General features: G+C 40.4%; 1 protein-coding gene across 1 annotated transcript; it reads right to left on the bottom strand.

The window, feature by feature from the left end:
* Nucleotides 1-26,425: 26,425 nt before the first annotated feature.
* Nucleotides 26,426-53,857, bottom strand: SLC25A36 (solute carrier family 25 member 36). The gene is made up of 7 exons (XM_039722299.1): nucleotides 53,642-53,857; nucleotides 43,930-44,100; nucleotides 38,999-39,076; nucleotides 36,303-36,403; nucleotides 28,899-28,965; nucleotides 27,477-27,766; nucleotides 26,426-26,782 (listed from the first exon to the last, which is right to left on the bottom strand). The coding sequence occupies exons 1-7, from the start codon at nucleotides 53,680-53,682 to the stop codon at nucleotides 26,589-26,591; spliced, it is 942 nt and encodes a 313-aa protein (XP_039578233.1). The 5' UTR covers nucleotides 53,683-53,857; the 3' UTR covers nucleotides 26,426-26,588.
* Nucleotides 53,858-72,089: the final 18,232 nt, after the last annotated feature.

Below are 72,089 nucleotides of genomic sequence, written 5' to 3'. Positions count from 1 at the left end.
TACATTTTTATTCATGTGTGAATAAACAACATCTAATTCTCAGTTGTTGGTGAAATATTTATTCTTCCTTTAAAACTAGACAGGGCAGTAGCAGACACTGTCAAATTCAAAGCTGTTCAAATAGCAATTGCCATACATGCTGCGTGAGAAACAACTGACAAACTTTCATATCAGCCAAAAGAAATCAGCCCCAACACACACTTCCTCAGTTCCAGCAGTGGAAGGGTGTGGGAACAAACCAATGAGCTCTTGGAGGAAGGTGAGGGTGAGGATTCTTACTCTCAGAGCCTGAGAGTCAGTCTGAAAAACAGCATAAGCAAGGCTGGTAGCTGATGCAAAAGCCCAAAGAGATGGCAGAGAGAGTATTTGTCTTGTTACTGGGAGGATTCACCTGTGGGACTGGGTGAAATTTGAATTTCCTACTGAAATTTGGGTGGTTCCCACCACCTGTTAGGAAAGCACTGACCAGCTCAACCAGAACAGTGAATACTACAAGTCACAGCTTTTCCTTTTGTATGCAAAGCATCATTTGTTGCACCTGCAGAAACAGAGAGCAGGGCTCTACCTGAGCCTACAAGTTTTCATCTCTACTCAAGGCTCAAATTCCCATTGCTGCAGTACAACTCCTGACATGCTCCAGTGTGGATTTGCTCTCAGATCACAGCACTGCACTGTGCTTTGCAGAGGTGTTGGTATCTCCTTGTCTGAAGTTACACATGGTATCAACAGATCTTCTCTTAGGCTGAATATTTTTGTGGGAGGAAATTAAACTGATATTCCTTTTCGTATTCTGGCTGCCTACTAAAAATGGAAAAAAGGTTAAGGTGTTAATTTATACCTAAAACCACTAGAAACTACCTGCTCATACTGCTGTAACTAAACATGTTGGCACTTCAGTCTACACACTCAAAATGGGGGTGGAAACAGATTTTTCTTAACCAATCATTGGCTTTGTCACCTCCCCTTTCATTGATCTAAAATGGTGCTCATTTATAAACATCCATGTTGCTGAATCTGTGTCCTTGCTCTAGTGAGAGAGCAGAATGATTCAGCATATTTTCTTCAGCTGCATTACTAATTTATACCTGCACTGGGCAAAAGGTGGCTACAGGAATAGCATCCTTTTAGGACCAATTTTTAAAGATGCAAAAGAGGAACTGAACCCCAAAAAAAGGTTAGAGAATAGGTGTGCAAACCATCTAAAAAAATACATATAAAAGAAAATGATTACTCCTTTACATGAGTACATTTAAGAAGGAAAGATTTTTATACTTGCATAAGAATCCAAAAATTCTTCCACAGAAATTAAGTTGGAAAAGACAAACATTTCTCATTGTACCATAACCCTGTTTAGCCCAATTTGTGTTCACTGCTATATGTTATCCAAGATTTTGCCTTACCCAGCTATTTATAATCATTACAAATATTGCATGATAAGGCTTTTTCCATAGAAAATATTTATAGTATTTATATGCTAATTGAGAAAATGGAACATAAATTTGAATAATAATGAAATTAAATAGCATTTCCACTATTAAACTATCAGCTGTGGGCAGCAATTCACTTTTTACTTGCAACTTGCCAGATTTTCCTTGGGAAATATTAACTTGGTAATAGAAGGACTTTCTTACTACAATAAAATATATTAAGTAATATCTATTAAGTCAAAAACTTAAAAGATAATTTAAATCTGATTCTAGATATGTGAAAATTATTCCAAGAAACAGATGCAGGGTTTTTCTTTACACTGAATTTACTTAAATTATGTAACAAAATACTTTTAGAGAGCCCTGTAAAGTCGGGTTTCCAGGAGATAAGTTGGTTTCAGCCCTGGTGGATACTTCAGGAATGCCAGAGCCTCACAGGGAAATGGAGAGTATGGATAAGGAGATAGTTGTGCAGCACTGATACAAAGCAGTTCAAACTCTTTTGCTTGTGTTTTGGATTCTCTGCTTTAGTTTGTGAATGTCAACAAGAAGAAAACCAAAATTATTATATAAAAGCCTGCAGAGTGGATTCACATAATCATTAAAGTGTTTAGATTTTCAGAGGGCTTTTTAAGGATGCCAATTTAAGAAACTGAATTCTGCAACCTGTTATTGCACAGAGCACTGAAATGGAACTGGGAGAAACTGAAGCGTGAACAGGCGGGCAGCTGGAGGTGACCTTCAGGAAACTGGAAAGGACTGAATCACCAGGCAGGTATCCTTGCTCTGTGCATTTCTCTAGGCTGTCTCAGGCACATTTTCAACAGACTACTGAACAGCACCACCCCAGGAAAAACGTAGTAGAGAAACCCATGATTACATGGTTAATAATCATATTTTATAAGTAATCACATGCCTGTGGCAGTGCCATGGACATGGCTGGCTCTTTCCACCCTGTTGCAGAAAACTGACCTATTTATTTCTTAAAGGGTAATAAGAGATGCAAACACTCCAGTCTGATGCAGAGGTAAAGTCACTTTCTAAGACGAGGGAAAAAGCAGAGACATTATGTAATGACATTTTTTCTGTTTGTTCTACTTTTCTATGGTGTCATCTGACACTAGGGGTGGTCTGACAGCATTTGAGTGAAGCAGAACTCCAGAAAATGAAACGCAGGAATTCTGAGGTGCAGACTAATTTGTCTGTGGATGTTACACTGGGTAACAAAGCATATCCCCTCAGACATCTACAACAGCACCCAGATTTCATCACTTCACTAAGACCTGACACTCAGATTCTCAAAGGAGAAATCACTTATTGTACTCAATTTTTCTTTACTTAGGATTCTCACATGCAAGTTGGATACTTTACAGGTCCAGAAAAGTATGGAGATATATTTGAGAAATATATCTGAAAAATATTGTTACACTATTTTAAATATTCCTTTATGCCATAAACCAGGAATAGCGTTCACATTAATATTTCTCCCATTTAAAACATGTTTATGAGAAACTTTATCATCTGGCATATTTTACAAACCATTTAAAGAGAAAGTGGGAAGATAGTTACAAAAGTTGCAGGACTGAGATCTTCAGGAGGCTATTATTTCAGTGACCAACCAAATGGGACCTCAGCCATTGCCATGGCACAAAATATACCAACTGCAGAAAGAGAAAATTGTAATTATTCCCTGGTTTGAGTCCATCTTACTATGTATTGCTGGAAATGCCTTTTTTCTCCAATGAATTTTTGACATTTCTTTTCTTCCCCCTGTTATCTCTATATAAAAGCAGAGCACTGAGCCCACACCCATTGTGACTGGTGCATCTAAACCTACTGGCCATGATTTGTAGGTGGAAGGAATACATCCTCCCCTTGGTTTTAGCACAAATCCAGTGAGAAAATGAGAATTTATGCATAAACTGCAAGTGAATCAGAAAAGAGAAATCAGAATCCCTCTTAGCACAAATACAGCCATGAACTAGTTCTTACAACACTGTTCACATGTTCATTATGTGCTACTGACCTCTATTCACTGTCACCTTGCTGGGGTGTGACACACAAACAGGAAATATGTATGAAAAGCTTGTCTGATGTTTTAATGATTCCAGCTTGAAACCCTGATAGCTCCTAAGCCATCCATTATGTACTATCATTGAGGAAATCAGAGAACAAATTTTTCTCTCCCTCATGCAGTGGGGATAAACTTGTTCAAGTATTAAACTAGACCCCAAAGAACTACCAGGATGCATTTCTGGAAGAAGGATTGCTGTGGTACTGTATTACTACACAGGGTGATTTTCTTAGCAGCAAACCGAATTCTATACTATTCTTCAAATGCATCAAAACATGCAAACAAACATGTTTGAATTTCTCCTCTGAAAGGAGAGCAGTGCAGCAGGCTATTTTTGATGGAACATTGGCTCATGTGTGAATATGAGGGAAAGAGATGCAAAAGCACTAAATCGCCAATCCAAACTGGTACATGGAAGACTCAGCCATTCACAAGCATCAGGTCTCTTCTTTCTCCTTGAAAAGCTGTGCAGGGCTGCTCTTTCCAGATTAGCACAGCTATTTTGTTTCTATGACATTGCAAAATCTTTCTCATTTTCAATTGTAGAAACAGAAGCAAGGAACTGTACTTGCCATATGTTTGCTGATTTTTGCATAACAAGTGATTTCTGCATTATTCCAGCTGTTAGTGAAGATTAGTCATTGTTAAACCTGATGGATGTTTAGGGAAATTTCCCCTTGTCTAATGCAGTGAAGATGGGCAGAAATTCAGAATCTCAGCTGTTCTCTGACTAAGGGCTCACAAAGCAGTTAAGGAATCAAGTCACCATTAAATCCAATAAACTACAAACTTGGAAAACAAATTTTCTTCTGGTGAAAGACATTTGTAGTCATGGTGCCAACAGCACCATCTTAATCAGTCATTTAATTACTGTGACTTTCAGCTCCACGGGATGGCTAGTGCAGTAGGAAGTCTCAAGGCCCTAAGCAACCTACAGACACAACACGCAGTGTGACAACTCAGGGATGCCAGTTTGCTTTGTGAGCAGCAGGACTACTCAGGTTTGCTGCATCACCACAGCTGAGAGCTTTTACTGAAGCTTTGTCAAAGAACTCAGTCCCTGGTGGCTGCTCTGATGCCCAGTCAGGTGCAAACCCATGCTGTGGTGTTCCCCCCTTGACAAGGACACTTCATGGAGATCCCTTCCTCAGACACTGTCTACTAGGAAGAGACTTGTTTGACCATAATTTTTACTTTTGTCTCAGAGAAATTTGACAGTAATTAGCTAACAGGGAGAGAAACAGATTGGTAGAGGCAATTTGAGAGACACAAGACACTGTCAATGACAGTGGGAATTCATTAGTATTTTTCCTTTAGAAGTCAGGCTAGAAATAGTGGGAAACAGTACAATTCTTTTAGTGTTATGAACAACAATATCCAACATGCACTATTTAATTTTCTCTTGACTTGCTCTCAGCAAAATATCATCATCTTGACTGCATCAGTCACTTGTACAGTGGCTCTATAAAGCAAAGCCTCATGCTTTCCAAGACACCACTCAAAGTTAATTACTATTAAAACATACTTTTTTCAAATTATTGGTCAGATTTAAAGACTGTCTGTCTCTGTATAGACAAGAATATTGGTGGCTCTATGGTCATTTCTCTCACATAGCATTATTCAGCCCATGAAATGTACATTTGTACAGAAAAATCTAAGTGTAAGGTAGGACTTATCACAACACCATTGACTTGTCCTAGCACAGAACTCTGAACACAATCCAGCCAGAACTGTGTCGTGTATCCATGTTGTGAAACTGAACCACAGCAATAAAAAACCAGCTAATTCCAGAGGTAAAGTGTAACTGTAGGTTATGGGTAGGTGCTATTACAGACAGGTTAAAAGTCTTTAAAATCTGCAGTCTGTGTTGGATTCATTGTGTCAGTCCTTTTCTGAAAGCTAGTTCTAAGATGCAGCTTTAAACCTAAGCAGAGACATTATCCAGGATCCCTTCTCCTGGTGCACACAAATGAAACGTTCTGTCATATTATATGAATACTCTGTGTGATGCACAGTCATTCCAAAGATAAAGCTTCCATTTGGTTTAGGAGGTGTTTTCAGTCTGTACAAATGTATTTTTCTTGGCTAAAATGCACAAGCTTTGTAAGTGAAAATGAGTGTGCATGATTCTAAAGAGTAAGATAGTTACAGTTCATTTAACTTAAAAGGAAAATTGAAAATAGTGCCAAACTTATCAATAACTGGATATCCATAGAATTATATATATATAATGTTAATTAGATAACATATGCCCTCAGTTTTAGCATAATCCTCATTCATCACTATCCACTGCAATACTGTCAAACAGTTTATACAGTCTGTATAGTCTTAAAGTAGCACAATTTGTGTTATCAGCAGAGAAAAAGCTATTTGGAAGTTTTCACAGACCCTTAATAGACCCACTCTACTCTTGACCTTGACAAGTCTATGCCACCATCCTAAACTTGGCTCGTGCCAGCTTTGAATTATACTTCCAACAGCATTAAGTAAAACCTCAAATGTGTTATCTGTCAAGTGACTGCTTCAGTGCATCCAGATGTACCAGATCTTCCACCTCTGCTTGCCACAAAGGAACAGCTCCCAGACAGCAAGGCTGCCCAAAGGAAGGGCAGAGCAGGAGCCCAGGGAACAAAATGCCCCTTGGAAGGAATGTGGTTTCCCCACAGACCTTTGTGTCCATGACACTGTGTCTCCCTGTAGGATCTACCTGTCACACATCCAAGGACTGCTGGAAATCCCACTAAACATTTCTGGCATGTAAGCAACTGCAGTGGAGCGGATTCACTGGGAGGTGCCAGCAGGACAACTCCCTCCAGTGCAGGCTGTATGAGGAAAAGCTGGAAGCTGCCTGCAGTGGCACAGCTCAGCCCCCCCTGCTCACTAATGCCCAGACCAGGATACCTTTAGGTACAGCAGGGGCTATTGTTTACCTGCAGGCAGACTCGTCTCTGTCAAATACTACAACAGGAATTTGAAACAAAAGGTGTCAAAGGCACAGAGTGGTTTGGTACAAACCCTACAGCTCTTTCTGCCTTTCATTCTCTTCCAAGGCTGCACTAGGGAAGCATGGTAAGCCAGAAAGAGAATGAAAGAGACGAGTTTAATCTATTGCTTACAGGGCATTTGGTGAACTAACAGCAAAATGCCCTCTTTCCCAAAACATTAGTTGTTATTTTTACCCGATAATGTATCTATTAATATCCTGTCCCTGACCTATGTTCTCTGTCCTTTGGATTTTTTAAAGACCATAATCAATACTTGGCAGCATTTTAAAATAAAGCATACAGTTTAGAAAATAAAATCTTTAGTCATCTCTGCAATGATTTCTGAACTTCTTTTTAAAGCATGTCTTACTTAATGCATTTTAAAACAAGCTGCTTCTATCCAGAGTGCCCTTGTAAATGAAAAGTAAGATCAGCAACAAACTCCACAAATCTGTTTCTGAGCTACTGCAAACAAATGCAGGAGTTGAATGAAGACTAACTCAGTATTTTCACCCCCCCTACTTGAATCTCAGCTGGGAGGAAACAAAAGATTTCCAAGTCCCACACGTGCAACTGGGAGGCAGGCATATGGGACACAGCTATGTAGTAAAATGGATGGAAGATAAAAATTCTTCATTACAAATTTAGATGCTTCTGTCAATTTAAATCCCAGCTCACAGTGCACATTCACAGCAGCTCATCGGGGGCACACTTGGGTGAATCCCACTCACCCTGATGGAAATATTTGTTACACTCAGAGCTACTTGTGAGCAGTTACTGACCCCAGAGATGGTGGCACTTCTCAGGATATCATTCCATTAGTCACACCCACCAAGGAGCACCAGCTCAGGGAAACAGATTCTGAAAGCTGGAATAACACTGCTTCTTCCTAGAGCAAGAGCAGCATCTCAGCTGCAGAACCTCAGGACAGCAAGTTAGACAGCTCTGAATGATTCTACTGCAGCTCTGCTAAAAGTCCTTTTTAGACTTCCTTCAGCCTTCTGAAGAGTGGTTAAATAGACACTCACTGCCAGGGGCATAAACTGTTTAACATCCACTGCAGAGACACCACTTTACTCAGATTGTTAAATATGGACACCACCACTGCAATGGAAAGGTTTTCATGAAGCTGAGGAGGAAGAAGTTGGCAGTCAAACCCTGGCAAGTGACCTGGAAGCATCCAAGGGCAGCTTGTCCTTTCCTTTGGATATAACTGGATTGCTGTTCTCTGTTCTCACTTCCAGTGTTTTTTCTGAGGATATCACACATCCACACTGACACAGGTTGAGTGTGAATGCAGTTTTACTGAGCCCAGGATCCCAGTTCCTCAGTCCTGCAAGTCACCTCTACTGCCATGAGCTTTATCAAGATCAGAACTTGCACTGCATGTGTGGATGCCAGGAACCAGGTGGAAGAAGTCTGGATGTCTGGATGCAGGCACTGCTCAGTCCCTCCAGCTACACAGCAATCCTTAAATGCCTGCAGGGCCATGGTTAAAGATGGCAAATGGGCACATGGAAGCTCAGCAATCTCTGAAAGCAGACTAACATTTGCACCACTTTGAGTATTTTCTGTGGTTTTCTCTATTAAAAAGCCCATGTAGTCCCAGCTGAGAAGATGAACACATATGGAGACTTGGAGAACAAGAGATCAAGACTCCAGCTCTGTGCCATACTGGCAGGAGGATTTTATAATTTAGGATTGTACTCAGGATACTCAACACAAGACCTCTCCTGGGTGCTGTGATTTCATTTGTGATGCCCCTAAAGAGCCAGAACTCAACAGGCTCAGGCACAGACCATCACTGTCAGAACACCAGAGTTCTGAGTTTTGAGGCAGATGCTGTGTATGGTCTTTAAGGCTGCCAGTGTTGTAGAGAAGATTTTTCCATAAAAGTTAACATGCCATCTGAATGTCTGTAGCATCTTCCTCCCTTTTGGGAGCAAACTCAAACATAGCATCCACATTGAAGGCCAAGGACACTTAGGAACCTTGGATTGGAACCACTTAGGATTTACAAATGCTACGCAATGTGAGATCAAACCCTGAATACATTGCACATTCAGAAACCAGAAAATAGCAATAAATCCAAAAATAGAGTTTACCCTACCAAAAAAAAACCACCCAAAAAACCAAAACAAAAACAAAAAACAACCAAACAAAAAAAACCACCCACACACAAAAACCTAAACAACCCTGAATACATTGTGCATTCAGAAACCAGAAAATAGCAATAAATCCAAAAATAGAGTTTACCCTACAAAAAAAAAAAAACCAAAAAACCAAAACAAAAAACCAAAAAACAACCAAAAACCAACCAAACAAAAAAACCCACCCACACACAAAAACCTAAAACAACTAACTAAAAGGTCTTGCCTTTATCAGGACTAGAATTTTGTGTTGGTTTGAAAGACAGGTAAGGAAGGCAGGAGCCCCCCTTGGAATGGAAAATGTAAACCCTCTCCCTCCAAATTATTATAACTTTGAAATTAAGGGGCTCTCAAGCAAAGATAAGCGGATAGGGATAACAGCTCTTTCCAGGAATGTGTAACAAGGCAGACAAGCACCCGCAGCTCTGGCGCTGACCCCGAGCAGAAGCACAGACCCCGGCCCGGCTGACAGGGCTGTGGGGCTCCCCGCTCCCTTTGCCCCTTGGTGAAATCGAAGCATTCCGGCCAATGCCCCCTGCATCCATTCCTGAAACAGCTGATACATCCAGGCTTCTAATACTGCTGCCCCAGCTTCTGCTTCAGAGTCTTCAACCACTGCCACCAAGACCTCAGTTCCATTTCCTCCAGTGGCATTAAAGACATTTACTTCCATGGAGTGTTTTATGCTGAATTTAGCTACAAAGAATCCAGCTATGACAGATTTGAGATGTCTGTGGCTACAATAGTTTAATTCCTCAATTACTTCTTTGACTGACCAGTTTCATGCATTAAAACTGTCAGGTTCACTATGGAGATATAAGCAAAAGCTCTGCCAAAAATCTGACAGACTGATTATTTGCACATTTTTAGAAATGCCTTGTCATGAGACCTCATGAAGATCTCATGACAAGGCATGATCTCAGACCTTGACTCTTAACCCAAAGGAATCTCCTTCTGGCTTTACTTCTCAAAACAAATACAAATGCTTCCTATTCCTAGGAACAGGTCTATTTCAGTGAATTGAGGTTTGCTTTAGCTAAAGTGCAGTATTACTTCCAGCTGACCATTGCCAGCTGTCTCTGCACTAAGGATACGTAAGGGATAACTGCCTGTTTGGATGAAAATGCTCCTGTTTTCCCCAGTGTTTGCCCTTGTTTCCAACCATTGCTCTGCTGTGCCCTGGTGCACAGGAAGCCTGCAAACCACATCACCTTACAGGTGTGTTCTCCTCACCTGTGATCTCCAGGAATCTGACAAGCTTTACACAGGGCTGGTCAGAACCTGGAGCAAGAGTGAGAGGACAGATTCTGTTTGCAGTGATATTAAAAATGGGAATCTGGTCTGCAAGGGGCTCTGGAATTCTCACACAGAGCAGCTGGCTGGTGCCCCATGGGGTACCTGTCAGCCACAGATGCCACTGAGACCTCAACACCACAAGTAGCTGGGTGGGAGTGAGGGAAACCAGGTCCCTTTGGAATGTGATCCAACCAATTCTTTGTCCTTTTTGAGAGAGGCACAGTGTGGCACTGAAAGGAGAGCACTATTTACTAAATCACAGCAGTAACAGCCTGGGTTTCCTTTCTTTTCCAGTCTCTGAACCAGACTGAAATATGCTGTTTGCAAGAGTTGATGAATTCCTAGCTCCAGCTGGGACAGCTACAAGCTGTCCAAAAAATAAACTTGCACTAGAAAATATTTATCTTTGGCTATTGCAGCAAGGGGACACATATATGTGAATGTAAATTCACATATATGTGAATGTGTAATTCACATATATGTGAATTTAAGATCAAACCAGGGGATCCTACCTGCACTCACATCAACAGCCCCTGACTGGCATGGACAGAGTGCCAGTGTGTGTTTAGTCCTGGTGTGCAGCAAAGCCACCAGTTGTAGGTGATGCTGAGGGGCATCTGTGTTCAGCTGTTAAACCCCGTGCTTTACCCTGAGCACCTCTGAACTGCACCTCAGTTCCAGGGTTTGTTCTCGTGTGTGGACTAAGAAAAGCCTCTTTTAAGCTACTTGTCAGCAATCTTACAGCACCCAATGGTTTACAACACCAGCAAACTGAAGGCAAATCTCTCAAGTCTTTGACAAGCACCAACTACCACCTTATTTTGTATCATTATATCCAAAGCCTTCTAGAAACAAGCAGTCACACATTCATTTTGGTCTCTGGATTCTCATATAAAGATTTTTAATATATTTTGTGTGAAAAGTGTGATAAAACCCAATTAAATGTATTTGCTTCTAACTTCAGCAACAAAGAGATGATGTGCCATTTTTTCCAAGTTTGCTGGTGAGCAGAGGGAGCAGGCTTGTAGTTTCACAAAAGAAAATTTAGTCCAAATCAAACAACTCAAGCAGAAGAATAATTTATAAGCTTATCCTCCTCTAATGAGAAAAGAAAAAGATGGAAACACATTTTTGGCAGCATAACATTAGCTGGAGAACATTAAATAATTAGTTGGCAATGGGGTGAGCCTTTGATTCAACTTCTTTGCTGTGAATGAGTTTTGCATTGCAAAGCAGATTTGTAAAATTTAACAGCATTTTCACATTATAATTTTTTTTTCTTATGTTGAGTACCTCAAAATTAGCTGGGCCCACTGGAATGCTGCTGCATACTGGCAAAATAAAAAGTGAAGTCTTTCAAAAGACACAAATGGGAGTTAAACACCCAAGTCCTGACCTTCAGGATGACTTTCAATGGGAACCAAGTATTTAAATAATATTTATGTATGAAAAAGAAATTAACATTTAAAGCACAGCTTTAAGAGATACCCACTTGCAGGTGTGTCCAGGTGTCTGGATCATGGATATACAGTCACTCCAATCCCTGCCCCAGCTGCTTGTCCCAGCTCTGGCTTTTACTGCAGCAAGATACCACATATAAGCATATTCGGATGCTTTCCTGACAAAATAATCAGTTGATTATTAGTTAAATGATTATTCCAATGGATTTGTGTTAGAAAGCAGCGCCATTGAGATGTGCATGGCACCACATCCAAGAGGAATCTCCCTCCAAAAGGGAATGGTGGCAGCAGATGGACCATGCTGGAAAGGAAACTCTCCAACCTGGCCCAGGAAGAGGCAGGCACAAACACAGCTTTACTGATTCACTGCTGCTTCCAGACCAGGGGAACAGGCAGCTCCAAGAACATTCCTGGCAAGGCAGTCAGAACTGGGTGCAGAATGGTCAAACCCACCTCCCAGTCTGAAAAGTGGAGAGCTGGAGAGCTTCAGGTGCTCATGCAAGGAAAAGAAGGCCCTGTTCCCTTCGAGCTACAGCTCTTTCCCCTTCACTACCGTGAAGGTCACAGCAACCCCCATGACAAGAAAATATTCAAATCCGAGTTCACAGCTCCCCTTCAGAACAGCATGCTTGATGCAACAAAATTTATGTTTTATACTTGTTCTCTGGGTCTGCTTATATTGTCATTTCAGGAGCATTGAGGTTTTGTGTGGTGATTTTAACAAGCCTGCTTTTCATTCTACATTGTGGTGATAGTTCTTTACCTTTTGCAACAAGAAACAAAAAGTCTCACCAGCAGTTCTATTAATAAAAATCCTTATAAGTAGTACAGCTGATCTGATAGCTTCACTAAGATTAAGGAAGCAAGCCAGCCTTCCAAACAAGATTTGGAAGGAAGCCTATAAATAGTCTGAATATTCATCCATTCAGCTGCTACCCTTCTCCCTCCCTGCAAGTCCATCCTATGGTGTTGTCCTGTGCCCATACCAGGCATGATGCCTTTCAAATATTTTTGGTTATTTCTCACTCTCAGACTCCTCAGCCACATCCCAGTTAATCTTCTTGCATAGGAGTTGTTCTTGGAAGTGTCTGACCTAGAGGAGCACAGCAGGGAAATGTGCAGAGAGCTGATGACAGTGCATTGCCTCAGACAAAAGCCAGTCCTGTTCTGAAATCTTCTGTGTTGAAAAAACAAAGATTATTTCCAGTGTGCCCACTTATCCCAGGCCCTGAAGCAATTCCTGGTTGTATCAAAATATCCCTTTGTCTCAGAATAGGGGCAAAAATGCAAAAGGTTTTAATCTGCATGATCTCAACTGAATAATGACAAAGAAAAATCCTTACTGAAAGCAGTCCAGCACTACAGTCACAGAGCTGCTACTTATTTGGGTTTTGTATGATTTCAATGATAAACTAACTTCATGAAGAAAATAATCTCAAAGTATGAGTATAGCAATCAGATATCATGATGAAAATATTCATAAACTGTTAGACATCGAAGGATTTATCTCAGCTTCACGGGATTCCCCAATTCCCCAAACAATCAACACAAAATTCTAATAATAAAAAGAAAAAATAATTATGATTTGGCTCATTTAAATTTATATTTGACTGCTATGCACCTATAATATTTTTCTCCTTTTTCGTCTTGTGAATTTAATTGCTTCACGTATGCAAGGCTTATGTTAGGACTTGCAGTTGGTTGGGTGAAAATACCTACATGAGGGCACAAGATAACAGCCTGAGGAACAGAGAATGCTGGCATAAATTAAGTTACACTTAGGCAGCTCTAATTTAAAGGCTCTCTGAGCCCAAGATGTATAATCCCTTTTGAATGAATCAAAGTCTCATCTGGAGGAATCCAGGAAACCACTCTAAGTACAGTGTCCAGAGAAGGCCTTGCTGAAATTAGCAGAAAGCTATTTCTGTCACAGGGAAAAGTAAGAGACAGCTTTTTGTGGTTCACTAAAATACCTCTAAATCTATTTCTCTTTGGCATTGAGAGTAGTGCAAAAGAAGACAGTTTTGTTTTTTTTTTTTTGTTTTTTTTTAGATAAGAATCAGTGATTTAACTCTCTAAAGGAACAGCTTTCTGCCCCACAGGAAGAGATTTCCCCCCTCTCCCCAACCCCTCAAGACTCCTTCTGTTGGCATTAGCCTCAATCAGTACAGTATAGTCACCTGTTTTATGAATTATATAGTTCCCAGCAGGAAATAATGGGAAATGGAAAACTTTCTCAGAAAAAAAAAGGGAGGATAACAACTCAGCTTTTTCAGCAACAGCGATGAAATTTGTAATAAAGACCAGCTGCCAGTGAATTATTTTATTATCAGACAGATCAATTGAATGCACCTCAAGTTCCACACACGTTGTTATTTATATCCACAGCCTGTCAGTGCATGGCTAATTCCCACTGAGAGGGGAACATGATTTACTGGTGGCTGTGCACAGCTGCAGAGCCAGGATTGGAAAGTGTTGACTCTCCCATGACTTTAACAATCCCTCCACTGAAGGACTCTGCAGGCTTGAAGGCCAGACACACACAAAGCAGTCACATCAGGACAGCAGTTCCCCAAACTCACAGGAGCAGTTGTAGGTGTGCAGCAATGAAGGAGAGCTAAAAACCACTGGAATATTTGTTCAGGATAGTCTTACACTGTGCTGCTGGAAGAGCAGTAGTAGCCTGGCATGATGGCATCAAATGAGAAAGATTTATTTAGGCAGGCTAGGAGGGCAGAATCAGGCCCACAGAGGGATGCAAGCAAAAATATTACAAGCAAAAATATATCAATGGTGTCATGATTTCATGTATAACCAAAAGGAAATTTAGTGTCTGTAGAGCCATAGAAAAACTTTGTACAGAGTGTGTGAGTCAGTGCTGCAAACCAGCAATTGAGATCCAAGATACAGCAAAAACAATCCAAGAGAGTCAGTCTGAACTAATTGCTGGGGTGCACAGAAGCTGGGCCAGCTGTGATGTTTGCTAACTGTAAGACACAATAGCTGGCTGATTATTCAGCTTGTTTGTGCAAATATGATGAACTGTTTTAAAATAAAAATAAGACAGCATTTTTACTACGTAAATCCAAGAACAAGGCAACCCAGAACACTTTCCCATATGCAAGATTCTACTCAAAAGCAAAAGCAAGCCAGCAGGAAAAGGGAAATCAAGGAAACTCTCTGCAATATGAAGTACCTATGACGAGTGACTCTTTAGAGGGCTGTTGGCACTTGTTGTCACGGGTGATATGAATTTCCATGGACTCTTGCTTAGGACAGTAAATTAGAGCAGTTTCAACACAAGAAAGCCAGGTTTTGAGGCAACCTCCCAGTGGAACAAGTAACCTAATTAGTTTAAAGATGAAGCCTGGTAGAGTCATGAATGGTATAGGCCACAAGCTCCCACAAGGACCTGGATTTAACCACACAAGAATCCCTGTTTGGTCCTGCATTGCTAGGTGAGAGGAGACTAATGTCTTATGTGCCTGTAGGTGCTTTGGGGGCTACTTTAGCCTTGCACAGAAGTCACAGAACAGTAACAATACAGGTTTACACCAGGCTGGCTGAGTGGCAAGGCCCTTCTGGGGAGCTGGGCAAGGATGGTTCTGAACTGGAAAAAATGACTTATCTTTCCAATGGTCTTTAAGCTCCTACTGTGTAGGCCTCTGCGGCACTTTTAAGCCATAAACCATCTGCAAATCAACAGTTTCTCAGTAGTAATACTAAATATGCACATTAAGGTCCCGTTTCTGCAAATTTTATAAATCCTTGGGAGATGCATTATGATCTATCTAAACAGCAGTGCCACAGCCAACAAGGTATTAGACACCCTCATATCATAAACAACTTACCGACTTAGTAGAATTGATCAGGTTTATCAACCACAAAAATTATCCTTAACATCAACCTGTACAGAAAATACGATCAATGAAACTTTACTAGAAGTGTGACCTACTAAAGACTCTCTTTCAAGTCATATCCACTTCCAAATGTTTATCAGTCATGGGAAGAAAACCACTAGCATCTCTAGACACTGATATATTCAAGCTTTTTGCAGGCTATTCAAGACTTGGGCCACGGCTTTGTTGTTTTTTGTTAGAATTCCCACTCTGAATCATGTTTTTATATTGACTAGTCATATAAAACAACACCTCTTTCTAGTGTCCTACAACCTCATCTCTGCAGGGCAGTGACATTTCAGACAGAGCTCTGCAAATGGACCCTGTAGGAAGCACAGCAGATAGTTCACTTGATTTGTTAATCCTACCACTTGCTGTTAGGTGCCAAATACATCTTAAGCAGTGTGGGTCAAGATTTTCTGATTGACAGGCTGACATAATCAGAAACTCCAAATACAGAACGAACCTCAATCATAATAAGCTCAACAAAATGTTATAATCCAGCCCCAAGAGCTTGATCTCAGTAATTTATATGTACATCCCTTTACACTTAGTCACCTTAAATAAGAAGTAATTCTTTTAATGTTTCACATACTGAGGGAAAGTATGAGAAAGCTCAAGTATACTTCCTTTCCTGTCCTAGGGGACTCCAGATGTTATTTATGAATGTGAATTTATGTGGTACTTCTGTTCTGTAAGTGCTATGACCCATTCATGGTTTACTGTCGGTGACCCTACTGTGCTGCACATAATTCTGACTGTAAGATATTAACATTGTCCTTAACCTTCAAAGTGCTTTCTCAAGCAGCATCAAACTTTTCACCATGTTAGAGATTTTGTTCATGTTAGGAGATATTTGATTCCCTGTAAAGAAGGAAATACTCAGCACAGATTAATCTTTTAGGCATTCATGTAATTTTACCTTCATTAATTCTTGACTTCCCACTAACCTGGAAAAGCTGAAGTGGGGGGTCCACAGAGGGGTGGAAATACAGCTGGGAGAACAATGCCTGGAATTGCTTTAGCTGGCATGCAATTCCCAAAACACCACACCACTGTTTCTGCACTCAAATTCTTACGACTATAAAAACAGTGGGGAAACCATGTTACTGTATGAAAAAAAGCTGCTTTTGATAGAAGGGGGTAAAGTTGCATAATGAAAAGACATATTTGGGCCTGAACAAATTCACCATTTTGCCCAGAGGGAGAAGTGCAGTCATTTACATTGTGAATAGGAGGGTTGGCTGACAGAAAAAGGTTTTCACATCCTTGCAAGAGTGTCAGTTTCCATTAAGTGAAAACGGGTACTCTTCTATAGCTCTCTTTTCAATACTCTTGATCACCCTCAGTCCAGAGACCAGAAATGCCAAGGTCAAGAACAAGCCCCCAGTTTCAGAGTCAAAAGTTCAAAAATGACCTTTTGCAAAAATAGAAATCGTTTCACTAGTCCCTCTGGGCCTCCTGGACTTACACTGCTTTTTCACAAGGAACCACTTGGTAACACTTCAACTTAACAGGCTAAGTTACAGCTCTGTTAAATCAGATATTACAGGTAGAAATGCTTTTCTTTCCACTAACACTCCTAAATCTTCAAAAATTAAACCAGGAGACAGCTAAATCAAGAATGTTTGACTACATCATTTTTTAAATTTAGTTTGCAGAAAATTAATTTGCATGCATTAATAGTAACCTAAAACATTCTGCATTAATTGGGACCTGCTTAGAAGGCACAAAGGTGCACATCTGTCACTTGCACAAAGAGGTCCTGCTCAGAGAATCACAGAAAGGTTTGGGTTGGAAGATACCTGAAGGATCATCTCATTCCAAACAACTCCTCTGCCATGGGCAGGGACACCTCCCACTAGACCAGCTTGTTCATGATTAACACTCAATGTTACAGTAGTAATATTCATCATAATCCAAATTCCCTCAACATAACTCCATAGAAGACTATAGGTGAGATTTTAAATCATCTCATATTAGGTCTCCTCATCAGTCCTTCCTGTAGGAAACACCTGTACACCTACTTGAGCATAATAAACTATTTTGAGAACACTGCTGCTAAATTGTTTGTTCCCTGCAGTGGAATGAGCTAATAATTCATTTTTCCTTATCCAAAGCTCAGCTCACTAATACCTCAATTATTTTCCTTTTCCTTTATTTCATGTAAAAGAGTGAATTAGCCAGGGTCAGTAGGATGTGTCATGTCCATGTCAGGGGGGTTGGAACAAGATGAATTTAAGGCCCCTTCCAACCTAACCCTCTTCATCCTTCTCTTATATATAGTCCACCTATTATTTTTCAGGGTGATTTTGCTGATATTCCACTCTTACCCTGCCTTTAGCAGAGACTGCCAGGCTTCTTGCTCAGTCCCAAGAATGCTGTTTAGTCTGTCAGCTCAGGATGCTTGTGCATGTTTCTGTTATAAGCTTTTTTTTTGCAATGCCACTTCAGTTCTCTTGTAGAAAATTTGCTGGATTTAGTGAGACAATAATGTTTTCTCCATTACTGCTTTTGTCATCAAATCTACCACTGAAAGAAAAACACAAGCACATCTAGTAAAGAGGTGCAGAGTCAAATTAGGAGGAGGCTTTGTTCCTTGTTAACAGTTTAAAGTCCCCCTTTATCCCTCTCATGTCTGGCTCAAGCAAAGAGGGAAAGAGTACCCCAGGAGGCCCGGGAATTGCTGCAGCTTTGTTCCATGTTCCATCTCCCCTCCCAGCTGCAGGTGGAGATGGGGCTGAGGAGAAGCCAGCTGCTGGGAAAGCTCCTCTACTCCTTTTTCAGAAAATGCAGAACACTGAGCAATGTGTATGTACTGTGCAAACTGAATGCAGTTCAGAGCCTTGTTCATCCCAGGGACCTGAAGAAGCAGTTGAAACTCCCTGCTTTTCCAAATGCTGTGTCTTTGCCTGAATCCTTCTTTAGGAAGAATTTACAGTGCTGAATCTTATTTCCTCTTCAGGAATAAGAAGCATGGCAGATACTGCCACCCTGTGTTGCCAATTCTCCATTTGAATAGCAGGTTTTTCCACAGCTAGGGATGAACACAGCTCAAAGTTTCATAAATATGTATCTTTCTTAAGCTATTTGGGAAGAAGGGGGATGGCCATATAGTTTTATCTTCTCTGGTAGGTTAGAATTCTCATGCTTTTACTCACCTTTCAGCACTTTTCCATATTTGTCATCTCTAAAAATCCCATCCCTCCCAAATTAATGCTGATCACCTTTCCATGGAGGGGGAGAAGGGTGAGATAAGTGACAGCCCAAGTGAGAAGTTTGGATCCTGAGAATTACAAGAATGCTTCCACAGAAATACCCCATCATACCTGATGGCCACTCCAGTGTCCCCTGCCATAAGGAAACAATATTTTACCCTGGGAAAGAAAGTTCAGTTGTGGCTGTTCTGAGCTCTGGGGAATGCTGGCTCTAACTGGTTCAGCCCTCTGTGTGCAACTGTGTGTGTGGTTTTAACAGATCTAAGCTGCTCCTGCTCAAGAGGCAATATTCCATTTACATCCCAGCTATAAAGTTTTGGCAGTGGTCTCCTTGGTTTGTAACAGTTAGGGACTAGGGCAGATATTCTTCTCCCTAATGGGGAAAGGTCAATATTTTTTATACTAGTTTTGTGATTTACTTTTTTTTTTTTTTAGTATTGCAAAGAAAGCACTTTAAATCTTTGTTGCCTGAATGAATTAGGGAATAATACTGGACCACCCTACAAGCAGAGCTGAATGGTTGTAATTTTGCAGTATTTCCCCTCAAGCAGTCTCTCTGGAAAATGTGTCAGTGATAATAGATCATTCTTGTTTCAAGTAATTGATAGCAAATTTCCAAGTCTCTCAGCATATACAGCATGAACCCAGCTGGAGCTCCCCAAATCACCTTGCAAGTCACTGTAAAGGCCAGAAACACTTACAGTGGCAGTGCAGGATCACAGAACTCTATAAACTTTTGCTGCTAACTGCATTCCAGAAGAGACAGAATGGAAACAAATACCTCCAGAAATGACAATAAAAATAACTGAGAACGATAATGAAAATTTACCAGTTTAGAAACAAATGTGGCTTGCCTGCCTTTAGCAGCCACAGGGGGGGAAAAAGTTATTTGCACATCATTAAGGATTTTCTGCAGGAAGTATCATTTGTGGTCAGTGAAAGTTTTAACAGCAGGATCTGTCTTCAACTATTTCCAGGGAATGAGGAAGGAAACTCTTCCCCAAGCAGACCTCGCTCCTGGATAGACTGAAACAGAATACCTCAGGAAATCCATTGTGACTTCTCACAGAATTCCTTGAAGGATAACCCATTTCTGGGAACAGACTCACAATTACTGGGCTTTCTTAGCAAGAACAGAATAAGTTCTTCAGCATTCACTTCCTTTGCCTATCCAAAGGATAACTACAGAAACTGGGGAGCACCTTTTCTCAGGAGGTGTGCTCTCCCTTCAGCATTCACATCCAAAAGGCTCTTGCTGGTGCTCATTTTAGCCAAAGTCTATCCTGAGAGAATATTGAACAGTCCTAGGAGAAGTGGCCTTTTCTCTTTAGAGGGAGGTGGCCTGAGTTCACAGAAACATTTCTGCTGCATTCTTGAGCAGGCCTTGAGGAGCTAGAAACAGCACATAGTCTGACATGGCCCTGAAAAGCATCCATATTACCTTCTCAATGGAAGAATCTAGCACAGCTAAACTGGGATAAAAATTCTGCAAAGTTGTACTTGGAGAGCTTTTTTTCCTTGGGTGAGAACTGCTGAGAAAGGGGACACCTTTTCTATTTAAAAACATTGTTACACATCTAACCCAAACTCACAAAAACATTAATAAAACCAAACCAAATCACATTACCTACTCACTTCTTCCACTCTGTTTTTACCTGTTTCTTCTTGTTATGCCAAGGATATTGTTTTCTATTGCTCTAACTCAGATGTGTCCAACTTCCAGATTGTTATGCTTTTCAGCACAATTCTCAGCCTGCAACTTGGCAAGGAGAGCTTCTTACCAAGTTCCCTTGAAAAGTTTACAATGCCCAGACACTTCCCCCAGTCAGTACCCCAAATCCCTGCTTATTGCAGAAACTCCCCCTCACTACATGCAAACAGGAATTCACCAGGATGAAGCAGCCCAGAACATTCCCTATGCAAGCCATGTATTCTCTCCGACCATCTCAGTGTATGACAAGGTCATTCTGTCAGTCCTCAGACACTGGACTGAGAGAGAAATATAATGCTGCCAGAAAAGCATCATGTAGCACTGGACCAGGACAGATTCACATCAGCAACATAATAACTTACATTGTTCAGTTACAGTGATGAACTGCTTGGAGATATCCACATAGAGAGGCAAAAAAAAAAAACCATGGACCACATCAAATGATTTTGACAATACCAAGAGCAGTTTTTGTCAAAGTCTTCTCCAGAGGTCATTGAGAACTTGCAGATTTTACCAGCAATCCAACAGTGCCCACTACAAAACACTTGCTCTTTTAGCCAAGCTCTTACCCATGCAGGAATAAACAATAGATTTCCTTTGTGGCTCCACATGCCATAGTTCCACAAAACCCCCACAGAGATTGGCTCTCCTGCATTTACTTTGTGTGGAACACAGATGATCACAAATAATCATCAGCTTATTTTAACACCAGCAATTCTTGCTTACTGGCCAGTTACTTTATGTCAGTAACATACCTGGCAAAAGAGGGGTGTACTCTAGAATCTGCTATAGACATGAGTCTATTTCCTATTTGTTTTCCCTTTAAAGTACTGGTTCTATGTTATCTAGTCTCTAATTACAAGGTGACACTCCCACATTGAAGATATTTGCTGTCTCACCTGCACGTTGTATTTTGGAAGTTTGGGGGAATGACCAAGTCTCAAAACAGACTGCTTTGCATTTTGGTTACACCCTGGACAATTCCAACATGCACATTCTCAGTCCCATCCCAGTGTCTGCTACAGAGCAGGATTAGAAAAAGCTACAACCTTCAGACAATGGAGGAAACGTTGCCTTTGTAGAGGTTTACCTGGAATTACCAGCATTTCACTATCTTGAGCTTGTCTTGGAAAGCTTCTAGTGAACTTCACACAACCTCAAAACTGAGGTGTCTGCAGTAGTGAGTCTTTGGAGCACTCCCTGAAATATTCCACCTACACAAACAAGATCCTGTGCTCCAATCCACCTTTCACAGGTCAAGACACCATTCTGTTTGCATCAATTTGCTCATGAAAACTGGATTCCAGTCCTGGCATTTCCTGCCTTTTACAGAAGCTGTGCAAGAAGATAAGGATGTTCTGAGTCAGCACACAGCACAGTGGCTGGCAGCAGCACATACAAGATGAGGGGAGTGTTTGTCTTTGGGAATACATTATACTGTAGTGTAAGTGCATTCATTATCAAATTTAAGGCTTTCCTTTGTGAAAGACATCATTGTCAAGTCTCACGTGCTTTTGGGCTGCATCTCTGTCAGACTGTACTGCTGCATTAATGCCAAGTCATAGCCAATTAGCATTTTAAAAACACCTTCATTTTACACACAACCTTTTTGACCGTGGCAAGCTCAACATAACCTCTCCAGCAGAAGGGGTTGTAAAGCAGCATGAACTTCAAAACATCCCCACAGACTTACCCTGAGCTCTGCCCTGCCAAAGTGCCTCCTCTGCAGGGTAAAAGTGAAAGATCAATTACAGACAATTACAGCTATGCCAGCCAGAGGCATAATTTCAGATGTGTCAGGGACAAGCACACTGGTTGCCTGTACTGGTTCCAGCAGACTGATTAGCTCTAAGCCTGGCTGGCCTGGGAGCCAGAAAGTGTGGCAAGGTAGGGCAATTCACACTAACTAACTACGGAAAGAAAAAAGCTACCACAGATGTGCTGATTAATGCAAGTTTTGAAGTAGTTTTGAGTAGCTGAAAGAATCAAATCAGAGACATTGAGCCTGCCTCCATATGGGAGGCTGAAAAGACTTGGTTCCAGAACACACTGAGGGGCAAAAACAGCACTCACCAAACAAACCCTGTGTATGCATTTGCAGAATGAGCTGTGAGGAAGCCCAGGACAGACTCCAGATCAAACACCAACTATTGTAAGAAAAACAATATTGAGATCTAACAATGCGTCAGGTTGAAGGACTTGGTGATAACCTCACATGCAATTAACTCTGAGCATTTTAAGGAATTAATGCTCCTCAGTTTTGTCAGCAGTGGCTTGTGCTAGCTGGCACTTCAAATTGGCATGAGTTTTGTGGTCACCAGCTCCTAAATCTCAGTTGACAGACAGGGTTGCTTGGTTCTGTAGAGGTGACTGTGTTCAAATCCAACTGCACCAACACATAGTTTAAGTCATCTATGAATCACTTCAAAAATGTCCCACTAAAGGTACAACACACACCTCACTTTCAGCTACTGCAAAATGGTACAAGATAAAATAATTCACTGGGTTAATGAATTTTTCATTTTTAATCACAACTGTGCAGGCACTGGTATGTATCAATAATAGAAAAATTCAAAGGTTAAAAACAGTGTACAGTTTAGCACAGCAGGCAACATTTGAATAGAAGCACATAATTTTAATTTGCTTTGAAGTTTAAAGCAATCCAAACCAAAAGTTAACTATATAAATACAGAGTAAATGCACATAGTTTACAGCCAACTACATGTATGCAAGAATAATAGCAAACCTCACATGAGTACTGAAGTATTCTCAATCTGTCACCTGTGAGTGTTTAGCTATGACTCCTCGGGCATAGTTATGTTCACATATGCAGGGTAGGCAGACTCTTAAATAGAGGAACTGAAAAAACTTACATAACTCAGTCTTAACAGACAGAAAGTTGAAAAAAAGTAGTACATTTACCTAGGCACACTTCAGCATTCAGCTTGTTTTCCAAATCTGAACAGTTTAAACAGGAAGCAACATTTATAAAGGCTCTCCACTCTTGTCTCTGGAAGCATTCTTTTACAACGCTGCAGTTTGAGGAATGTTGCAGATGTCGTACAAAAAAAAACCAGACTAGCAGAAACTGTCATTAACAAACAAACAATCCGCTGTCATTAACACCTCAATCAGCAAGGGAAGATGCGGAGTGCGTTATGTAAACAGAGATGGGGGCAGAGATGGGTAAGTGGACAGGAGACAACCACAACACCAAAAACCTCCACAGCTCCCTGCTGTGAGCCCGCTGCCAAGCACGTAGGGCAGAGAGCGGGGCAGACAGCGCGGATCTCCAGGGCCCCGCTCCCGGCCCCGCTCCGGGCCCCGCTCGGGGCCGTGACTGGGGCCGTGACTCCCGCGGGGGCAGCGCCGCCTGCCGGCCGCGCCGCGGAGCCGCAGCCCCGCCCGCACCAACCTCGGCTCCGGCCGCAGGCAGGAGCTCGTTCCTCATTTCCCTGACTCCGAGTTCTTCACACGTCCTCTCGTCTAGCACACACAAGTGGGACATAAACACGTGACACCCAAATGCAAATCGAGATGACCAAGTTTAAATGCGCTGCTTTCAGCTCTGTAGTTAAAGATATTATTGAATGAAGCATCTAGTTATTTCCCTTGAGTTTTTATAATAAATATCAAGAAAACTACATAAATAATTTAATGATCTTTGGGAAATATATCAGAGGTAATTTTGCAGGTACTTTTAGTTTAAAAACAATGAAAAATCCCAATAAATGTTGGGGTTATGTTTGGTTATGCAAAAGAAGCCAAAACGATCACCCCTGAAGTTTAAAACAAAGCTGGAACACCCTTTAAAGCGGTGGAGTAATAAGCTGATTGTCTGCTTTTAGCTGTTATCTCCCATATTCAAGTGTCCTTGTTAAATTGTCCTACTTATCACCTCCAGGGGCTCTGCTCTTACCCAGAGAAGGCACACGCAGTACCCAGGGAATACCCAGGAATGGGAGACAAACACAGAACCAAGGGACAATGTGTCCAAACAGAGGAGAGAAACTCAATAAGCCTAGGCTACTCCAAGTATTCATTGTATTCATGAACTTAAAGCTGAGTATGGTCTTGCCAATTTAAGTTTTGGCTATGACTGAGTAATCTAGATAACCTGAAGAGTGACCCACCTTCTACATCACAAAAATTACACTAAGCCACTATTCCTGCATTTATTTATTTATCTGAACAAAAGCATCACATCAAGGCTTAGGTCAGTCATAAATACTCCAGTCTTTTCCTAGGGAGACCACTAGAAAAAGCCCACTTTAAAACACATTTAAGCACTCCTTTCACTTCTTTGAGACAATCAAGCTCACCATGGTCACCCCTCGGACCATGCTGTCTTTAAAAAGGGAACATTTTCCAAGCAGGGAGGTCAATACACACTGCAAGGTCAATGTACTTACTATGGGTGGCTTTTAGAGGGTGAGCAATTAATACAGAGAATTACATGAAATACTCAAATACTTGGACACTGTATGGAAAACATGACAAAATTCAAAATAAAGGAAAGCAAACGAGAAAAACCTAGACTGATTGTTCTGCAAGCTTTGAGGTTTTACAGAGAGCCTACAGAACCAGTGCAACAGAGATGCTATGGATTTACAGCATAAACTCCTGCACAGCTTACACAGAAATCAAACCACATGCTTTGTTTAAAACCAAACTGCATATTTCAAACACGGTTTGATTCCAGATAATCAGTAAGAGGAAGAAAAGTCATAAGCCCTAAGAAGGCCACAAAGTGCATAAGAAGTCATTCATAAAATAAAGCCATTGCACATGATGCACAGTTCAAGTGTACTGAAGTACCACACTGGAAGAGCTGAGAGCACAGTTCTGTCCATGCCAGTGTAGCAGCATTTATATGGAAAAAGCTATTGACCCCAACTTATAAAAATCATCATCTTCCTCATAAGGATAATGGATGCAGACTGAGAAGGTATCTGTCTGGAAAGGTGTAAAACTTCCTGTAACATTAAACTGCTTGACACTCCAGTTGTATGATTTTGGAAAATTCTGTAAATTATGACAGAATAAACCAGCAAAGCCTCACTGCTGAAGGCATTATTTTGCAATTGGCTTACAGAACAAAAGCAATGCCTGAATAATCAGACAATGTGGAGGACAAGGTTATAGCTCAGTACACAGGCTCAAGCTGACAGAAGTGATACAGCATTTATCGGGGGAATGCTTTCAAGAAAATATTATTTACAATTTCTCCATCCTTCTGCACAGAGCCTGTCTCCACTGACAAGATCTATCACAACTTCAACTAATTTCTGCTTTCTGGTCACCTAGCCACAGTGATAGGTGTTCTCTCCCAGTACTCCCATATAAACACTGGTAATCCAAGGCAGGATTTGCCAGATATTTAAGGGTAATACAGCTTGTGCTTAGGCAGCATGAAACTGAGTGAATCCTGTCTTCACAAATGGGAGGGGTGGACTAGTTGAGACCTCATCACATTATAGCCTTTTTAAGGATTTGTAATGTGGCATTCAGCAACTTCCTTAGCTGTGTGAGAGACCTGAACATACTGGCAAGGAAAACTGATGATACAGGACAATGTTTCATAGGCCTCTCTTAGGAAAAGTTCCAGAAAAGAAAAAGCATGATGCAGCAGGACCAGAAGTCCACATAGACCAACATTAACAGACCAACAACCTGAAGAGTTGAACAATCAGACCCTCTCTCATTAACCTACAACACTGCTCAAACATCAAGGAAAAAAATGAACAATCAAAACCAAAAAGCTACAACAGGAATCACCTTTTGTAGTGACAAAATAACTGTTCTGGGTCCCTGCACCATATTTTGTCTTGAGGTAGCAACACAGAAATCTTCACACACTTACCACACTACCTCAGTCTCTTTATGAATCTTCAGAGCAACTAAATGGAAGTTTCAGGTATAGAAAGCTATAAAAGTACTGTCTTGCCCATTCCCCCAAACAGGTTACTGTGCAGTAAAACAGAACAAAAATGATGTAGTTGAGAGCAATCACTAAGAGAAGGTAATAGGACTGCCCAGCAACATACTTCACGTCCCCTCCCTCACCCATCAGGTCTCTGAAGATGACTCAATGGCTTTGTCTAGTTTAACAATGAAAAGAAAAGAATAATTCTGAATTAAGAGATGTATGAAGGCATTCCCTAAGGGGAAATTCCCATTCGTCACATTGACATGAGACCACACAATAAAGGCAGCAAAATTATTCAGAGTTGCCCACAATCAACTTCTGTTTTGTCCACAGCTGCTTGCTCCTGATAGAAGGCTCCTTTAGCCCACCACATTGGCATTGACATTCAGTGGTCCACTCCAGTCTTTCCATCTTCCACCTTCTTCCACCTTGTCACACTGCTATCCATCAAGTAAGTAGACTACAACTTCATAGGTGGACATCATGATAGCCGTGTTTGGAATCTGTCTGATCAGGTGTGTAGTTAAACCTCGGTAAAGGGAGCCATACCCTTCCTCTCGCACAAGCAAAGAGAGTGTCTGGAAGAAAGATCTGTATTTTGTTCCCTCTTCTCTTAGTCTTGTTCGTACAACCTCTGTACAAAGAAAACAGTGGAAAAAAAAAATTGAGTGGTTACATTCACCACTTTTCATTATTTTTCCCAGCAACTGATCAGGGATTTTTACACAAAAATACCCCTCCCCAAGTTCTCAATCTCACAACTCCTCTTTTGAAAAAAGGAAGAGGAAGACAGAGTAGCAAACCAAGTATGTGTAAGAAGAGAGCAAATATTAGATATTTGACTAAACAAGGCAAGTTCATTTGCTTAGCTACAGTCCAGAAGAGGACTGTTGCTTGGGGTTACATTTTAGCTCAGAAGTTCAGTACTCAGTTCATGAACAAACAATGTATACACAGCTACTTGGCAGGAAAATCAAGTGCAACTGACACACAAACTAGGCAGCCTGCATCCCTAGAAGGGAGACAAGAACTTGCTGGCACATTATGGAAAACTGCTGGGTATATGGAAAGATTCCAACTGAAAAAGTACCTCGGGCCATACCTTGACCAATCCCTTGGCAAAACATTGTCTAAGAAAAGGTCATGCTGGATATCCACTGTAAAGCACATCCATTTCTGAATACTATACTCATGTTGGCCTGCTAAATCTGATATTCAGACAGGGAAATCTTTCTTGAGCAAGTAAATCAAAGTTGGCTACAAATCTCACTGAGAAGACTCCATTTGATGGATCTGACTCAGGGTCTCAGTGCACATGTCCCACTTACCATGGGGATATGCTATTGATGTTGCACATGTTTTGGAAGTGGCAGCAGCCATCATCATTCCAACAAAGTCCGATGCTTCTTTTGCTGATTCATCCTCATTGTCCATGGCAGCAGCAGTCTTATGCTCCAGTAATTTTTTCTTAATACTCTCATAAATGACAAAGTGAATAACAGTCTCAGATATGCCTGCGTAGGACGCAGACATTCCCCGGTAAAAACCTCTAAAGCCATCCAAGCGATAAACTTTGCGGGCACACTCAAATGCACTCATTCGCTTTTCTCCACGATTCCTACAAAGGAGAACACAAGTCTGAGTATCAACTGGTGCAGCCAGCAAGGCTGAAAAATTAATTGAACAGGTTTGTAGTGACAAGAAGACTTAGGAAATACCCAACACTGATGCTGAGGGGCTCCAAGTCACTTGACCATCCCAAAGGCCTTCAGCACTAAACACAAGTAAAGCATTACACGGAATCCAAGCCAAACTTCACACAGCGACTAAAGACAAAGTATCACAGTGACATGTTGAGCAGCTTTAGGCCTCCCCAGCTCTCATACAATAAAGGACTAAGCTGCTTGGAAACGGACTCCCAAATGGACTACCAATGTCAGCAACTCACGAGAAAAATGACCACTTCCTTTTGCATAATGGATATGCCCTAATTGCTGCCTCAGTAAAGAGCTCCACAGCATTCAGTGGCTGAGAGTTGAAAGAGCAGCCCTCAGCATTACAGCTCTCAGCAAACAACTGGCACAGCAACACTGGGAGCTGTTGTTTGATTGAACTAAGCCACTGCTGATGTCAAGGAAAAAGCTCATTAGACATACATGTTTAAAGCAGTATTTAGGAAATGAAGTTTTATTCCCAGTTTGAGCTTGCTCACCAAATTGAGTTGTGCATACTGTAGTTGGAATACTGTACAAAACTATGCAAACCCATGACAACACTGCATGAGATGTGCTTCACTACAGCTGCAAGTGCAGGCACATGGATTGTGCCAGCAGAGGTCTGACTGAGCAAGTCACAGAATAAAAATAAATACCTGAGGAAGTTGAAAGTCTTCTTCTAAACATTTGCTAAAATATTGAATCCATATTTCAGGAATGTTTAGCTCAACAGTTAAAGAAAACTTATTACTGAATGAAAATGTAAGCATATGGGTGGTAGAACATGATTTTAATGAAACTGTTAACCTTGTAATTCATTCGAAATTTGCTGGTCAGTCTACTACAGTGCCTCAAGCATGTCTCAGAAGGGATTAAAAAGAGATGTGATAGTATAACTTGTAAAGACCAGCATCAACTTTGAATTCTTAAACATTCAGCATTTCAGATTTGCATTCTATTTTGGAGTGCAGAACAGATTCAGTACATTTCAGTACAATGTTATCACAGCAGTGAGGTTTCCTCTTGTCACTTTACCTTGCATCAAGCTGTAATCGTGTCTTTACCAACCAAATGGGATTAGTTGTTGTGATCGCAGTAAAGCCTAAAAAATGCAAAAATAACATAATTAGATGTAATAATATCACAAGAACAGATGCACCTAAGTACCAAATGCACACAGTTAAGGTACAGTGGATGCAAAAACTCGGACTATACTGATTTTTCTGAAGTCCCCATTTTGTGAATCCATACAGCCAATAAACACTTAGATTGTTTTTAAATTTTACATTACTATTGAGTAAGTTCGATTCTTAGCAAGAGATGCCCCATATCAAATAAGCCAAATTAAGTACAGTTCTCTGCCTATCTAATACAACCCTGTTTTGACACCACAGAACAGCAATGCCAACTAGACAAATATCAGCCAATTGGGCAAAAAAGTCAATAAGAATGCATTGCAGAGACAGCAATAGCAATTTGAGATGCTATAAAACATTGCCTCAATTTACTTTGTTACCTGAAATACAATCCGAGTTTAAAAGCATGCAGACTGAATAAATACTACTTTTGGTGCAGTTAAAAGGCATTTATTACTGCAAATTAGGAGACCTTTTAATACTGAACTATAAAGAGCAGTTATATTTGAGTGCTAATCTTTTATTTAGTATTCAAAGCAGAGATTGTTGGCCAGCCTTGGAATACTTTTAGAAGCATATGAGTGTTTAAATTGTTAAAAGTAAATACTATGACTTCTAACTATTCAGACAGACAGCAACTACTCAGGCTTGCATAAGGGCCAAGGGTTAAAGCTTTGATTTTCAGTCCACTAAAGAAAACAGAAGAAAAAGAAAAAAGGAAACAAAAAAAAGAAAAAAAAAACAGGAAAAAAGAAAAAAAAGAAGTAAGAATTACTCTTACTTCTGCACAACCGTGGAGAGAGAGAGAGAAAGCAGAGTGAAAGGCAGCTCTGAAAAAAAGTAAAATTTAAAAAAATCATCTCAAGCTGTAATATCACACATGCACCATCAATGAGGTGTCATGTCTGCAGGAGAGAATAGGAAAAGGGAAAAGCTGGAACATGGCCAGGCAAGAGATGATAAATTTAGACACTTGCTCTCTAAGTGACACACATGGCTGGTTTCTAACTACAAAGACACACTGCCCTGGGTGTGTGGGGAAGGACAGAGTTCCCTTGCTCAGTGCATGGCTGGGGCACAGTACTTACCCAGCACCAGGCTATTGATAAGCTCATTTATCACATACTAACAGCTCACAGAACTAGATTTAGCAGACTGGTTGCATACATGCTACTCCTGTTCAATCACAATCTAGGTTTACATTGCACACAAAGGTCTGCAATACTCAGAAATGCCAGGGGATCTTAACTGTTCTAAGATTTGATCTGTGCCCACCCTCAGAGCTTAAACAGGTCATTATGGTTTTCAATTCAGGTTCTAAAAACAAATTATCAGATTTGGCAGCTGCTAAGATTGAGCTGGTTTTCTACACCAGAAGAATAAAAACAGATTGGAGACTTCTATCCAATTTTCTGATTAACCAGATTTTTAAACTGACTCAAACTGCTTAACTAAGCAACTTCCTATGGTAGATAATAAAGATTTGGAGTTGGCTTTTTTATCTGATTCACTACTCATTTTTCCTGTATCTCAGTACTTATACATAACCTTCACATAATGGAGTGAAATCCTAACAAGCCAAGAGTTCTGTATCTCTGTTTAATGGAGGTAAATAATGATGTAAAAATTCAAAGCACTGGGGAACAACTCTGCCAAAACAAGGCATGAGATGTTTTTAAAACACCACGTGTGTACAACAGGTTCTTGTTGCTCAAGTGTCCATAACCTGTCTGACCTGTCACTTCGTGTCACAGAAACTCCACTGATTCCAGTAGTGCTTGAAACTGAGCTCAACTACACTGAAAGGAAACTTCATTCTTGCATGGTTTTATTTCTTTACACTAGCACTAATAAAGTTTTAATTTAGTTTGACTTCCAATCAGAATCTTTGTGGCATGAAGTGCACTAGGAAATGCACAGAACTACAACAAAGGATTTGAAATAAGGTGGGGGGAAAAATCAGTCACTTTCCCTACCAACACATCTTCCATGAAAGAGTTCTCCAAAAACCAAAATTAGTTCTTAAGTCTCTCCTAGTTCTTAATTACAAGTTAACAAAGCCAAAAATCCTTTTCCATTACTATTAAAGTTGCACTTTTGGAATTTTGTAACTCTTAGACTGTAACATATGGCCTTTCTCCTTCATATTCAACTCAAAATAAGGATGTCTGCAAATGCTCAGTCTGGACCAGACAATGCATAGCTACCATCGGTGGCAGTGGCTCAGTAGAGTATACTGGAAATTTCCAGTGCAAAGTGGTTGGCAACGGATGCAGCCCCTACTCTACTCAAAACTGCATTCCTGAGGTCACTCTCAGCATTATTTAGATGCAGCACCTCCAACACTAGGATCAGACACTCAGCAACACGGCCAGTATTTTTTCCCATGGCTGTCACAGGCCTAAGTTGACAGTTCAAAATGAAGTTCTCAAATCAAAGGACCTTCAATAATTCAGGTTTCAAGATGTGATGACTACAGGTCAATTCTTACAGCTAAAGTAGCAAATGCAGTTAGTGAAGAAAAATTAATTGGGTGGTGTTGACACCAAGGAAAGCTCTCCAAAACACACTATTTAGGATCCTTGAGAAGATAAACTTTGATTTTTGAAATACAGAAAATCTGTAGCAAAAATATTTGTTAAAACTAACTTTGGGGGCTTTCAACAACTGCCATGAAGCTCCATCAATTGTTTCCTTTTTTCTTTTTAAAAGCCTTAATGATCTTTATAATACTTTACAATGTCTATCGATGTGTAGCACCCTCAAGAAAGATCCCAGATTCATGACACGTACAGATAAATCTGGCAATACTACAAATTCCTGTAGTTTTATTTTATTGTATCCCAGCTTCAGACAGAATTATTTCAATCTACTTTTTCAGCTATCCCAGCTACTGACAGGTAAGATCCCAGGTATTCCTATTATGCATCATATTTCAAAGGATAGGGTTGGTGCTTCTTAATCTATAAGCCAATGTAATCGATACAGACGCATGTGAACATGGAATGATGAATTAAAATTTAAAAGTAGTAAAATAAAAACAAACCAAAAGAGTAAACAGAAAGAGACAGAAAGGATTATATACATATATTAAAAAAGAAAAAGAAAAGAGGTCTTTGAAATAAATATGACAACACAGTATCAGCTGCAGCATTTTAAAGGCAGCTCTGGAACACAGGGAAAAAAGCTCCCAAAATGCCTTGTTTAACCCAGTAGGGGCCTTCAGTTGACCAGAGCTAAGTAGAGTAGCAGCTCTCAGTGAAAGGTATTTCCTACCTTTCCCTGAACGGCACAGGAAAAAAAATAAAAAAATCACTCTAAACAGAGTTAAGGAAAAGTGATGTCTTTGCACAATGCACATCATCTGAGTTCAAGCTAGAAGTGTGTTCCCCTTACGGTGTTTACTCAATAGATATCACAAACCCAATGTGTGGTTCTTACACTAGAGGCTGCAAGAGACGCTCAGTTCAGTACTCACGAGGTTTAAGTTAGTCCATATTGCTGCAGGAAGTGACCTGCGGAGGGGGAGCATGAGATGACACGATCTCACTCTTTTCACGGGAGAAATGTACAGTAAATGCCTAAAATAGACACAGGCTTTTCTGTATCATAACAACAAGCAGTGACCTCATCAGACACAAGTGTACAAATCGAATCCCAGCGGAAGGATTTGTCAATTAGTTATTGGGAAATCTAACTGTTTGCAGGTAAAAGTTTAGGAAAAAAAAGAATAATAATCAAAACAGGCCACAGATATTAAAATAGATGTGTAAAATGCACTGAGTACTGAAATTTCTGCTCATTTGCAGCAATTTAAGTTTACACCTCCAAATACTTACCTATACAGAAAATTTACAAGTGAAACCTCCTCCTTCCCCACTCCCTTGAAAATACTATTCACTAAAGCTAGCCTAGTCTTGGGACAGAAAAGATGCCTTATGAAATCCAACTTTCTAAGATCAGTGAACTAAATATGCATTTTATTCGGTATTAACTGTGTACACAGCACTACAAACTTACAAAGTAATGTACTGCTAAGTAATAAAGTGGTCCCAATTATTTTGAAATAAATAAATAGTAATAATAAAAAAATCTGCATTTGGGTTGGTTTGCCAGTAAAGTTCTAGAAAAAAAAACAGCAAAAGCATACAAGGCAAAGTAGTTTTGCAGCAGATTTGCAACCATGTTGTCTGATTGAGGCTGTGAATCATTAAAAAGCAAACAAGAAAGCCAAACAGGAATCAAGTATCTCATTCAGTTCTCTACAGCTTTTCTTCTGTGGTGAGAGAGGTTGAGTGCAATGAGAAGGCAGAGTTTATAGTGAATCTGAGAATTTAGCCTAACTTGGAAATGTCCAGAAATCAACTCTCTTCACATAAGCAAACAGTCTTGTACCAAGCTCAGATATATTCCCTGCCCTAGTTTGCAAAAAGAGAACCATGGCTATGCTGAGGAGTAAGCAAAAAGGATTGCTGAGTACATCTTCATGTCAACACAGATATTTTAGGCATGAAGGGGATGTGCTTATATGCTGGAAACTAGCACAGCAAGAAGACAGCATTCATTTCTGTCTGCATAAGGCATCAGTTATTAATATGTAGATACTTCACTCTCCTGAGAATAAAACAAACTTAGCAGAACCTTGAAAACCATTAATATGTATTTTGAGAATGAAGAATCAGACCTAAAAGCAACCAACAAAAAATAATATGCTTAAAATACTATACCTCAGCTTTTCATTCCCAAAACCACCAAGTGCATAAAACAATCCTTATTTAATAAGGACATCAGTCTAGCCTGAGACCTGTATTAGCACATTATACAAATAAACAGAATTTAAAGTTGACTGAAGTTCACTATTTGCAGAACTTTAATAAAACAATGTTACAATTATGTTGTTTAAAAACATATTTTTGCATCATTACTGTATTTTGCAACCTACAGGAAAAGCTTTGTTAAGTGCAAATCCGACTTCATGCTAATTAGGTATTAGACTTCATGAAACAGGAAGTCATATCCAAAAAAAACATCAACCCACCAAAAAAACCACCAACAAAACAACAACCCTCATTTAAGACTGAATTACTCAATTCCTTACTGAAACCAATGGCAGCTGAAAAAGAAAAACATCAATACTGATTATTTTTTTTGCTAATTCTGAAGTATTCATCCACCTTGTCAATTTTGAAATCTTAAGTTCCACAGCAAATATTGCAATGATCCTATGTATTAACTTGTCAACCAGGTAAGAGCTCACATTTGATCTTGTCCCTGTTATTTTGCCAATTATTTAAGGTGATTTGCATCACACAGCAATACAAACCTTGCAGGTAAAACTGTTAATAGCTGGTTTAAGTGCATTTTCTGAAATATATTAGAATTACAAAAACAAGGTTAGCACATTCCCAAGAAAGCACTGTTGATTTTAGCTGCAGAGTCCTCTTCATATATCAGAATAACACCAGAAGAGAGAATTGTAATGTTGTTTGTCAAAGAACCAGAGAATTTCTGTACTCTGCAGTGCCAAGATCTATGGTGTGAGCCTGCACTGAGCATTCTGTTTCACTGACTGTGGTTTAGAAATACAGCTGCAGAACCTGGGAAGTATGAGAAGGTTAACAGCCCCAAGAGCTGTTCAGTCTTAGGACTTGCACACAACAGTAAAAAAAAGGCAAACAGCAATTAAGGCTGAAATCCATTTCCCAGTCTATGCAGCTGCATGTACAAATACACAACACCAACCTTCTGGAAGGAAGCAGCTACAGAGCTCCATGACAAACCACAGCCTGAGGCTGCAAACACCCAGGGAAAGGCACTGCAGCACATCTCCACAAACGTGCTTTACAGAATGAGGGCACGAACTTCCAAAGACAAGGAACACTCAGAATCTTCATTTGTCTGCAGCACTGCACGAGACGCGCAAGTTGCCTTCAATTGAGGACAGACTTGTTTATACCCCCCACACTTCCCCCTGCACCCAAATTAAGGGCATGTTTTAGTGCCTTGACAAGGGCCTGAAGACTCTTCATCTTTCTTGATGCAATTCACTGATTAGGCTGAATCTTCATTAAACCCCCTTCCATCCCATTCCTCATGCTGCTCACCAAAAAACAAAACCACTCACTTCTAGATGATAAAAACCCAAAGACTGCATTGTCCTTGTCTGACTTGGGCAAAATAAAGGAGCTCTTCTTACACCTTAAAGCTTAAAAGCTGTCACAACATTTCATGTGCCAGAGATGAACATTAGTGTCATTTAGGTATAAAGCTAATGGCACTTACATTTTATACACTATATATCTCTATGAATCAGATTATTAGCAAGCATTAAATAGAAAACAAATCCTGTTCCTTATTCTGACATCACACCTTTATCAGTCCATTCCAGATTGCCAGTACTCACATTCTACAGACTGGTTGTAAATTTGATAGGACTTAGGAACTTCAACAATTAAATTGTCAGAATTCATCTGTAAAGTGCCCATGGCCTATAATAACACCTGAACATTTGTTTTTGTGCAGGAAAGGCAGATACAGATAACAGGCAACAACAGATAAAGTGTTGCCAACCTGTTTTGATTTTCTCAGCATGAGTCCATGACCATAACTCAGCTAAGTTGCCTTTAACTCCCCCTTGTGAATGATCCCAAAGCACAGAATATTCCAATCAAGCAACAAATATTTGTAGCTGCTAAAATACACCAAAGTTACACAGCAGATATAAAACAGGAATTATTTCTACAGAGATGAAAATACATGAGAACTATGAAAAATCTGCTTTTCTCTGACTTTTTAGTGGCAGAGTAAACTTCTCACAGACTGGTATATGAGCAAAAGAGGAGGGATTGTTACATATAATTTACACAACTGCAGGCACATTTCTGAAAGACAAAACCAAGTCAAATATACAAAGCTGTAGCAGAAAGTGGGGGTAAAAAAACTGATTAGGAAAAATTAAACAAGAAGTCAGAGCAAACACTGTTTGTAGTTTACAGAGCAACAAGTTACTGTTTTGAAAGGTTACATTTTTCATTTCACAAATTTACAACTGAAAAAGCAGGCATGAAGGCTTTCTAGAGAAGAGTGTTCACACACACACTTGTTTATCACTTAGTGCAGTTTCATGCATATATTCTCCAGAGAACCTGTTTAATGACAGACCAAAACAGATAACCACTAAAAAGACATCATTCAATTACTGAGCATGTTCTGTTTTGTTGGGGTTTTTTTTCCCATATTTATTGTCACCTCTCATTTGCAGATATGACTGTAGGATGAAGCAAAAAAAGTTACAGATCCTTACCTGCCACACCAGCTGAAATCATGTGTACCTGGGTAGAATCTGGATTGAAAATATTGTTCAACTTTTCCTTGCAATTTGAGTAAGCAGCAAAATATATTGCTCTAAAATTAGAACAAAATCCAAGTTACACTATGTTTTACATTTCAAAATTCACAATGAGCAGCACCATTGACTTAACTGACTGAATATTATCTTGGGTACAACTTCCTTCCCCAGTAAAGAACTCGTGAAGGATTAACTCCTGCAAAGTAGTGGGACTATTCTAAGAATGGAAATAAAGACTCTAAACATGACACTTGACTTCTTTTTTTTCCCCACACAACAGCTCCAATTGCCAATTAGTGAGGGGAAGGACAGATAGTTTGAAATATGGAGGTGATTTTTGTGACAATAGGAAGTTCAGCCAGGGAAGAAAAACACTGAGAATGTTCTGTTATTAATGTTGAACAATACTAAAACTAACTTTCTCTAATGAACCTAAACTCATTTCAACAGCAGGACAATTTGTAGAGAGCTACCAAGTATGTAGCTTCTTAAAAAAACCAAACAACTTTCTAATTACTATAGCATTTAACATTTAAATATTGATAACTTGATGTTATAAATATATATTTATATTTAAAATGCTAGAACAGCTGTGATTCACATTTTGTTTTCAGACTTCTGTATTTATAATAGATACTGATTTTTGTCTCTGAACACACCATGAAAAGTGTTGCAAACTTGTGCAACACAAGTCTGTGAGCTGGTATCCAAACAAAGCAACCCAATTCAATATATTACAAAAAATGGTTGTTTTCATTAATCAAAGCTAAAAAACTTATTTTATCCACATAGAAACCTCACATTTCAGGTTTTAACTCATCTGTTTTAAGTCTACAGACACCCCTGTGCAAGAGAAAAAAATGAACGTGCCACTTTTCTCAAGCAGAACATTAACCTCATTAGCTGGGCTAACATGTTTTTCTTTATTACAAAGAAGATAAAGTGCTTGCTTTATGGGTGTAATTTCTAAAATGGAACCTGAACTCAGTTAAGTACACTGGATGTGTTATGAAATATGCTTCTCTACAGCTTATTTAAACAAAGAGCTGATGTTAAATCCACTTAGCTAATGCTTAATTGAAATGAAGTACTGGTTGAAGACAGAAACAGCCAGAGGGAAATGAAGATGTGCTTATAAATAACGTTTACACACTACATCAAGCAGACATTTTAGCAAGCTAAGTATTTCACCTAGGGGAAGAACCAAAGGGAAACAGAAGATTTAGCATGAATTGAAAAGAAATATATATTTTTTCCCAACTGAACATGTTCTTCATGGACAATAGTCACTTATGCAATGGATCCCATTCCTGGGTAAAAATTGCTATTAAAGTGATAGCAATATTGAAGATTTGGTAGAACAGACTAATCTATTGTACAGAAGTACAGGCTTTCTAAACTAGGAAGTGCTGATATCCCACAGGTGTCAAGAACAAAAATGCTACTGGATTCACTTCAGCTTTTCCAAGGAGCAGTGCTAAATTAGTGATCAGAAAGCACCTCTGATATTCCTAAATCCTTTAAAAAATTGCTAAAATAAAGATAACCTAATTATTTCATCAAGTTTTTTTTCTTATTTATGCAGAGGAGCTAAAGAACATTACCTCATCAGAGCTAAAGTTCAGTTTAGCAGTTATTTTTCAGAAACATCCAAATACCTCAAACCAGTAAAGTTAAGATAATCTCCAGCTGAGTGTGCAGGAGATAGGAATGTTTTCTCTTCAAACAAAACAAACAAACAAAAGCAGGGCACTAAGTCAAGGAAAAAATAAAACCTTTGTGGAATATATTCCCTCTGCAGAAAGGCTCTTTTCTTAAACAGAGAAGAAAAAGAAAAAAAGAGCCAGGAAACATCTCCCAGTATCCTCATCTAGACCTAAGCAATATATTACTTTTACACAGTTTTGTTTTATACTCTGCCCATGTATTCTCCTATTTTTGGACTGAACTTCAGCTGACAGTTCTATGGAAGGACAAATTCAAACTCTGGCATACTGTGCTCTCTGCCTGCCAGCACCAGCTGAGGAACTGGAGTATTTGTGCTGATGCAGAGCAACAGACAACAGCAACAGCAGTGCCAAGTAGATCAGATTTACATCCTTGGCCCTGCACTGCCCCAGTACCCTTTGGAGCCCAGTCCACTGCTGGATCTGCTTTCCCTGGGACAGCTGGTCAGTCTCTCCTCCTACCCAGTGTCTCACCCTTTTAACAGCTTCAGAACAGGCCTCCTCCTGCAAGGGAGCACCAGGCTGTGCTTCAACAGACCTCAGGAGGGTAGACCCAGTGTTTTGAGGCTACAATCACATAATTGCTTCCTGAAGATGATGGATTAACTGAAAGCTAAGTCTATCTTTGTGTTTTCCAATATCCAAACTTGTAGTTTACATGTGCAATTCCTTAAGATTTTTAACTGGACATAAAGGGATAGCACACAACAGTAAATACTATTACAATAGCACATAGGATAGGAAATGGTGAGAGCTGGGGCTCTAGAGTACATAAATGGCTCAATTCCTCAGGCAAAAAGTTACTCCAGGAACCAAAGGTTACTTGGTGCTAATTAAGTATTTACAACTGCAGATGCAAAACTTATTTCAAATACACATTAAAGCCCTTAATGTATTTCATTTATTGTGCATGTTTGTATTTACCTGGAAGGAGCAACACCAACTAAATTAGGACCCAGCCCTCTGAACAGAGATCGAGGGCCTTCATTTTGCAAGATCATCCTAGAAAACAAGAAGACAATATTGTAACACTCAGAACAAAATTAAGGAATGCACTAACCACCAAAACTACATCATGTGAAAAACTTTCATAGTTACTGGCAATAATACAGTGCATACCACAAAGAAAATTAGTCATTTCCTAGAATCAGCATAAGAAATTACATTATTGCTCAAAATACCATGAAAACCATAAACTAAATGCAGAAATAAAGACTTGAGATCTCAATACAGATGTAACTAGTATGTAGGAACACATACATGTACAGAGCTGTCTGTTAGGAAGTCAAAGAAAGCGTCCTTGAATCAGGGAGAAAATACTAAGCATGGAAACATTCCCATTCACGTAGGCTGTAGATTGCTCAGGAGGCAAAAATACTTCATTCTACACTACATTCCTTTCACCACCCTTCAGCTCCCAATGTTTGTGAACTTTTTTGAGTGGGAGGGCCAGGGAGCAAAAGGCAGGAGAGGAAAGAAAGAGACTTTAGAAGTCTAGTTTCATTCAGTCATTGCTGTTTGAAAGCCACCCTGGAAGATGTTGCTCTACTGCCTATGACACCCAGCCAGGGACACCTTTGGCAATTTATTATTTTCTTCTCTCAAAGGGAGACCTCAATGTGGCTTTGCATGTGCTACCCCAGTGTGATTCCACAAGACTCAGACAGGACACTAAGTTTCATGGCAGAAGTCTGTATCTCTAAGGCTGCTTTCCTATTTGTCCTGCCTTTCTCATACCCATAAAATGCTGAAATCCTTTAAGGATTCAACTAGAAGCCCATTCTTAGCTTTATTCTTTAAGACATGGTTATTATTTTGACTATAGCAAAAGAAACTTGAAAACTTCAATGTGAGAAGTGACCCCTCCTAGAGGCTGGCAGGGATTCTCTATCAGTTCTGAGCTGCTGCCTGTGTGCTCCTAAGCAGGCACTGCTGCTGGGCTGTGGAGCCAGTGGTTTTCTGGCTTTTGATTCATTCCAGGGAACACAATCCTCACCTACCCATGCAAGGTAATTCACTGACAGTAAATGAGACAGGAGTGCAACCCACGCAGAGTCACAGCCACAGCAGAGTCCTCACATCTCCTGTACCATGTCTACTATAAACACAGCTCAGGAAAGATTGCTTGGGTGCCAGCAGGGTGTAACCTTGCACATTGGTGGAATCTACAGGAAAGCATGGTACAAACAGCACGTTGAGATGTCAAATAAGGCATTATTAGTTCTTTACTTCTGCATTATTGATCCCACATAGGTGGGGATTTTAGGAAGAGCTGAAGACCTATGCAGCAAGGTACCCTGGCACAGTAAGAGACTATGCTTGAATATTCAGTTCTAGTGAAATCAGTGTGCCCCACAATCTAGATGCTAATCACATTGGTATTTTAAAAAGTATGGTAGGACATGGGAGGAGAAACAAGGACTACCTGCATCCCATTACTGGAAATTGCTCTAGCAATTACTTTAGAACCAGATTTAAAGTTAAGAATTAACTACATTCTCAGATGCTACAAAACAGCACCCTGTGCTTACTGATTTAGAAACACTGGCCAATGCACACAAATAGTTCTGTACATTTCTTCTCCAAAGAACCATGCAGGTTAATGACAAGTCAATTACTCAATAAAGCCTTGTATAAATGGCCATTTTGTTTGGAATTTACTATCAGAACAAACAAGTGAAAGCAATCTATAGCTCTAAAAGAGATTCCAAGCCTATTCCGACTTCCTGATTTCAATGGTGCTGATTCACCATTGCTCTGCTGCTAAGTCAAACTAAAAGTTCACCTTTGCTTCCACTAAGCAAATATAAACCAGTGGTTCTGCAGTTACCACTGCTATTTAGAAATACTGACATTTAATGTGTCCACCAACACCCCAGCTTTTTGCCCATAACAATCAGCTATCATTTCACTATATGGACAGCCTTGCTCCAGAACAGTAATTGGAATACTGAACACTCAGACACCTTGGAAATACAAATTATTTGGATCTGTCTGTCATCATGAAAGCATTTTTATACCTTGCAATGCTGAACCCAATTAACATGATCTGTATCCACTTAAACCACTACTACCCCATCATGTGTTACACATGTATATATGCCCATACAGGTACACATGCATTCAAAGCAGCAGCAATCTCAGTGTCTTTGAAACTTAGGAATGAAGTGTACCAGGTCTGTTTGCTTCTTTTGGATCTACAGTCCCACAATCTGACAGGGCAGCAAAGAGTTGAAGAGAGGTTGCAACAGAGAGGATTATAATGGAGATAGCTACTGATGCTGTTTTGCATTCAGACACCAACTGGAGGAGTGCCAGAGGCTGCACTGAAAATAAGACACAAAATTCTTGCATTAAAGAGCAGATCCCAGGGCCTGCACTTGTTTATTGAAAACAGTTAAGGGCAAATCCATGGTTGGAAGAGTAGGAAAGTGCTCCATACAGCCCCAACTGACTTTCTTATGGTCAGTTGCCTGCACTGGGAGGCTGGTGAGATGTCCATTAGCAAGAGCTCAGGTTTAAATTGTGCAACATGGATGATGAGAAAATGTAATATGACATGCAACACAGATATTTGAGGGAAAAAAACCTGCTTTTGTTGCCAGAGAACAGGGTCACCTGTTTTTCTGAGTTTGTTTCCTGACAGAGATGCCTTTCAAGTCACCTCCACTGATGCTTAAGATGCAGAAGTGATTCTACAACAGTCATTTCACTGAAATTCTGACATAATTTGCCTGAATCACTCTGCTTTTAGACTGAGTAATGTGAGCCTTGAGCACTGCACTGAATTTGCTATGACATAAGCAAAGGCTGACAGCTATGAGCCAAAAAATATCTAATGACACTAAGGGCATGACAATGACAAAGGAATCCAGTTTTATTTCCCCACTAAACAGCCCAAGTACTTTAACCAAGAATAACTATGTCCTGCACGCATACATTTTTATTATCACAGTCCACTGCCATGTCATGTGGGATTTTTTCATATTTACTGTATATTTAAAGAACTTGAAACCCAGGCTTTGCATCTCAGCCCTTTGATAACGGCCGGAAAGAAAACACATCTAAGCAAAGAACAAAAGCAGCAGAAGAGACACATTCGTGTATTACAGATAAACAGCACGTGTAAGAGGCAATTGTTAAAGACAAACTAACAAAGCAAACAAGCCCGACCCATAAACTTCATCATGGGCTACCTCTACCTCAGTCTGAATCTGCTTCCTGGGAATACCAAGTTATTTTCAGTTTTAGGGATGCATTTAAAGCATAGCAGGCTTCTAGCAGAGAAGCATTACAAAAACACATCTACTCAACCTGCTATTCATTGATATACATTTCTAAATGGAAAATAAATTCATAACCAAGCAGTCAGAAAGAAGCTAAAGCACCCTACTTCCATCAAGAGAAGACACTAAGTCAAGAAGATCTCCTTGCTGGTCACAATCCAAGCCTTTCCTTCCCACATACCTGTGGGAAGACCCTGAAAAAAGAGCCATGAAAAGGTTCTGAACCCAAACTTCCATGATAAGAAGCTTGTACCCAAGGAGCTATTTGGGTACAAGCTCCATTTAAACAAATCCTATGCTCTAACCAGATTAAGTTTAAACCCTACACTTCAACTGCCAGAAAGGGCTTTCTACAAACTACTTCTTACTAATTAATTAAGAATAGAAGATAGAAGTTAAGACTCAACTAACTTTCTAATGCAAGAAGCAGCAGCAGGTCCCTCCTGTAGGGAATCTCCCCTCATCCCCAAATACTGAGGGTACCTCCCCTCCTCTGAACTGGCTAGCTGGAGTCCCCAGGGAAAAGTGAACCCTTCCTGTGGGCCATACAAGCTGTTTAACTGCACCCTTACAACTTTCCTGCTGGCTCCTGAACTACACAAACAAGGAGAGGTAAGGCAGCCCCCACTCAGTGAGGCACTACACAACACAGGTCACTGAAAAAGCCAGCCTTAGCTATTTCTTCCTAGCTCTAAAAGAATGTTACAAGTCACACATCCACCAGAAGATATTCCAAGGCAAAAAAACTGTGTGGGTGGTGAAAGCTGAAAGAGACTAAGAAACAGAGTTAATTTTAATTGCCTCCATATTCAGTAACTTCTATGATTTGGACACAAAACAGTGTTAGCGTAAGACTTTTTTAACTTTTTCAGGATGAAAATGGGACACAAACACTTAAATGTTAGTGAATTTTGGGGATACAGTTTGGAGCTGTGAATTGTACAAGGTCCACATGCTCTGGCTACTTCAACATACAAACTCAAGTATGAAGGACATTCAGAAAACTGGAAACACAGTCAAAAGCAAGGAGAGGTAAGGCAGCCCCCACTCAGTGAGGCACTACACAACACAGGTCACTGAAAAAGCCAGCCTTAGCTATTTCTTCCTAGCTCTAAAAGAATGTTACAAGTCACACATCCACCAGAAGATATTCCAAGGCAAAAAAACTGTGTGGGTGGTGAAAGCTGAAAGAGACTAAGAAACGGAGTTAATTTTAATTGCCTCCATATTCAGTAACTTCTATGATTTGGACACAAAACAATTAAAAAAGTCTTACACTAACACTTTTTCAGGATGAAAATGGGACACTTAAATACTTAAGTGTTAGTGAATTTTGGGGATGCAGTTTGGAGCTGTGAGGTGTACAAGATCCACATGCTCTGGATACTTCAACATACAAACTCAAGCATGAAGGACATTCAAAAAACTGGAAACACAGTTAAAACGCAAAATATGGAAAATCATCCCCTGGTAGCATCATGACAGATATAAATTCTGGATTTTTTATAATTTTTGAGATTTTGATCTCCTCCCTCCCCAAAATGCACCCAGTGTGCCAGGTACACTCACTTCAGACAGTGGAGAGGTCCAGGAGAAACTCTGGTTACTCGGTTGACAGTAGCACCATTCAGAGTGTTGAGATGAACTTCAGAGATGTAGAGAGTCACAGAAGAGGACTGCAGTCGTGTTTTTACAACTTCCAGTGGACATGTCAGAATTGCACCAACAGTACCTCCACATCTGCAAAGATAAACAGGATCATCACATTTTTAAGAGAAAAGGAAACTGAAAGATACATTCACATAGAATTGACATTACAGTCAACACAGTTCCACTACAAAAGGTGAAGAACCAGTAGAAACATTTGTGACAGTGACAGTTATTCACCCTTGAAGGCAAGCAAACTGCTAAGTCAGTCTGGAAACCCCACAACTTGAAGTGAAAATTGCAACAGACAAAACATAGTGAAGGGGCATAGTACACACTGTTCAAATCAGTTCTGGAAAGCAGCTCAGTAGCTTCAATGTTTAACTTCTTATGATAAATTTTACCTTTTTTTTAATGTTTAATGTGTGCCTGACCACAAAAAAGGTGCCAAAAATCCTTAAGGGCAGAAAATATCTATGCACTATGCACACAGGACTATGTGTAAAAACTGGTCAAGTCTGTGGTGTTGCAATTTAGTAACATCTTCAAAAGCCCGACTGGATTTTGGTCATTGTACCGTGAAAGCAGCAATTGTCAAGTGCTTCCCAAGCTCTGCCCACTTCAGCAAGGCAGACCAAGCACTGTAGAGGAGAAACTGCAAAGCCAGAAGAGCTCAGGTGGCTGACCAGGTGAAGACTTGCTGAGTTTTCTTCAGTTTGCTCTCATTCCTGAGAGCAAACCAAGGCAAGCCATGCACAACTTGTGCTGACAGCAGTTCCTGCCCTTCTGCTCAGCCACAGCGCAGCCAGAACACTCTGCCCTGCCCAGCTCACAGCCTTTCTCTGGGCTTCTTCAGAACTCAGATATTAATATCTACAGTCCTAGCTCTGCAACTACAGCCTTGGAGGGAAAAAATAGCAAATGCACAAATTCTGAGTTCCAAGACAGCCTCTTGAACCTTTTCAGAGATCAGTATTCTTAACATTGCTAAACATCCTTCTTAAAACTATGGCCAGGACACTACCTATCTCCTTTAAAAAAACAAACCATCCAACCCAAAGAAACAAACCTAGATTTCAGTTCAAGTATTAATGCTAACTACAACTCAGTCTGAAATTCACTAACACAAATACGATTTGTACTAAAGTCCAAGGGCCCATATTTGCTTCCCCTAATAAATATAATAACATATACATAACTAGAAGTGCTTGATTCTGACAAGATAGATATCAACTGTTTTTTTCTAACACAAGAAGCTCAAACACCCCCAAATAATAAGCTGTAAGCTTGTTCAAGTAATTTTAAAATGCTTTTCAAAATGGAAAGGAGAGTTCAGTCCAAATTAGGAGTAACAGCTAAGAAAAACATCCTATAAATTTTTGTAGGAGGGTAGTCTGATGAGTCTCTTCTACCACAGAGAATACCAAAAATACAGCACTGCATCCTACAAACCTAATCTGTAAGAAGTGAACTGAGAGTAGAGCTGCCAAGTAGAAGTCTGATGTTCACTTAACACCCCATTTAAACCCAGTGACCTAGAGGTATCCTATTACTAAGCCTAAAGGCATCCTGCCGGTCCCTAGTTCCAATATTAGGCTGAAGTCTTTTCTCTTTCAAGGTTTAATTGAGGTAAGATATCGAGTTTCTTTGCCAGTCTGGAAAAAAAGTGTTACCACAGGAAGATGAAATACAGTCTTTCAGTGCGTGCTGCACACATGCAGTTCCAGCCTGACACAGACATGAGAGCAGCCTGCTCTGAATGAGCAATTCACTTGCCTCTAACAGTAAGCTCCAAATAGACTTATTTTCATTTTAAGAGCTGCAGAAAGAGAGTAGATATGCTAGTATTTATTTTAGCCAGGGTTGGAAACAGTAAGAGCCTGTAACATGAAGGTTCAAAGCATAAACAGCATATGAGAAGCACACATTGGTCAGCTCCCAAAACAATTTGACCTGAAGCTACTGAAGCTCTAAAGCTCTGAGACGGACAGAAAGCTGTCTGTTTCCTGCAGTTCAAGGCAGACCCCACTCCATGTAACATGCCTGTGCAGGCAATAAAGGAAGTTGGCTTTAGAGTTTATTTTACTTCCTTTCCTGCAGCTCCTCCATTTCTGTTCTCCTCGAGCTTACTCTCTTGAAAACTTTTCTGCATTATTTTTGGACAGGTTACACAAGAACTTGTTTTCAAGCAACAGTAATCACAAGAGAAAGCACAAGGTATGATTTATGAGATAAATGCTACGGAAGTAGGGAAGAAACAAGGACAAAAAGAAATTGACCTGCATTCTTGAACAGGGCTGGGAGTTTGGAGCCCTTACCCCCTCTCACCCCCCAGCTACATCAGAGCAGAAACATTTTCAAACATTTTCTAAAGTTGAAGATTAACACTGACCTGGAGCTCATGCCCTGCACCACACCCAAATCACAAGGGATGCCTGACTGCAGCACTTCTACCAGACTTTCAGGGTGGATGGTCAGACACCCTTCACCCAGCAGGGGATTACCAGGGAAGGGGGCTGATACACAGCTGTAGCCACATTTCTCTCCACAGAGAAAAGCAAGGCACAACTTCCCAAGGACAATTTCTGGGATTCACATTCTCTGAACCTCAGAGAAAGAAAAAACAATTCTTATCTCCTTTACTGCTCCTGTGTTGCTCACAAGTGGAACACATTGTGGAAGATGGTTTACCTGAAGGGAATTGGTAATTGGATTCTGGTGTGAGTGTTTTGATTCACTGACCAATTGAATCCGTGTGTGTGTGTTGGGACTGTTGGCCGAGTCACAAGATTGTGTTCAGCTGAGTGTAGTTGAGTGTTTGGCAGGTTCAGTTTAGATGTAATATAATATAGATGTAATATAATAAAGTAATTAATTAGCCTTCTGATAAGATGGAGTCCTCCTCACCATTTCTCCCTGCCACGGGGGTCACTTTGAATCCTATTCACAGCTGCTCTGTGCTTGCTGTTTTGGCTGCAGCAGGCACTGGGCAGTGACAGCCAGCAGATACAACAGCAGCCAGCACCATGCTCACATCCATCCTAAAGCAGCAGCAGATTCACCTGCCTCCCTTTAAGGGCCTTTTCCAGCACCACATTCTGTCATTCAAGTAATTTCAAATAATCAGCACCCTTGGCAGTTTCTTGCTCTTGTGTTTCTTTGGTTAGGCTTTTCTTAAAGAATTTAAGATGTCTCCAGTGAACCCAAGAATATTTTCAATGTTTTCCACTAACTACTAATACTTTGAATTAAACTTCTCTGTCCCTGATCTTCAAGATCTCAAATTTCTTCTTACAGCTGAAGAAAGCGAATAAGTTTTACAGCTGTGTGGTTCTGTATTGTGAGTCTTGGCAAAATCCCCAATTTCTACTTCTGTCAAAGTAACACATCACTTTCCCAGCCCTCAAAAAGCTCCATATAACAGAGACAACATCTGAAACTGAAGCAGAGAAAGAAATGTTTTGATATGTTGAGGAACCAGAACTTTCTCAATGGTCACAAGATCCACTGAGTTTGAACTACAAAGGCATAATCCAGTAACTACCCTGACTTGTCTATTTCACTTGACCTTTAAGATAAACACCTCAAGGCTTGACAAAAATCTGTTTATGAAAAACTGTCAGTAAACAGAGCTCGTGGGTAAACAAAGAAGAGAAACAATTAAAAATATGCACTCTGTACAAATAAGCAACTTTTAAGAAGCATAGCAGCTGTTTTGTTACAGCATCAAGGACAGTGTACATTTTACTTAAGAAAAGTATTTCCAGCCTTGCTTATTTAAGACACTACTGGGAATACCAGCAGAGACAGCTAGATTTTTGTGCTCGAGTGCTGGCAGGTCATCAACAGCCAGCCACCAGGTCCACCCTACAACAAGTGCTCTGTAAATTGCCAAAGATTGCTGCCACCTTTCCTGCTCCCCTCCTCGCTGGTTCAAATTAAGGGGAATACTTTTAGTTTGTGGTTTCACACTAATTAGGAACTAGAACAGTTGAGAAAAACATTTTTTTAACAGTTTGAAAAACATGAGATTTCTTCTCAATAATACAGGTCGGATTTTGTAAATTACTTCAGAAATTTCTACTACCTAAAACCACCCTGGGCTTGAGTTTCTCCAGTCATGCATGCACCAGGCCTCAACGAGTGTGACTTGTAGGAACATTTACTAATGTGTAACTTTTTCTCCAGGATTAGATGAATTTCACCTGCTAGAGTAAGTAGGTGAACAAACACACTCCTGCTGACACAGTATAAATGGGAAGTGAGGAATAGCAAGACCTGAGACACTCCTACATCTGAATGCAAACTGCATTTTCCAGTGAATGCTACTCAGAAGGCCACTTGCTCATCTCACCTATCCTAAATGTGATATTTGCCTCTAATCAATGTTTACTACAAGTCTTCTTCAGCTTTACCACGTGAGTATTAAAATCTTGCAAAACTGACTTTCAGCAAATATACCTTGATCATAAAAGGGTATGAGAATCCACCTGTAGGCCCAAGTAATTTGAAAGGCAGAACAGAGATCAGTAGGTAAAATCACAAAAATAAATACATCAGTTAAAAAAGGAAGACTAAAATCCCACTATTAATACAGTCAAGCTAGAGAATTAAAACTTCAACTTGAGCCTTCTAGTACAATTTGAGAGAAGTCACATTCAGTGGAACAAGACATGTGGACATCACAAGATGTCATTATCATCTGCAGGATCACAACAAACCTGAAAGAAAAACAACAAAACTAAGAACAGTTGTCTACTTGACATCTCTTGGAGTGAAGAATCTAGGAAGATGGCAATGGTCTCCCAAACTAAGGAGAACATTTCTCCTCCAGAAAGCATATACTGAAAAGAAAAAAAAAATACTACAGAAGAAACCCCACAACACATTTAATTTGATCCCAACTCGAGATTTACAAGACCATCATCTCACTGGTTTAACAGAAACAAATATGAAACTATTGGGCTTTAAATTCTGCTAACTTTCAACAGGTACAGTTCTGACAACCATCTTCCTCAGACACATCTGCATTATTTGAGTGACACTCCAAGTAAAAAAAGACACACATGCTTCAAAAACCTAAACCTGTTTGGCACTCAAATCCCAGGTTCTCCTTCCAGGCATGGCTAGAAAAGAAAGTTTTATTATTGCAAGGTTAAGGTATCTGCTAAGGAGTCACTGCCCTTGTCCAGAGCAGCTAAGTGTCTTCTACTGGTACCTTTCAGCCCTGCAAGCACCAACAGAGAGAGCTCCAGCATGGATGAGGGTCTCAAATTCAGCCACTGGACTGTCTAGAAATGCTCTAAAGCAGACTGATATTCCAAATGCCAGTGTAGCCTGACTTCCAACTAACACTGTCAGTACACATTTTTTTACTTCCTTGAGATAATCATGTATTTCATGAAAATAAAAGCCATGGCTGCCTAGTGCTAGTTTCAGATTCACCTTTCACAATACGTTTGTAACCACAGCCTCAAAGACTTAAAGATAAGCCTTGACCCTATTATCTTCGATCTACATTAATTCATTTATTTTACCAGCTACTTATCTTTCCTGTAAAAAAATGAAAGTTCCATGCAAACACTGGCTGTCAAATGAAACAGCATGTAAACTGAGCTCAAAATTCTGTCAAAAAAAAGTATCCAAGCTACTTACAAGCAGAACAGAACTTTTTCTGTCTTCATCAGTTACTGCAAATTCAGGTCCCAAGTCTATCAGCAGTTTCATGCAGATGTCTTACAACCCGAGTAACTTTCATATCAACAAAGCTGCAGCTTTGGATATTACATTTATATTATCAGTCTTCAGAGAGTATAGAAGGGCTTCAGCAAGTACAGTTTTCAGAAACAGCATTCATTAATCCTGAACTTTCAGGGTTTTCCTACTGTTCAACTAGAGTACTAGCAGCCACAAACCCTTAATCACTCTACTCACCCCTTATGTTTCTTTACTAAAACTTAGAAAGTGCAAGTTAAGCTCACATCCATAAACTACAAATACTAATCAAGCTTGTGGTGTGTAATGAACAGTGTAAAAATAAAATCCCCCCATGTGCTGCCACATAGAAACTTACAAGTGAAAACAGGAAAAACACCACCAGGGGATCAAGCATCACTGGGTTCCATTATCCAAAACAAACATCAACATGCACAGTGTAGCTCTTAAGAGATGGGATAAATCAATATTTACAATAAAATTTGTGTTAAGTGAAAACAGCTCAAAGCATCGAGAAAGAAACATGAGAAAAATACCAGTGGCACAGTTTCTCAAGTACTGACAGCAATTTTCATGCAATTTAGTTACCCCATGGAGCAAACCCCAAGCTTTAAACAAGCACTGTCTTATTTCACACAAAAGTGTATCTGAATATAAAGATAACCTCAAGTTTGGGCAGAAAGGCACTAACCTCCTCACTTGCTCTGAAATACAGCCAGGGTTATGCCACCAGTGTGTTTTGGGGCAGAGAGGAGCTGAGTGCTTGGCAACTCAGTTATGGCTCAAGGGGCTCTTTCCTGAAACGGTGTAAAAAAGCCCCCATCATCCCAATACCTGCTACACCTTATTAACAACCTGCTGAAATCAGAAAAGCCCAAGGGTCTCTTACCTTTCCTTCAGCAGAGTCTGATCTTGCTGAGAATTCAAACATTTATGGTAAATACATCTTCTGCACCTTAACCATTTTGGCCACTGTAGGGATTTGCTAAGAACCTCTGTCAGGCAGAGGATGATTACAATTACAGACCACTTTGAGACACTTCTAAAATCAAGATAAAGAAGCTCCTCCCTATTCTTCCTCACACATTAAATTAGAAAACAGCCAAAATTCTGCAGAAAGCACCAAGAGTGAAGTAAAGAAGCAAACCCGAGACTATCCAAGAGTGAAGTCAGAAAAGCAGCTGTCCACCTCCTAACCCAAACCCCTCCTTTTGCTGAGGAAACAACACTCACACAAGTTCACTGCTCTGATGGAAGCTTCTATAATACACAATTACTGTCATAAGCTTTCTGGAAATTAAGAATAATTCAGGAAAAGAATAAATCAGGAAAACCTGAGCACTATTTTTGTAGCTAACACATGAATTTTCACTGTATGGTTGCAATTCAAAACATATTAATCTTTTCTATAAAGCAAAACATTAAGACTAGTTTTAAAAAGTAGTAGGAAACCTAACAACTAAAAAAACAGCCATAACTTACTACTTGAACTAAAAATGTTCATCTACATCCTACATTTCAATCACACGATTTTTTAATTTAAGAATGAAGAATGTTCAACTGCATCCTTGAATAAGTAGCACCTGGGTTTATACTACCAACATAATGTCTACAGTAACAGCAACTGCTGTTTGACTAAGTGGGACTAAAAGAGAAGATACACAAAAAGCCCATACAGCCTAGGCAGCTACAGAGAAATCCCAGGATAGTCCCACTGATGCTACTAAACCAGCAACGTCATCTGTCAAAGTTTCATTACAGAAAGCAGGAACTGAAGAATGAACTTGAACATCTGGGGGAAAAAGAAAAAAAAAAAGCACCAGCAGATAGAGATAATCATGCTGTTTCCACAGAGGCTCTGGTGCAACCTAAAGGCAAACAAAGCTACAAAGCTTCCTTCCTCTAAGTTTCACTGAAGACTAAAGATCACTCAGGTGATCTGCAGTGCACCATGCTTGCAAAGTCATGAGATGACCCCAAAAAACTCTTCTACTGCCAAATGTGACCAAATACACAGTGTTAGCTTGGCTGAACTAAGGTTACAGGAAACATGTGGCTCACACTCAGCCTTTTCCCCAAACCATAACCCCTGACCCAGCTGGCCAGCACTACCCATCGACCAGACTGCTCTGCAATAAATTGGAATGAGCAAACTGAACTGAGCAATCCTCATCTGCTCTCGAGTTTCAGGTTCACAAACCTGTTTCTGACATAATGCACAGTTCTGCTCAGTAATCTCCCCTGTGCAGAGCTGTCAAGCTGAAGGGCTACAGTCAGGCACCACTCACAGAATCCTTAGGGCTGGCAGGGACCTCTGCAGGTCATACTGTCTGATATCCCTGCTGAGGCAGGGTCACCTGGAGCAGGTAACACAGGAATGTGTCCAGGTGGGTTTGGAATGTCTCCAGAGAAGGAAAGACCACAACCTCCCTGGGCAGCCTGTGCCAGTGTTCTGCCACCCTCAATATAAAGAAGTTCTTCCTCATGTTGAGGTGAAACTTCCTGTGTTTTAGTTTATGGTCTTTGCTCATCGTGTTGTTGCTGGGCACCACTGAGAAGTCTGCCACCTCTTTGAGATATTCATATGCATTAATGAGATCCCCTCTCAGACTCGACCAGAAAACGGGCCCAGCTCCCCCAGTCTGTTCTCATAACATAGATGCTCCAGATCTCTCACCATATTTGTAGCCCTCTGCAGCAGTTCCTGGTCTTTCTCCAGCTCCTGCTATTGCTTTTCTGAATGCTTACAAGGATGCAAAGTCTGCAGAAAACAGTACATACTACTACATCTTGGCCCTCCTGCTGCACAACTGCTCTCCTCTTAAACAGGGTGCAAGAAATTAAGGGGATGTAAAAGCCCCCACACAGGCACTAGTTCAGGTGCACAAGACTTCAAAGTGTGCCAGAAGCAGAGAAAGTTCTGACATGTGTCCAAGTCACTCAGACTTGCTCAGAATCAATCACTATTCTTCCACCTCAAACACCTCAGTCCAGAAGCAGCAAGCTCACTTTTGTCTGCGAGGAGCACAAAGGGAAATCACAGCTTCAAGCTCTCTCATGGGATGCAAGGTGTGCCCTCTATCACTTCTGAACAGTCATGCTCACTACCCAAACACACTATTACAATCGAGGACCCCCAGCTTTCCCTTTTAGGCTGCGCCCTTCCCACCCTGCCCCTGGAAGGACCACAGGCTTCAGGGATACAGCCCATACATTTTGAATCCTAAAAACATACATTTTAAAACTTCTCTAATAGCTGTGACGATACAAAAGTTACCTCAAACCTAACCAAGGCTACATCTTCATTTCTGAGTGCGTTCTTCCCTCCCATTTCCTCTGCCTTTGTCACTGGAGAGCTGCGTGTGCCACAGCCCCGCAGGGGAGCGCAGCACACCCGGGAGCGTTGGAAGGCGAGCCGGGGATGCAGCGGCCGCCGGGCGGAGCGTGCCCAGCGGGGCACAGCCGGCCCGCGAGGCACAGCGAGCCCGGCGGCCGCTCCCTGCGGCGGGGAGCCCGTGCACGGCGGGCCCCGCGTGCTTCTGCACGAAAAGCCCAGAGAAGGGACAACTGCGATCGGAGAGAGGGGCTGGCTTTACGGGAAGCCTCCACCCCGCCTCCCCAGGGCCCGCGTTCCACCCATGACACAACGCAGCACCCGGGGCCGGGCCCGGCCGCGCGCAGCGGCCCGGAAAGGCCTCGGGGCACGGGGCGGGCGGCAGAGCGCGGCCCGCTCCCTCCTGCCCGCGGCCCCCGGGCACAGAGGAGCGGGGCAGCCCCCGCAGCCCTTCCCAGATGTCCCCACGCAGCCGTTCCAGGCCGCCGCCCCCCCCCGGCCAGCCAGCGGCGGGCACAGGAGCGCGGCCAGACGCTCAGGGAGGAGAAGGGGAAAGCGCAGGAGAGCACCCGGGGCTTCACCTACCCGCCAGCGAAGAGATGGACCAGCGTGTCTCTTTGGCTCATCCTCGTCGCCTGCACCCGGGCGGGAGGAAGGAGGTGCCGGGCGCTTCCGCCCCACACTCACGGCGCCGCTCCTGGCAGGGCTCAGCATAAATACGGGCGGGCCGGCTCCGCCTCCCGCCGCCGGCGCGGCTCCGCAGGCACACGGGACGTGAGGGAAGCGGGGCCGGGCCCGCCCCTCGCCGCGGCCGCTGCAGCGCCGAAAGTGCGTGGCTATGAATATGCATACATGAATATGCATGAACCCCGCAAACAGAGGCTGCTATTGGCTGCGACAGCGTGACGTCAGCGCAGGCACGGGGCCGCCTCGTGAATATGCAACGAACCGCCTCGCCCCCGATTAAACAGAGGCCGCCGTTGGCTGCGGCGTCTGACGTCACGCGCGCGGTGCCTCGTGAGGCGGAGCGAGGGGCTGAGGGGCAGCTGCGTGAGGCGGCGGCGGCGCTGCGTGTGGGGAGCGCTTGGGGCGGCACCGTCCCGGCAATTCCCGAATTGCCTGGACACAGCGCTGTTCCCTGTGCTCTGGGACGACCCTGCCTGAGCAGGGATGTGGGACCAGGTGCCCCCCTGTGCTCCCGTGCAGCCTGACCCCTTCTGTTATACCCGCTGGGGCTGGGAAGGTGACAGCCGGCAAGTGCAGAAAATGTGGGGAAAGGGCATGAAAAACAGCCCCAGTGCCCTCAACACCCCAGAACAGCAACATCAGTAAGGTGTATGGTGGCCTTAGTTTTTTGTTTCCTCTTATTCGTTAATTCTGGGTCATCCCCTCAGCTACTGAAGCAATCCCATCTCCCCAAAGAGGCACCCAAACACTGCTCCTGGGGTGTTTCTGAAGGGAATATCCTGGATCACAGAGTGGCTTTCATCTTGGCTTTCCTCAAAACATTATGGATAAGTCATGCCTGTACAACTTAGATCAAAGTTACAAGGTGCTTATATAGCTTGAGTTATAAGATACTAATATAGCCTAAATAATGGTTTTATATATCTACATAACCTGATATAGCTATATAAACTGATACCGATATAATCTACATCACAAATTTTTATATATCTATATAACCTCATATAGATATATAACCTGATACCAATATAATCTAAATCACAAATATATATATATATATATATATATATATAAACCGGATACTTATATAACCTGAATCAAACCCCTTGATACAATGTAATGGCTCCTATATGGTGAGCTAGTTGCATAATGCTGAATAGACAAAAAAAGATGAAACTCGCCAGGTGGATAGCTTTAGAGATAGAGAAATATAGTACTAATGAAAAATTGACAAGTGCAAAGCCAGTTAGCCACAAAATAAAGATTTTAGGCTGGTTAAGACCAGACAGACCAAAGAACACCATAACTGTGTGTGCTCAAAGTTGAAACATTCTGAGTGGAAAGAAGACCCTGGAAACCTTTATCAAAGACCCCCAACAACCCCCAAACTGGGAAGACACCACCACAGTGCAAAAGAACTGCCGAACAACCATGAGATCATACAATGTAAATTAGTTCTGGTGCATATGTGATGATGTTATAGTGGAATAGGACTCCCTAAAGAGATACAGAGGGGTTAAAGTCTCCAAAAAAGGAGGCTGGAATTCCCAAAAGAAATAGAAAGGCGTTAGAGTCCCTGAAAGAAGTCTGATGACTTTTCCTATTGGTTTTGGTCTTGGAATTTTGAGTTTGATTGTTGTATGTATTGCTTTGTGTATTTAGTACAAAATTAGTGTTTCTTTTCTGTCTGTGTGCTAACAACTGTTACTGCCTCCTGTGTGTCTGCCAAAAGTTTTCGTTGTCTATGTTGACAGCCTTTAGAGCTGTTACTGTTTGAGTGTTTGCCAGAAATTTTTACAGTTTGTTTTGCTGACAGTTTTAATCCACGTCCCACCTTGCTCCAACACCCTGTTTCATTCCTCCCATTTATAGGACCCCAATTCCTTGTTTAAGGTGTGGAATACCATGTTGGTTCAGTGTCCTGTGGTTGTGGGACTCTTGGGGGCATATTGAGTGTTTTAATTGTAAAAGAAAATATGAAAGTCTGCCACACCTCCAATATCCACTGTGTTGTGCATGGGGGGCTGAGAGCTGACGAAAGTAAGATTTGTGTTCTTGCTGTAAAGTGTAATCCCATACAATTGAGGTTACATTGAAGTGAGTAATTCCAACAGTAAGGAAATAGTCAGAGCCCTTTAGAGTGTGTTTTGGCCCATTGGAGGGAGCTAGGAGCCATTTCAGGAAGTAACCTAAATAAAAGTGATTTATTAAAATATTACAACCAGTGGCAACCCCTTTATCAATTGGACAGGGGGAAAAATAGCCTGTGAATGGTACTGTAAATAAAAATACAGCGTTACTGACTTGTTCATTTTCTTAGTCTTCATTTTCATTTAGTCTTTCTAATACTTAAAGAGCTTCTAGAAGAGTGAGTGAATGTGGACTATTCACAAAACTGTGACCACTAACTTCATGTTCTCCTCTTTATATGCTTTTTATTTCTAGGAACTCAACACTACAATCTGAGAAATTGTCAGAGACTATGCCATATTTTCATTAAATTTCACAAGGTAATGTTTTGTGTACTTGCACTTGGTGTGGCTTTTCCTGAGGATGTGTGACATTCTCCTGTGTTTCTTTCTGATGGAATAAGATGGAGTAATAATGCACTGCACAGGGAGCAGGGTGGGAGCTGAGAAGGAATATTCCCCCTGGAAGGCACAGTTTTCCAGGGCTTAACATCTATTCTGTCTCAGGGCCAGAATTAGTACTGACACAAATTGTCTGTGCCTGAAGAACTATCACAGGTTGTAAATTCCAGGGGATGGAATGTTGGGAATACATCAAAAACTGGAATGGGTAAAGGTAGGGGCAGCTCAGATGAGGCGTCGTTACACAAAGCAAGGTAAAGCCCAAGGGCTTGGCAGCAGCAAAATGTGAGTGGGCTGTTACTCCAAGAGGGAAAACAGTGAGCTGCTCTCACGAGGAGCTCAGGCTAACATTAGACTTTAAATTACAACTTCTGTGCTTTGGAAAAGGAGTAGTGGGTGATTGAGGTTTCCTTTTTTTATATTATTTTCTGTTCCGTGGAAGGCATTTTAAAAGCAATTTGATTCAGCATTTGTAAGTGGATAAAGTACAGCTTGTTAAACAGCCAGCAGTAATCTCCTGATATGTCTGGCTTAGAAAATGAGGCTTGAGCTCGTGCTTATTGATGACACTGAGAAATCAAGCTGCTTCATTATTGCTAATGAAGGTGGGAAGGTTAAATTTAGATCTAGAGTAAGCCTCTGGGAAGAAACTGGAAGGGTTTCTTTAGTACATGTTCTATGACATCTATACGAGATTTTTTTGTGAGGGGGGAGTGGATTTTGGGGTTTTTATTCCCCTTTAAATACAATTTTGCTGATATTTTATCTAGTTTGTTTCCATAAATTGTTCAAAACAGGGGAAATGGTGGTTTGGTCCTCACATAGTGTTCTTTTTCCCTCTGCTAGTATGTTCACAGAGTTTTTCAATGAAGGGAAAAGAATTTTAGACATGTGAATTCCAAAATCTTAAGATTGTCCTATAAATAACTTGCCTTCTGACTTGTGTGACTCAGACTCCTGTGATAAATAGCACCAGCATGAATGGTGAATTTGGGATTTTTGTTGTCATGAGTTGAACATATTTTAGGTTGCGAATCTGGAATCATAGCAAGATATTACAAGGAATATTTTAGCTCATAAAGTGTACTGATTCCGATAGTGAACAAAATGAGTGTGTTTGCACTGCTCCTTTGAAATGGTAGAAGTGAATTTGTGCAATGGTTTAAAGTACAAGACATCTATCTGCTCTATCCTAGCAAAAGCTGACCACTCTGAGAGATTTAAAAAAGGCCTTGATTTCATCAATACATTTCTACTAATCTGTTTACTATTATATTTTTAACTCCATTTCATAAATAAGGAAGCAAAATGAGACAAGACAGATGTTTAATCAAAACCCCTGGACAGATGAGTGACAGATTTAGAAATAACCTTTTGACCAAGAAAGGCAGCAGGGAGGGTGTGATAAACAATTTTGTGTAGGCCTTCTTTTGCTTGAGAATGGAGCTGCCTCTGTTCCTTGAGGACATAAAAACCTTTGTAATACACATTTGTAAACACATGTTTGTAAGTCTATTGCTCAGTTGTTTGTTTATCTAAAATCTGTACCTTACGTAATATTCAGAAAATAAAGGAGGACAGGAAAAAAGGATAATAAGTAGGAAAAGAAGAAAAGAGGAGCAGCTGATCTGTAAAAAAGGGACAGGGATATCAGTACCATGTAAATGAGGACTGGGAGAGTGGAATGTGGGTTTTACAGTCAGGAACATGCAGGTACTTACTAGAGAGTAAAGGAAATAATTCCTCATAGTTGGCCCTCATGACAGCCGTGGTCAGCACTTTGCATGACAGGCTGTCAATTTTTACAGCTGATTTATTCAGAGAATCAAGTGTACAGGAAAGTGATTGAGATTATCTGCCAAATGGATGCCTTATCATATCAAGGAACACTTAAAAGATTTGTTTTATTTAGACTGGGTAAATAAAGGCTAAGAAAGACATGATTTCTGCTGAAAAAAATCTGTCAGAGCAATAAACTACAGAAACCAAAGCAGTAAAATACTACATAAGCTAAAGGTCAATATTAGCAGAGTCACCAGGAGTCATGAATAAATTCAGGTAGAGAAGAAAAAGTGAGAGTCTGTGATGTAGTTTTCTACAGCATCTGGAGGGTGGAATGAAAGTTTTCTAGTGTTGTATGAATGAGACCCACCCTATGCCCAGCTGGGTCTCAAACTGTGGCAGGATGGGTGGGTTACCTTGTCAAGGCATCTCTCTTGTGAAAGGTGTGAATCCAAGGTGCAGTTCTGTTTTAGCCCATCACCACAGCAAGGGCTTCTGTCCGTAGCTTATTTTGAGAGAGCTGTGTAAACAATATCCCATAGCTCAAGAGATAAATTTCCTGATATGAAAAACTTCAAATATTTGAGAAATTTACTCACTTCTAAATGAAACAAAACTTCTACTTTTTTTTTTTTTTTAAATCAAAAGGCGGAAGGAAGTGTGACTCATTCAGAAAAGGTGAATGTGTGACTGCATAGATTTTACAAATATGGAGTGAGCAATCCAGGGAGCTTAGCAGTAGTGTGCTGACTGCCTGCACCTGGCTGTTGTGTTCCTTGGAGAGGCTGGGTCTCAGTGCAGAGGGATCACAGCAGCACAGATTGCTCTCTGGGCTGTGCTGCCCTTTGGTGTTTCATATGAGCAGCCTGCTTTGGACAACTGAGCAAACCCAACAAACATCTACCCTGGGTCTCAGTGCAGAGGGATCACAGCAGCACAGACTGAGCAAACCCAACAAACATGGGGCACCATAGATGTGCATGGAGGCTGTGGAAGTGTTTTCAGGCAGTTGCCTGGGGAGTGAGTTACCTTGCTGCTCTCCCGTGATAAATTTGGTTTAATAATTAATGTCCTTCTAGAGGAGATGTTACTTCTCTAGCTTTTCTAAGCCTGGACAAGGAATTTGCTGACCCAGGTGTACATTAGAGACATAAGCTTCATTATTGCTAATGAACCAGTTAAAGAAATATTGCCAGGAGTCTTTGTTGTTTGCAAGAGATAATTCAGTGGAAGTTTTGGTGTGAAGCTGCACAGTATGGTTTGTTTCCTGGATGTTATGCATATGACACAAAGCTCAGTTAGAGCCTCAATTTTGAAGTTTAGAAACCATAACTAGAAGGAAAACTCTTACATCAGCTGCTACTACAAAGGGAGAATGTTGAGTATTATTACCAGGTTGTTTATCCTAATGGGACAAGTATTATTTCAGATTTTATTTTCATTGTATGAAGTTCCAGTGTTTCCTGTAGGCTATGGAAATGTGTTATCATGTTCCAGATTCAGTCAGTCTCATTTACTTCCAGAAATGGTGGGGAAACAAAGTTTATTTGGGTTTGTTTTTTTAAAAGGGGTCAGATTGTAATTGATTTTCTGCCCCTGCACAGCCTGTAGAACTGATTCCTTTGCCTAGAAAAGGCACTTGAAGAAATGGAAAGAATCTACTTACAGTGTTAGCAATGCCAGTTTAAAAGATGTTTAACAAAACCAAAAGGAACACTTATAAATTGCTCTCTTTTATTCAAGACTTTGTGGAACACTTTACTTTCAAGGATTCTTATAAGGATTCACTTGACCTTTCAAACAAATTAACAGGATTATGATGAGCAAGTAATGATTCTGGGACAGGGCATCAGGTCAAGCAGGTGAAATCCCCTGGATTTCTGGGGATACACGACAGTCTCAGACACAAAGCCCTGGTAACTCTTGATTTGTCAGTGCTGTTATTTCCTCTCCTGTGAAGCACAAGCTCACTTATTTTTTAAAGTGTTCTCTAATCAAATACAATGAGTTGTCTTTCCCTAGTTTTTTGAAAATACTCTACAAAATCTTCTGTGCATTTTTGGTGAGTTTAGATACAATGAACCTCAAGTAGTTTCATTCATAACATGCTGTATGTGTCTTAGCCTTGATGAAATCACAGCTTGGATGACTTTGATCTTATCAGCCTTGTGGAAGGAGCTGTGTTTTTTGTGATGTGTAGTGAGTGAGATTTGATGTTGGTGGCTTTGACAAACTAATCTTTCAAATTTTGACTGGATTTGGAGTTAAGTTGTTAGTCACTGTGGTGGGAAGAACTATATTTAATTTTTTCATATGACATGAAGTGATGAGGAAATTAAATCTATTATATTTTCATGATGAAACATATTGTATTTATCTCCATAAATGAAATAGAAGTTCTGCATAACCCAGTGTCAATGATGACCTAGATTTCATGCCTCCTATTTGTAATCATACTATGAAATTTTCTGTCTCTCTTTTTAAAAAGGATCTTTTCAATTTCCATCTCTCAAAATACAAGAATTTCTGGCTAAGAATACACTCTGTTCTTTCTTCCAGTTGTATTTGAATCTTATCTTGATTTTAGTTTGCCACGTGTGCCAAGCAGAAGTCTATGTGTTCACAAAGCCAAGTCTGTGTGAGATTATGCAATACACATGTGCTTCAAGAGGCTCCAAACAGAATTTAATATTCCTAAATCCAGCTGTGCAGTACAGTACTGACTTTGTTTTCTGTCTTCTACAAGTCCTGAGTTCAGATTAGTGTAAGTTTGATTCCTTGCTTGTCACTGTATTTTATCCAGAATGGAGCACAATGTTAAAATTCTGAGATATTTGACCATACTTTTCCATGAAGAGGAGTCTGAGGGGGGCTTTGCTGTGTAACTTGAGGCTTATGTCTGTCTTCTGTAGAGCAGATGTTGTAATATTTTAAAAAAATACTACCAGTTACTCTAAACCAAGCTCTTTTTCCTAACCACCATCTGTCACTGCAAAGGAAGGAAGGGACATCCCCACTGGAATCAAGGACAAGTGGGAGTAGGAGCCCAGCTTCTACTGCTCATTCCCATTGTCCTTCAGAGTCCTTTACTGATCTGTTGGTGTCAAGAATAAGAATACTCAAATAATGAAAGTCCTCATTCTGGATGTTGAAATAATCCTCGGAAATTGGATATGGACAATTCTGTTATCTAAGGGAGGATGGAAATGGGAAGCATTACAACTTCATTCAAGGGATTGTCAGGTTTATATGTAGACCCTGCATCTCTGGGATGGTGGTAGAGATACTGATAGAGGGCTTCTGATATAAATGTTGGTAACCAAATGACAGGTTTTTATTTTAACAATATGTAAAGATCTCTTTGAATTACTTTAACCTCTGGTCTTTTTAAATTTTTTTTATAGAACAAGCACTGAATGACAGTACTCAGGTTGTCTTCTTAAAAATCTGAATTTGTTATATTTGGAGGAAAAGTTCCTTGCTGTTCTGCAACAATTAATTCCAGAAAAGTAAGCTAATGGTGAGTTGTATCTAAGGTTATTATGTCTGCTGCTTCCTTCTGGTAAACATAAACTTAAATTAAGAATGTATTATTCACAGGGCTTGACAAGTACCAACGATTTATCACAATAAGGACACTGCCTTCCTATTGTTTACAAAAACACTGAAACAAGGCCTCTAGGTTATAATTCAACTCCCCTACAATTATCAGGCTGACTCTTTATAAAAAAGCTATTGAAGGAACCCTCATTAAGAGTGTGTTCAAACCACCTTTGAAATAGAGGCGTGAAAAGTAGTTCAACATACATTGGTGAGCAGTACAAGAAAAGGGGTCCATGTTTTTTACAGGGACCTCTCATTCCATATTATGCAACAAAGTTACTGAAACAGTTGCAGTGATACATTTAAATTATTGGGAGGGTGAGGTGGGAATCCTGAAATCTGAACATATGTTAATGATACAAGTGAGACTTTCAATGTCACTTAGCTTACATTTGCTGTGAACAGATGGGATTTTTGTTTTCTAATTCTCTGAGTTGCCTTTAGGAATTCCATCCTAGACCAAGTCCAAGATACAATTTTTTTTCCTCCAGTCACTTAGTCATAGAAAAGACTGAAGCTGTGAGGATATATTGAAAATTGTTCTCTTTTGCATTTCTTGCTTGTAGTTATTAGTGATATTTTCTAACTGGAGGAACTGTAATTAAAATCAGATGGCAAATATATCCTGGAAATTTTATGCATGAAAAACTTGCCAGCACTGCCAGCTGCTGATGCCATTTCAGAAACATAGGGGTTTTTCTGCTTGTTAGATCTCAGTGGGTTGTTGTGGAAGTTTATTTTCAATCTCAGCCTAATCCTGGGGAAAAAAATATATAAAATACTTAGAAATATAGCTCCACAATTTTCTCACTTTCATCCATGCTTTAGAAGAAAGAATATTACAGCTGGAGTTGGATGTTGCTCATATATTTTTAAACAGTACTGGTGTGTGATACTGGAACGGAGCATATACCATGATGTTAATGATATGCAATTAGGTAGCAGTCTGTAAAACCCCCAAAACCAAAACTATTTGGTGATCAAATGACAGGGTTGTGTTCTACCAGGTCAGATAAGCATATCCACCATTTTGACTACAGTTTCCAAGGAATTCATTAGCTGGAATTTGGGATTGCAGTCTCCATAGAGGCTCAACTTAATTTGCTTTAATGATATTGGGCCAAGTGACTTCTCTCACTGTACTGGAGGTGATGCATTGGGGTGTGTGTTTGTAGGAAATAATTCAGCTGGAATAAAACTGAGCATCCCCAAACTGTGTGACATCTCCACTCCTCTGTGTGGAATCTAATTCACACAGAAAGTAATCAGCTGCACTTCAGTGTTGGCTAATCTTCAACTGCAATCAATAAAATCAGCCTGAGCAGGGAGAGAGCAGGTGAGTCAGACATGTACTGTGGTGTTTGCTTTTGTAGCCTTTTCGAGAGGTCAGATAATAGAGACATCACTTAAAAGCAGGATAAACAGCAGGGTTCTTCCAATGCAATAGTGTTTCCCTTTCTTAAATGGGAGTGTGAATTTAGCTTTAAAGGAAGCAGCCAAATCATTGGTTGTGTTTATAAGCAATATAATTCAGATGTGGCTGGTGAAAACTTTAGTGCTCAAACTTCTTTCATAGAACAGAGAGTAGATTTTGAGTGAATATATCAACTTCCAAACCTTCTTTATAGAAAAGAGTGGTTTGTGTTTTTTCTGTCTTATTAATTTTCCAGTAGTTTTTTTTTTTTCAGTTATTTTTAGCATGACTTCAACACTCAAAATGAAAGCTCGTTGTGATGCACATATGTGTGGAGGAAATACTTCAATTTATAACAATAAAACTGAGCAAACGTCAATGTGTCACTTGAAGTTGGCTCTAATGGGACCTAAGTGTGCTATTTCCTAAGTGTCTTTGCCAGCAATGATCTTTTCTATGGTGGGTGAGACTACAATATTTATCCATTGACCTTTATTATTAATATCCTCTTTTCCTCCACTGTCTTGTAATCTAACAGACTTGATAAACACCATGATTTTATCTCTGTTTTTGTTGAGTGTATATTTTGGCTCCCAGTCATGTTTCATAGGCCCCAAGCAATGATGTCTCCAGTAGGCAGAGGTGCCATTGCTGAGATTGTTTGACAGAAAAAGAAAGTGCTGAATCAGGACATCTGTTGAGAAGTGCTTTGGCAGGGAGTTTGTCCTCAAAACTGGGAAGTAGGTTGTTCTGACTCCAAGAACTGGTGAACTTGGGCTTGCAGAGGAGAGAAGTACCTCTTTATGGGGTTGTGCTCTGCTTAACAACAGATGTGCTCAGTTGGCCGTAGTTCAGAGGATTTACAGGAACCTTATTAGAAAAATGAGCCAAAAGGCAACAGACTCTGGTAGTTGATGGTGATTTCTTACATTGCACTGGATACTGCACAATAATTTTGCAAGAAGGCAGAGCCAGCTGTGAGATGGATGGAGCCACATATGTTTCCACATCCAAGAGAGAGGTTTGTGTATAGAATTACAGTCAAGAATAAGGCTGAGTGAAAAATTTCAAAGGTTATTCACACAGAGATGTCTGGATTTGTAGACAAATTCACTTGGATTGGTTGTTTTTTGACTTTATAAAAAGTCAACCTTTATTGGTTGTTTTTTGAGAGTTTATAAAACTCTTCTATAGTCTTCTGACTATAGAAGAGTTTTATTGCATTGAAGTCTATAAAGCAGTAAATAGTAAAGAAGTACTTGAAGATTGTTCCATTCTGAACTCAAGAACCTTGCATGGCTTGTGTTTGTGGTCTCTTTCCCAAACTTGAGATGGTCATTCCACTTGAAATGTCTTCCCATTTCCCCAATGGCACCTTGCCCCTACCAGCACCCAGAAAAGCTTAGTGTGAAGAGAGATGCCATGTTTTTCTCTCTCCTGTGCTGCAGCACTGAAAAACTGTGCAAAATGAGGTTAGAGCTTCTACCATGCTGAGCTTCTGCAGCAAAGCAGGGAACAGACACCAGCCAGCTCCTGCTTGCTTGCTGTAGCATCAGGAGGAGGGAACTGGACACAAGTCATCTGCAGCACTTTGAATGCTTCACTAGAAGTGTTTGACAGAACTAAGTGATCAAACTTTTTAGGGCTAAGTGGGAGAACCTAGCTCTTTGCTTTGGAGCTCACTGTCCTTCTGTGAGAGTGCAGACAGTGACAGCAGTGTGAGCTGCTCCTGCAGAGCCTGGCTTCTCACTTCTCACAGTTTCCTTGTGTGCACTATCACCCCACACGTGAGGTAGCTCTTCAGATTTTAATTGCAGGTAACTAATGCACATCCTAGAACTGAAAGAAGCCCTGAAGGTTTTCAAATCACCACCAGACTGCCCGTTTGCTCATGTTCTCTTCCTGAGAGGTGTTCAGAAAACAAGGCCAAAATTGCCTTTTTACCACACTGTGGTAGTGTTTCATTGTGGGCATCAGGGAATGCCTCTAGAGACAAATGCTGTTTCTCACTAGAAGTGCTCCAAACAAGCAGGTTGGAATGATAGTGCTGATGATATCCAATATTTAAGGTGAACTTCAGAAAGAAGTGAGTGGTAACCTTTGGAATTATTTAATTATCACCCAAAAATGCATTTAGTCTTTGTATATGAAATACACAACTGGCGAAGTATGTGAAATACTTACATGCCATAGGTCAGTTCAGCTGAGCCATCTACTACAAGACTAATTCTGCTGGGCAAGAATTGTCCAGGTATTGCTGAAAGCTTCTTGCTCCTACAGGAACCACAGTGCAGGATATGAAAAAGCTACAGATGTTTCAAGAATGACTGCAGTGGCTACCATAATAATTTCCTACAACAACAACAAAAACCCCAACAACAAACAAACAAACAAAAAACAACCCCAAAGCAGCAAACAAACAAACAAACAACCCAACCACCCCCCCAAACTAAACAAAACAAAAAATAAAGAAAAGAAAGCAAATGTGACAATAAGGTTTTGGTGCAGGGAGTTTAACCAAAACTTCCAGTTTTCCATACAGAAGGGTGAAGTTACTAAATGTCATAACAGAGGAAAAAAGTAGGACAACTTTTAGGAGGTTCTAAATTTACAGAATTGAAATTTACAGGGTGAAGTGGAACAACAAGGATCTGACCTGACGTATTGCTTATCTTCTTTTCTTGGCATTTACTTTCAGATAAAACCAGCTGGCTTCTGCAAAGTGGTTCAGTGCTAAGTGCTTCCATGACCTGGAACTGGAGCTGTTGTAATTGACAGCAGTTCCCTTTCTTGTATTTATCCTAATAAGCAAAGTCCATTTCCTATCAGGCATGTTTTCAACTTCTCTAGATACACTGTTTTCATCAATATCTGTGGTTGTCCTGCTTGGAGCCCTTTGGACTCTGCACCATTCCTATTCACATGATGATCTCACATTCCTCTTGGAGACAAAAATGTGTGCTCATGCAGCTAGAGAGTGGAAACTTACTGGTTGTACAGGGCTTGGCAGGAGCTCCTGTTCCAGCCTCCTGACAGGGGCAGGGACAGGCTGCATTTCTCTAACTGCTGAGCCAATCAAAGCCTTCTTGTCTCTGCACTGATGCTTCTCTCCCTGTTTGTTCCTTTCTCCATTCTTATTGACAAGTATGCAAAACAAGAAAGCTGCTTTTTTCTGTGCCTAGTCAGTGTTGTGGGCAAGGTTTGGAGCAAATGCAGACCCATTGTAACAACATTTCTGCAAGAGCCCTGCAAGTGGAACTGCCCACAGCAAAAGCACAGATTGTTTTATGTCTGACACATTCACCTTTTAACATATTAGAGCAGAAGATGGAGCAGTTCCTTTGGAGTCCCCACATGAATCAGCAGTGCAAACTGGCTTTCTACTGCCTGGAGCTCTGTCTATGCCTCTTGTTTTAACTCTTTGCTAGCCACAATCCAGACCACAGAGGAAACTGCAGTAAATGAAGTTCCTTAACTGCATGGATGTCTGTTTTTATTGCAATAGTAACTTACATACACCTGCAGTGGAAGTGTGTTGCAAAAGCAGCATCTGTGTGGGGCTATATTGGAAAAGAATAGCTCAATGCATAATATTTTTTCCCATTTTCCTTTTTGAAACATTCATAGTAGCAAGCTTTAAGGAAGTGGTTCAAGCACATCTGGTGACCCCAAAGCTATAACTGTGCAGATGCTTTGGGGGAAGGCTTGGTGAATTAATCCTGAAGGTTCAGAGCAAAGGCTGAATGTTTCTGCCCTTCCTGCCACTGCTTGATGCCCTTTTCATGAAGTCTTATGAAACATGCATTTTGAATGGGTTATATTATGGGCACTTACACAGTCAGGGCTTCACATTGATTTAATGACCAGCATTAAAGATATGTTTCCAAATTTTCATCAAAATATCCAAGACTAGCTTTGCAACTGGGTTAGGATAAATTTTATTTTGCAAGCATGCATTTGCATCCAGTATGCCTGAATTTCTGGTATATTAAACCTACCAGAACAAAGACTTAGTAATCTGTAATTGTATTATTAAAACTGCCAGTATGATATTTTGAAATTAAAGCAAAATAAAAGCAAATATTCTTATTACAATTCTCACAGGTTCTAAAGAGTAAGGAGTTCTAAAGAGCTAAGTCTGAGTTTGACTAAGCTCTAGTGCAGTACTGAGTATAAATACACTGTCAGTAGTTTCTTTCCAGAGTAAAAACAGTGGCACAAATGGTAGAAATGAAAACAACTACCAAGATTTGGGCTTTGAAGCAAACAAGTTGTGTGTGTAAACCTGATTCTTCTTAACTTCCATTGCAAATTTCCATCATTCCCAGGTGCTGAGGTTGTCTCATCTGTTTTATAGCATAAATTAACGGAGAATGGTCAGTGAGCCACATTCTCAGCTGTTGCAGATCTCTACTGACTGTGGAAGCTATGCCAAGTTCACAGTGCTGAATTTGGCCTACTCCTATAATTCCCACTTCTGCGTATTAATTTGGGTACTGCTGAAGGGGGGCTTAAAAACTGAGTCACTGAAATAAATCCAGTTAGGAGGATGGACATTCTAAAAGCAGCATATGACTGATGCCATGGGCCCTGCAAGCTCAGGGTAATTAGGTTTCATACTTCACTTCATGCAGCTGAGCTGTTGCCTGAGGGACAGCAGAATTTCCTCTAGTGTTTATAAATTCAGTCCTGGCTGCAGAGTCTCTGGACGATTCACTTGGTAACTTCCCAGTATTTTGTTTTCCTGCTTCCTTAATACAGACCCTAAAACCTTACAGATATTTTAATTTACTGCAGCCACCTCCTCTAAATCAAGAAAATCAATTATGTGACCTTCAGAAGTAATCAGACCTTCTCAGACTTTCATGCATTTTTTTTTCCTAAAAGTAAAATGCAAGTGTCTTTAAGAAAGGTTATAAATTTAGCAGAACAATTCCTTTCTGTGAAGAACATCCATCAGGGAAGGTTTCATGCCAGCTCTGTGCAAAGCCACACACTTTGGTGCAGTGTTGAACAGAGACAGAAAATGGTAGTGCTGCAGGTACAAGGCATTGAGAAAGTCTTGGATCTCACTTAGCTGTACAGAATCCACTTCTCTGTGGGAGAATCTTTCATTACCCATACTCTCAGATTTAAAAAGAAGAGTCAGATTTCTTCAAATAAACATGTAGAATGCATGTTCTAGAGAAAGAGAGAGCCTGTTCAAAAGCCTGCTCAAAATCAAATCAGTGGCACTCAGTAAACTTCCATGGGAGTGGCTTTCCCCTCAACCAGTTGTATTTTTCTGTCCTTTTTCTGTCTGAGTAATTCATTTAAAGCAGTGTAATTTATTTGAAAACAAATTAAAGGGATCTATCTTGGTTCAGGGAAAAAGTCCCTCTACTCCAATATCATTACCCCTTAGAATCCCCTGTTCTTTTTAATTGATTTAAGCTAATAAGATCCAATTTTCATGAAGCAGCCACACCAATTCGAATCAATCACAGGCTGTCAGGCACCATCCTTGAAGATACACTACACCAGGGAAACTACATAAATAGGACAGAGAAAAGGAAGGAATTAGCAAAGTTAAGGTCTATCTTATTTGGGAATACTTTTCTTTTACCAAGTAAGGTGGCCAACAATCCTCCCTGCTATGTCAAAGAACAGAGGACAATGGCACTGGTTGTGAATACTGTACATGATCCTTGTAGCTCTAGGAATTATGCACACCTGTGAAATATTGCCACACATCTTTCTGATCTGTTTTGTTTCCCTTATATTTACTTTCTGTTAATTAATTTGTGTCTTTGGGATGCAGTGATCATAACTGCACGCTGTACTTAAGGTATGGGTGAGGCAAGGATTTCTACAGCAGCAAAATGATACTTTTCAAAATGTTTTCCTTTGATATTGACTCAGATATCAGAGTCCTAGAAAAACAGATGTTTACACAGCCTTATTTCCTCTGATTCAGACATAGGAAGCAGAAAAGTATCTAAAGATTTACTCAGATTGAATTAGGCAGCACTTATGCCTCGTGTGTTGTAGGGCCTTACATCAGTAATTGCAGGAGGAGGTGAAGCAGCAGCTGCTGCATTTTTGCTGTACTTGGAGTGACTGGTTCCTCATGGGTGCCAGTGCTGAGATCCATTCTGAATTGCACTATTTCCCAGCAGGGCAATCCATCTCAGGAGGTATCTGGAAGATAATATTTTTTGTTTTGGTGAAAGTGTCCCACACAAAGAGGATTGTGGCTGTTCTGTGGTGTTGAAGCAGCATCCAGCACCCCTGGTGTGAAGAACTGGACCACTAAAAGTGCAAGTCACCCTGTCTTCACAGCCTGTCTTGGTGGAGCTGGACATCAATTATTTCTCTGATAGGTGTGAGTAATACAGTAGAAAGGAGCTTAGTACTAGCAGTTCCTGAGAAATCTGCCAGTGAATTATTAAAACCAGTGTTTAATTAAAAGATGCACTCAATCTCATGGCCAGAGAAGTTCAAAGTAGGACATGTGAATGACTGAGAGCCAGTTCAGACCAGTTTAACAGAACCACTCACAAAAGCACTGGTAGGGGAATTATTCTAGAAACACTGCTTTGTAAAGAGAAAGAAATCCCATTTTTTCCTTGTCAATGCAGGGCCTGTTGCTTTGCAATTGCTGAAAACTCTTTGACCCTTTTGTGGGACTAACATACATTTTATGATTAAACACATCAGATACATACATGTTATTGTTCAACACATCAAATATAGTTTATTTTTCCTTTATCATTACTACAGGAACCAATTTGAATAGAAAACTTTACTAAGTTGGGTTAAACAGGACTTCCTCTCAATCCAGTCCTCCTCCCTATACTGCTACATCCAAAATTTCATTCCAACTGATAACTTGAACTCATTCTTTTACACAAAAGCCGTGAGGGAGCACTTGCATCAGTTCCAGGCCACTTTCCTTTGAGAAGGATTATTCTATCACTTTTTCAGATGGAAAACATTTAGTTATGTTAGAATTTTCCCTTCTGTCTTTTTTTTTTCCCAGTACTTAGGATGGAGAAAGGTGAAAGATTGCCCTTGATGGGCAGCTCTGGATTTACTTTCACATGTGCAAAGTCTCTGTAGAGCTTCTTGCGTGGACACAGAGAAAGTAAAAGTGTAAGAGTAAATTTAGACTAATGACTAAAATTTCAGTATTTGTTTTATGTTAGTTACAGAAAATGAATGAAAAAACTATTCAAAGAGGACTCAAGCCTTAAAACCATAATAAATTTTTTAGGTAGCACTGGAGGAAAAATTTTCATATTTTCGATATGTGTTGACTTACCAATTATCACTGATTTCTCACTAATTCTTATGGATCTCTAAGTATTTATTTGCTTATCTTCATCTGGGGAGAGTTCTTTGAGGTGAAAATATAGGTGAATTCACATTTCACTGTTTGATGCTACCAAAATGCCACATGTTAATACAAGTAGCAGTGGAAGCAATTGTTCTCTGTAGGTGAGGACAGCCCTTCTCAGACTGAGGTGCTGACAGAAAGGGGAAGGTCAGATTGTCCAAATGCTCGTGGTATATGTGTGAATGTGGAAGCAGTAAAAACCCTTTCTTCATTTATCCTGGCCCTTAAGCAAATACTTAATAATGGTAGGGGGGAAAAAATCTCCTTACATCTGTGCAGATCTGATTTAGACTCTGCATTAACAGATAGGAATTGTGTGTAGAAGCTCTGTTTGTTAATGGCCTTTTGATATTTTGAGCATTAATTCATTAGCAAAGAACAAAATATAGTATACTAAAACTATTTTCCTGAAGTTGAGACAGACATGCATCTCACAGGGTATTGTTATTTATTTGCCGTTATAGAAGAATTTTATTCTAGTTTGATAACTCTAGAATAACTGAAAAATGCAGATAGAGAATCTCAGGCTAAAGAAGACACATGGCTTCCAAAGATACTATTCTATTTTGTCTAAGTTTTGGGAACTTCTCTTTTCTATTTTTGTAATCCTCTTGTTTTCAGGACACTTTTTCTACTTTCAAAATTAACATCTTGAATGTATTTTTTCTGTCTTTTTAAGCAATTCTTTGAGAGCATTTTGCCCTCTAGTGGTGCAGGGAAATGAGACTGAGTTCAGCCCTTGCAAGATCTGTTAAAAATATTAACAGCCATCCATGATATAACATTGAAAATTCAGCTCCATACATCATCAGCTGTTGTGAGCTGTGTTTCGAGGGCCAGGAGAAATAATGAGTTTTGAAAATGTTCTAAATACAGTTGATTGTTTTATGCAGTCAATTGTGAATGTTGATATATAATAATGAAAATTGTTCTAAAGTATACAAAGTGCTTCAGTATTCTCAGTAATTTGTTTTTCTTCTTTGTTGTAAATCAAAGGGAAAAGGCTAATAACAAACAGCCTTTAACACATCCTAGAAAGAAAACATGCATGATATACAAGTGTTAAATAGAAAGGCTTTAGGCTGGAAAAAGAGAAGTTTAATCAAATTGCAGCCAAAAGATTTATAAATGCTTCCTTTGAAAAGCCTCGCTCTGAATGATTAATATGTTAATTTAGAATAAATTTAATTTAGTTAGTCAAGCACAGAATTCAGCTAATTTACACTACAATGCCTCTTACTTTATGTGGTATTTTTAATGTCTCTTCATAATCAGAGGCATTAGAGAAACTCCAGCATTACTGAAATGCATTTTTTTTGCCACTGATGATGCTCCTGGCCTTCACAGCATCCTTTGGCTTATTCCAAAATATTCTCAGGCTTGAACAAGTCCAAAGAACGAGTTGCTTGGCAGTCCTTGCAGGAGGTGATTCCCTAAGCTGTGGGGACACGTTGTGATGCGCCAGGACAGCAGTAACCACAGGGAGGCAGGGCACGCCAGCGTTAGCGAGCAGGGAACTGCAAACCTGCAAAACGCCGAGTGTTTCTGCACTTACCACATCCTAAACCACAAAAGGTT

Source organism: Passer montanus, unplaced genomic scaffold (assembly GCF_014805655.1).
Source record: "Passer montanus isolate IOZ18808 unplaced genomic scaffold, ASM1480565v1 scaffold48, whole genome shotgun sequence".
In the NCBI taxonomy this organism is placed as follows: Eukaryota; Metazoa; Chordata; class Aves; order Passeriformes; family Passeridae; genus Passer; species Passer montanus.
The sequence above is the reverse complement of the archived record's forward strand: the minus strand, read 5'-3'. Positions and strand labels throughout refer to the sequence as shown.

Bases quoted from the DNA above. Each gene is read 5' to 3' on its own strand.
- SLC25A36 (XM_039722299.1), bottom strand. From the start codon at position 53,682: ATGAGCCAAAGAGACACGCTGGTCCATCTCTTCGCTGGCGG. The intron at 44,101-53,641 runs GTAGGTGAAGCC...TTATCTTTGCAG, and splicing joins GTCCATCTCTTCGCTGGCGG to ATGTGGAGGTACTGTTGGTG. The intron at 26,783-27,476 runs GTAAGTGGGACA...TTCTTTGTACAG, and splicing joins ATCAATAGCATATCCCCATG to AGGTTGTACGAACAAGACTA.